Genomic DNA, 72,089 nt, shown 5'->3' on the forward strand with positions numbered 1-72,089 from the left:
TTAAGATAGATCTAATAATATTAGCCTAACTCATAAGGCCATTGTGAGAACTATGTGAGATAACGGATGAGTATATACTAAGTACTGATCATTGTGGACAACTCTCTTTGAGACCCACCAGAAAATTCTTTCCATGTCTAGTCAGAAGCTGTTCGGGGACGTCCATGGGACAGAACAGAGCCTCTTCTCTCCTGAGCAACAAAGGTAGCTACACATCCCCTGAGTTGGGTTCCTGATTTATCTGAACCACTTATTGGTTCCTGTCGTTGGACTTCCTGTACCCTGTTCCTCTGCCTAAACACGACAGTTCTCCTGAAGTCCAAAGTCTTATAGAAACTGTTAACAATTTATGCATTGCAACCGCTGCTTTGTTATCTAAACATGAGGTCAAGAGCAAGGCCCTCTGAGGACGCAGCTCCAGCCACCCGAAACAGATGGTGACAGACGGAGCCTTCCAGAGGCCACGCTTGCCCCACATTTATTTACCTGGTGAGCCGCAGAATGAGCCCGTTTTGCTTTATGTGCAAAACTTTCCTCGCAGGCCAATTTTCTGGTGCCCCTGATGACATACTGCAAAATGAAATAAAAGCATCAAGAACAGTAATTTATTCCTGAAATACATCTTCCAAGAGGTATGGATATCTACTGCGGCCGCCTCTCAGCCTGAACCTGAGCTGTCACCCACATTAAATTACTTTCTAAATCAGAGGTAAACTTTGTATCATAAAATACCACTCACAGGCACATCAATCCAACCTGAAATCTGCGTTACGCTCTTGACCTGAACTCCTGGATCCCACAATTCACAGATGGACCAGCTGGGCCCTCTTGTGCACCTCGCCCTGATGGTGTACTACACTAATAGATGACGGGGCCGCAGCTCGCCCTGCGGATCTGTAAGAGCGATGCTTCAGGGAGGCCCCGCTCCCAGGAGGAGGGAGAGTTGGAGGCTCGTCAGGGGACCGCACTGGTGCTGGACGGCCCCAACAAGGGCACCCCCCGGAGAGCACAAGTCCAGGTGGGCTTGGTGGAGCCTGTAGGGGCTAAGAGAAGCCCCACTTGGACTCCAGGGGACCCTGTTCCCACCAGCTTCACCAGGCCTCCCGTCTGCAGGAGAGCAGGCAGCCGCACACACAGGTAAGGAGCCCATGCTTAACCACCTCTGTTGGGATTGTCTGTGTATCTGCAGTTAACATTCATCTTTCTAGAGGCTTGAATGAAACCAAAGGCATACAGATGCTACTTTTACTTGGGGGAATATAGTATATTTTCATAACAAAATTGTTCAAGGAAATTGCATGAGGACCTTCCTTCTTTTCAATTTTTATTTATATTTATTTATTTTATTTATTTATATTTGGCTGCCTTGGGTCTTCGCTGCTGCGCACGGGCTTTCTCTAGTTGCGGTGAGCAGGGGCTACTCTTCGTGGCAGCGCGCGGGCTTCTCACTGTGGTGGCTTCTCTTGTTGCAGAGCACGGGCTCTAGGTGTACGGGCTCAGTAGTTGTGGCTCACGGGCTCTAGAGCACAGGCTCAGTAGTTGTGGTGCACGGGCTCAGTTGCTCCGCAGCACGTGGGATCTTCCTGGACCAGGGTTCAAACCCGTGTCCCCTGAACTGGCAGGTGGATTCTCAACCACTGCGCCACCAGGCAAGTCCTCAATTTAAAAATATTGAGCCATTCAGGAAACTGTAGATGTGTGCACCAAAAGACAGGTTCAAGAATGTTCATGTCTGGGACTTCCCTGGTGGCGCAGTGGTTGAGGCTCCGTGCTCCCAATGCAGGGGGCCCGGGTTCGATCCCTGGTCAGGAAACTAGATCCCACATGCATGCCGCAACTAAAGAGTGCACATGCCACAACTAAGGAGCCCTCAAGCCGCAACTAAGAACCCGGTGCAACCAAACAAATGAATAAAATAAGTATTTTTAAAAATGTCCATGTCACCACTACTGTAATAACCAAAGCCAGGGAATAAGATGTCTATCAACGAGACACAGCATGGGGCACAGAGGAATGCAATGTCAGCTGAGCACGGCGCCCACACAGGCTCTATGGCATCAGCACCAGCACTTGCTTTTAGCTTACGAATCTATGAGCTGGTCTAGGCTGGATTCTGGGGGTCGGAGCCTCTGCTTCACGCGCCTCTCATCCTTCTCCTAGGACCAGCCTGCATGTACCTGTCTCGTGGTGACAGCGGCAGTACAAGAGCTACTAAGCCCCAACTTCAAAGCACTTTTCCAAGACTGTGTATCACTCCTGCTAATGTCCTCTTAGCCAAAGCCAGTCAGACGGCCAAAGCCATGGCAGGGGGAAGGCACTGAAAGGTTACAGGCCCAAGGGTATGGCAGACGGGGGGGAGGGGGTGGGTGGTCAGCTTGCAACTTACCCACACATATGTTAAGCTGTGATATGGTCACACAGGGGAATACTATACAGCAGTGAAAATGGATGAACGGCTGCTAGTCAAAAACATAACACCGAGCAGAAGTCAGACACTAAGGAACTCACAGGTGTAACGTCACCTGTATGAGGCTCAAACAGGCACAACTAATGATGGTGTTACAAGTAGGACAGGGGGTTACCTTTCAGGGGCAATGACAGGAGCGGGTATGAGGAGGGCCACTGGGTGTTTGTAATATTCTGCTCCTTTACCTAGATCGTGGCTACACGGATGTCTTCACATAGTGAAAATTCTTGTAGGACACGTGATCTGTGCATTTTATATATTTGTCATGCTTCACCTAGAAAGTTGATCTGAAAAAAATTGAGCTTGCCAGGGAGAATGTCACGGCTAGGGCGGATGAAAAATGAGAAGACATTTAAAACGTGAATGCCTTAAAGTTTATGATCCTCATCATGGTACCCAGAATGGCAGCAAGACAGCTCTCAGAGGCGAAGAAAGGAGGGGGCTTCCCACAGCGAGTAGGTGTCATCCTGCCCACCTACAGTCTTAAAAAAAAAATGCTTACTGACTAATTATAGACTCAGATGAAACCAGGGAGGATCTGAATGTTGCAGTGGCATCTACACTCTGAGAGAACTGCATTAATTAGCAGAGAGACTAAAAATTCTGAAACAGGCCTGGTTTCTAACCTAGGCTCCACCCACTTCCTAAACGTATAACCCCAGGAGAATCACCCCCCACCCCAAGCCTCACTTCCTTCATCTTGGCTTGTAAGGATAACAACAGCATCTCCCTCACAGAGTTGTCTGGTGATTACATGAGCAGCTGCATGTACACTGCTTTAGTTTAGTAATTGCCCACAGTAAATTCTCAAATGTGAGCTCTTGTCATTATCCATCCATCCACTCATCCATCCACCCATCTATCCATCCATCCACCTACCCACCCACTCACCCATCCATCCACTTGTCCATCCGTCCATCCATCCATCCACCCACCCACTCACCCATCCATCCATCCACTTGTCCATCCGTCCATCCATCCATCCACCCACCCACTCACCCATCCATCCATCCACTTGTCCATCCATCCGTCCACCCATCCATCTTGTCCATCCATCCGTCCAACCATCCATCTTGTCCATCCATCCACCCATCCACCCACTCGCCCATCCATCCATCCACTTGTCCATCCGACCATCCATCCATCCACTTGTCCATCCATCCATCCATCCACCCACTCACCCATCCATCCACTTGTCCATCCGTCCATCCATCCGTCCATCCACTCGTCCATCTATTCATCATCCAACCGTCTCTTCCTCCCTCTACCCCTCCATCTACTGAAATTTACAAAGAAGTGTGATATTTGGAGTTTATAAACTTGTATCTGAGGCCTAATTCTAGTTATTTCTCCCTGTGTGATTTTGGACAAATAGTTCAAAGTCTCAAAATTTTTTATTCATTCTTCTGTAAACTGGGGCTGAGCTTATGTTTACATGATAAAGCCACTGTAAGAATTAAATGATTCACTAAACTCCCATCAGGCCATACCTACTGATTGGAGCGATGAGGTTTATATGAAAAAGGGAAAGACACACCACAGAATGAAAATATAAAAGGCCCATAAACCCTCTCATGCGTCAGACTCATATTTTCTACTTCCTACTGGACACCAAGCCTTGGATGTGCCCAGAGAACTCAGATCAACAGATCTAAAACTAAGTTCATTATAGCTCCTCTTATGGGTTGAGCTGTGTCCCCCCGGACCCCGTCAAATTTATATGTTTAAATCCCAACCTCCAGCACCTGAGAATGTGACCCTATTTGGAGAGAGGGTCCCTACAGAGATAATCAAGTAAAAATGAGAGGATTAAGGGAGGCCCCAATGCAATATGACTGTTGTCCTGATAAAAGGGAGAAATTTGGAGAGAGACATGCACAAGCCTGGGGAGGGGAGTGGGGCACAGGGGGCCTGGACCAGATCCTCCCTTTCAGCCTCAGGAGGAAGCAACACCGCTGACACCTGAACTTGGACTCTGGCCACCAGACTGGGAGACGCTAAGTTCCCGCTGTTTCAGCTGCCGGCTGTGGTACCTGTCACAGCAGCTGTGGTGAACGAGCCCACCTCCCCACGCCCCCTCCTCTGGAGTTTCCTACCCCGGTCAACGGTACCCACCCCACCTGGCTGCTCAGGCCGAACGTCTGGACAGCAGGCTTTTCCCTCCGTTCCCTGGTCCTCCCTTTGCCAGGTCACCAAGTTTGGTGTGCTTCCCCCCCACCGTCCCGTGAACGTTTCTAGGACCCACTCACTCACTGTCTCCAGCTGCATCCGTGACCCTGGTCCAGGCGTCCTGGACATCACCTCCCAGCCATTCCAACCTATCCTCTACCCCCCACACAGAGCGAATCTCCTAGAATCCAGATTCGAGATCACTTCCCAGCTTAAAACGATTCAAGGGCCTTGCTCTGGGGCCAGGCCTCTCCTGATGTCCTTGTGAGGACGCTCCCGGCCTAGCCCCCCGCTCAGCCCCCCGCAGCAGCCCAGCCCCACTGGTCACGCCCCAACCCCGCCGTCCTGCAGGCTTGCACATGCGGTTCCCTCTGCTGCCGCCCTGTCCCGGGTCCGACCTTGCTCGTCTCGGCCTTCGGGTGGGGAGCCTCCTGCCCGTCACGTCGGGGCACCGGCCACGCCGTGTCACCGCTGCAGTGACCTGTCGTCCCCCTCCTGAAGGTCCTCTGCTGCTGTCTGCTCAGCATCTCCGGGCCCCGCCCGTCACGTCCCCAGCGTTAGTTAATATGACTGAGAGACTTCCAGAACCTGAGAGACGGGCAGGACTAGACGAGGTAGAGAGGAGGAGGGATGCTTTCCGAGTTGGCCAAAGCCCGGAGGCGGGACGCACGGGCCCCCTGGGCGGCCCGGAGCGCGTGGCGCATTGGGAGGTGTTTATAGGACTAAACGCCACGCGCTGTATCTGGGCATCGCTTGTTCTTGGGGAGAAGGACTCGAGGAGATTAGCTCAGAGGCTGAAGAAGAGTTTCCTGGACGTGGGCGCTGGGCACAACGGAGCAGGGGGCCCGGGGAGGGACGTGGGTCACGAGCGGCCTCCCGGCCGAGCTTCGCCCTCGGGGATAGAGAGGAAGGGGCCGACGGGGGACTCCGCGGAGGAAGGGCAGTGGAGCCAGCGTCCGGCCGGGTGACGGAGGCGTGGGGGAGGCAGGCGAGGAGTGAGCCGGTCTCTGAAACGGTGACGGTGACACATGGCAGGTGGCCCCCGAGGGTGGCCTGTGGGCACAATGACAATGGTCTTGTGACGGGTGATGGGAAAGGATGACAGACACTAACTTTACAAACAGGAGCGAGAACTGAGACCACGAGGCGAGACCTGCTGAAGGCATTTCCTTTATTATAACACGTCTTATCAGCGCACATGATACTAACAGCAAATACGTTTTCCACCCTTGGTTCAAATATCGTGTAATGGTCCAGAGTATAAATATATGTATATACAAAATTTTACAAAGACAATAAAAAAAAGGTTTCTGACCAATGAAGTCATGAGTTTAGAAAGCAAAAGTAAAGATTAAATACTGAAAATTAAGATAAAACCCACCAAACTAATACTTTAAGAAGATCTTCAAAGAGGATCCTCGTCCGCACACCTACTCTTTGTAAAACTTCGTATCAAAGTGCCACTTGGTAGAGCATCAGCTATGACAAAATACATACGGAACCTCAGAAGGAATACAAGCTCAAATGCCAAAAATAAAAGAAAAAAGAAAACAAAAGCACATTTGTTACACTGCACCATTTTAAAGCACCTGAAAACACACGGTTCATTAACACCGTAAATAAATACTGGTCACTGTGTCAGAACAAGCTCTGCCTAATGAGAAAATCATCACACTCAGCCCTGGCACCAACAGCTGGCTCCCAGCAGCCGTGCCAAGCACGCAGTGTGTCTGCGAGTGGAAAGGGCAGAGGGAAAGACCTGGTTAGTTAAAATAATTCTTCTCCAAGAAATGCTTGACATCACCCAAGCAAGGTCACTGTGTATCTCTTCAATTTACATACATTTCTGCCGTCAAAAATGTCAGACTATTTCCTTAATGGAAAATGCCTGAAGTACAATATCATCTCTATTACCTGACTGTAGATAAAGGGTTGTTTAAGCTGTGAGATACAGTGAGGATCTTTAATCTTCATCAAATCACATACAAACCCTCATTGCTCGTTTATCAAACAAGGATTATCAAGAAAAGACCCAGCCTCTGGTCTCCCAACCTCATCCAACCGTCAAGTGTGCTTCTGGCAGTATTTAATTGGTTGTAAGTGATACTCGCACAGCCCCTAATATGACTGCCAACAGATAACGAAGTAAACTAGTACGCCAGCAAGCCACATGGTTAATATAAACTCTACTATACTTAGGAAGCTACTTATAATTTGGAAAGAAACAGGAAACTGTGTCCTGAACACACTACTCAAGACAGCAGCCAGTTAATCCTTCAAGAAAAGAGCTTTAGATTTACCAGTGCAAGTTAAGCTGCTCTGGTTAGACTTGTTTTAGCAGTTTCACCATAAAACTCATCGTTGCTATTTGCAGGGAAGCGTAGATACAGGCACAAAAGTTTCCACTCACAGGAAAATAACTTATAATCACCACAATCACCACAAAAATCCTTTACCAACAGGCTAGTGAGCCAACCAGAGACTGCACATCAGCGTCAAAGATGAACACTTAAAATTCAAGGCAATGGAAAATCAGAGGAAGGGGCTGCTCACTTGGCTTTGAACTCCTAATTCCATCCTATTGCCACAAAGTTCCAACATGGTAAATACCTGTTTTAAACTGTCTGGGAAACCTCTGGGTGCACACGCAGGCATCTGAAATCAGGATCCACTGCGTTTATATGTCCACACCCAACAGGAGGCCACCCACAGACTAGATGTCTGTGAAGTGGTCACTCTGCTCTCCAGCGGTGGGAGACCCCCGACCGGTGCCCTCCTGGATGGGCAGTGCGCCCTGCTCTGAGCCCCCCGGGGCCGGGCCCGGGAGCTCATACACCCGCTTGGGTACACCTCGGGTCTTCCGGGGGCCGGGCCTGTCTGCCTCAGGCTGCTCTCGTCCTGCTGCTCTAGGATCCCGATCACACGCTTCCCAGGGTCCCAACAAACCAGGTCTTTCTTCAAATTCAAAACCCAAGAGGAGTGAGGTAGCTCGAGATTCCAGCTCCCTGTGGCGGGCTCGGTCGCCGTGGAGACCCCTGGCCGAGCTGCAGAGACTCTGGACACAGTCCTGGAGGAGTGCTACGTGGCCACGGTGCCCTGTGCAAGGAGAAGGGAAAGGCGGTCACCCTCGGCGTTCCCCACCAGGTGGTGAGCGTCGTGATGGACTCGAGACGCCCTTTAAGCCAAAGTGACCCCTCAAGGCAATTTCAAACCACTTAAGATTATTCAGTTTATCTGTTAAATAAGCAACCTGCCTCTTCGGATCTAGTCATTGAGGCAGAGGAACTTACAGATGCTAAGTGGGAATTCAACCCCGCAAGTTCCTACAGGTAATTAATGTCAGTGAAGGAGCGTTGAGCAGGCCCCAGTGAATGAACCAGACTAGAAACGAGACGATGTCTAAGATTCCTCAAACTGTCAAATTCTGATTAACCATAAATTCCATTTGCAGTATATACCTCTCAGCGCAGAAATAATAATTTGAATAGTTTGCTCTAAGCAATGTTTTAACTTCAAGAATTCTGGGGCACAATTAAGCATCTTCTTCAAATCTTGGTATCCAGAATTTTCTTCTTGTACTTGAGTTCTGAAGCTTTTCTGTGTAAATAAAGTTCATAGTTTAAAAAATACACAATAGGCTACATGGCAGTAAGGCTGATTCAAAATGATTTTAATTGCCAGAATTTTATCTTCAAGAAAGACAATGAGTTTAATTTCCTCACCAGTGCTTCGCTTCTACTGATACAAGCAAGACTACAATACAATATTAACAATTACTGTTTTCAAAAGAAATAAAATTTTGAAAATAATTTAAAATCAAAGTCCAATATCCTATTACATGAGAATGAAATAAAACAGCAGTACCTACCATTTATTATCCAACATCATAAAAGATAAATTTATTTAATTTTTAAGAGTTCAACTTTATATCTCTCATTTATTTTATTTAAACAAATATTTTCAAGCCACAGAAATTTCTCTCCTTTGTAACACATTGATTATATACTCAACTTACAATATTTTTCTATTTACCTGTGACATGAGAATAAAATAATTTATCTAATTTGCCTGTATTTTAAAATCTTTGAGCATATTGATTATTAAACACAATTTTTTAGCCTATGCTGACTATTCAAGCAGAAGCTGACAGTTATTAAACCAGCAGCAGGAAGAAACAGATAAAATACATGACTACTACTCAATTTCTGCACACTATTTTATCCATCGCTAAACCTAGTAAGCTAGGACGCCAAGAGGAAGAAGCTTCAGAACTACTGTACCTGCTTCTACTAAACGTGCACAGAGGAGTCACTGGCTAAAGACAGAAACTGAAATAAACACATCCACGCTGGAACCAAATGAAGTACACTAAACAAAATTAAACCTAAAAACAGTTTAATGCTTTTCTTACTGTTTTCCACTCAGCAAAGAGGTTTTCAAGGGATTCAATCAATCCTATGGCATTAGCTTTCATCTGTTTGGTAACCTATAGAGAAAGTTAAAATACTTTGTTATACAAATACCTATTTAGAAGGATAAAAACCCTGGAACTCCATGGGATCCGCCAGGGAAAAGAGTTCTCGTCTAGGAGTCATGAGACTGGAGTGTCTAAATCATGTAAGTGGAATTTCTTTCTAAAGAAATCACACACAGATTCTACATTAAATATGGATACCCTCTGACGTTTGCTATAGAAGCGGCATTTGCCTACTTAAATATTTATAGAAAAGAAATTTCCAAGACTTCCTTTGGAAGGGGGTGAGATAACTAATGTGTCCAGAAAAAAATTACACTCTCAGAACTTTATATGCATTCACCGGTCTCACTGAGATAAACTGACATACGACACTGTATTAGTTCCAGGTGTACAGCATGATTCAATACCTGTACGTGCTGTAAAACGATCACCGCAAGTCTAGTTAATATCTGTCGCCTCACAGTTACACGATTTTGTTTCTTGAGAACTTTCAGGATCTATTCTCTCAGCAGCATTCAAACATAAACCACGGTACTGTCAACCACCACCGTGCACGTCACACCGCCAGGACTCGTTTATCTTACAGCTGCAAGTCTGCACCTCCTGTCCCCCCCACACGGCCCACTCTCCCCACCCCCGCTCCACCCACCTCTGTTTCAGTGAGCTCGGGTTTTCTAGATTCTACACACACACGAGCTCACACAGTGTGTATCTTTGTCTGAGCCAGTTCACTTTCACGTGCTTCACCACTTGATGCTCAGTTGATTCTCCACCACGGCCCCGTGCTGCAGACGCACCTGTCCTCACTTTACAACATGGACCCAGACCCCGAGGCCTAGGTCAGAACCCGGGTGGGACCCCTCTCCCTCCCCCTCCCCCCCTTCCCCCCATTCTAAGCTGTTGCTTGTGCTGCTTGGTTCTCTCCCGGAGGCGCTTCCCACAGCATTTCTGCCACGCGAGCTGCTGAAGCATGTAACTGGCTTTTCCCACAGAGCCCTTCCCTGGGTCTAACTCAAATTTCCTCTCCATGGTAAACAAAAAAGAACACCTAAATTCTGTTTTTTTCCCCCTTGACTCCAGCTTGAAAATACAACTCCAATGCCTTATGTCTGAGCCTATTTTGTACTTCTTCAAATATTTTGTTCTCCTTCTGTGGGTTCTTATGAGTTTAACTTTTAAGGATACGATAACCTAAACCCCGGCCGTGAGCACACAGCTGTGGCCTTCTGCAGAGAGGAGAGGAGAGGCTGGTGAGAGCAGAGGTCCACGTGGACATGCAGATCCCATCAACTCCGTGACGAGGGGCCTGACCCTTTAGCCGCTTATTTCCTCAAAACAAGACCAGCGCCCCCATCGACAGACGAATGGATACAGAAGATGTGGCACATATAGACAATGGAGTATTACTCAGCCACAAAAAGGAATGAAACTGGGTCATTTGTAGAGATGTGGATGGACCTAGAGACTGTCATACAGAGTGAAGTCAGTCAGAAAGAGAAAAACAAATATCGTATATTAACGCATATATGTGGAACCTAGAAAAATGGTACGGATGAACCGGTTTGCAGGGCAGAAATTGAGACACAGACGTAGAGAACAAACGTATGGACACCAAGGGGGGAAAACTGCGGGGGTGGGGGCGGGGATGGTGGTGGTGGGATGAATTGGGCAATGGAGATTGACATGTAGACACTGATGTGTATAAAATGGATGACTAATAAGAATGTGCTGTATACAAAAATAAAATACAATTTAAAACCAAGTATTCATTAGAAACAAGACCAGCGCCGACACCTGCACCTGCCTCAGCACCCGCTAAACACACCCACACGCTCTACCCCACCTGCCGCTCAGTAACCGACCCTGCGCCCTTCTGCGCCCCTTGCCAGCGGAAACTCCACTTTGCAAACAGTGATAAGTAAAGCGTTGGTGATGAATGTCGCCCCACTGCTGCAGGGCACAGCCAGGCTCCGGCGTCAGCTGTTGCAGGCGGAGCGCCCTGCCTGCAGAGCCGCGTCAAGGAACCCAAGTCAGCCTCATGTCCCCTGGACACAATTAGACTCCCAGACCCTGGGTCAGTGACAATGTGAGCTCCTTTGGAATGTGTTTATTTTAAAAACAAAACAAGACACAAAGTGACATAGGAAAGTGCAAGCAGAGCGTCTACGGTTAGGATTTCCCGTACGCCGTTCTTAATCCCGTAGGCTGCTCAGAGCAGCTTTAGGAAGCGAGCGTGGCCCGTCCTCACCTTGTAAATGGTACAACCGAGGCTCAGGCGGCTGCTCAAGGCTACACGGGACCTGGGGAAGCAACTCAGCGTTCAGTGTCTCCCAGCTCTGAGCTGCCCTGGGCAGAGATAAAGCCCCATCATCTGACGGAAGGACGGGGAGCCCCTCTGGCTCACACGAGAAGCTTCCCCTCAGCTAAGGGAGCTAGAAATACACCAATGCCAAGGTTTCCCTAAGAGGAAAAAAGAACTCTCACTTTCCCCGCCTTCCTGTAAACAACCACCCAGAGGCGTGGGAGCCGACAGTCCTCCACACAACTGCCTTTCCCAGATCACCAACACGTACGTAAATCTTCACCCACGCGGGGGACCTCAGGAGCCCGAGCGCCCCGGGGAGCTCCTTCAGATGTGGTTCTAACAACAGGTGTTACAATAAGACTCTAGAACAGACCAACCTGAAATCCACTGTCACCAGGTTTGAACTTCTACCTTCCGAATCCCCGACTCACTAACACAAACACTCGACAGAGAAGACTGGTGCGTGATCGGTGACTTCCACGTGGCAGGCGGACTTTGGGAGTCAAGCAGGTAGAACGTAAGACCCCGACTCAGGGAGACTAGGCGCCCCGGCTCAGTGAAGCCACGGGACCGGCAGTAACCACCGCCCTCTGCAAGGTGGTGACTGAGGGTCGCCTCTACTCTGTGTACACACCTGGTCCAGTACCTGCTACCAGGAGTTATTTAATAAGTAAACGGCTCACAACCTGTGCCACGGGTGTCATCACACATGACAGGTGAAGAAACAGGGTCAGAACACTGAGTGGCTCGGTAAACAACTGCTGGAAGGTGACGGAGCCGGGTCACACACGCAGGTCCTCCAGTGGCAAGATCCAGCCTGTCCCCACAGCCCCCCTGTGAGCCAGCACTGGCTTTGTGCTGTCACATGAATTAGCTGGAGGAGGTAGGGGCAGGCCTGTCCCAGGAGGCCACCCACATCTCCCTTGGTCCTATATCTTGACACGAGACAACTGATGTGACTCCCCTTGTTCAAGACAGTGGATCGATAAATGGTAGTTTCCATTCTCAAGAGGAAGAGCAGAGTCCTGAACAAAGACGAGGAAGAAAAAGAGAAGTGGAAAGTGGCCAGTAGGGGTCGCTGACACACTCCGTCCGCTCAGTTTATCCCCAGGCAGCCGTGGCACGACCGGCAAAGCACGAACCACAAAAGGGGCTGCAGTGACTCAGGTGTAACGTGGGAAATGTCACCATGAGTGATGATGTCAACAGCCTTTTCAGTAAAAAACAATCCAACACAAGCTAAAATACATAAGTTTATAAAAACCTCAATCACTGACTGAGTTAAACTGTTTTTAAAAACCAACTTTACATACTGGCTGGTACTACACAGGACATTCCCTTGTCCGTCTTACCTCATCTTGGGGACTCTGACTTCGGAGTTCACGCTCAAGTTCTTTTGCTTTTTCTAGTCCAGAATCTAGGAGACTCTCCATTCCCAGGCCAACACCATCACAAATAGCACCCATGAAATCATCCTAGAAAAAGGTTTTAAGCGTTAACTGGCAAATTCAAGTTCTATATTCTTTTTAAATTACCAAATAATTAAGTTATATTTTCTGCTTATTTTAGGGCTGTAATACATTCCAAGTTGATTAATTCAACAAAAGCTAGAATAAGAACTAACGGTGCATAAGGAAAAAGAATTAGCCAGTCTGTAACTTTGTATCCCACATATTATGTTAAAGAATGCTCATCCTCTTAGACAGGACACCGTGTTGCTAGAACGTTTTAATACAATATTATGTTTTCAGTAGCATGAATAATTAAAGCAAGCAAATACACATTTTCTAGAACTAACATGCAAACGTAATTACACTCTTCACACGTTGGCTGGCTGAGCACCCACCCTCCGGAGCAGACGGCTACCACCAAGCCAAAGATCCGGAAGGCACGGTGAGGATCCCCAAATCATCAGGCACATTCAACCACCTAGACTGTAACAGCTTTCAATCTCCTGTTAAACCAGTAACGTATGTGTTGCTGTGAAAAACAAACACTTATCCTGCTTCGTGACACCACTACCAGAAGCCTCTACTGTTCCCTGAGATGAAGTCTTCCGCCACGAACGCTGCCGAGTTACCTGGAGGCCGGCAGCCCCGCAGTCGCGGCTCTCCAGGGAGCGCAGCTGGTCCCCGCTCAGAGCTGCTAACTGCCCCGTGTACTTGATGGCTTGGTGTACAATTTGGATCACCTGCTTTTGAGCCTCTTTCACCATTGATGAAATATCTGAAGAGCACCCCTGTAAGATAAAAATGGACCCGGGTATCGGATACATGAGATTACCAGGGGAGGTAAGAACAAGAAGACCAAGGTGAAGAAAACGGACTCTGCATTCATCGATACAGTGACCGCGCTTCATCAAAGTCTGATCGGAACCAGACGACGTGCGATCCCGTAGCTTCTGACGGTGACGACTCGACTAGGATGCAGGCTGCCCTCAGAGAGCTTCTGCGCTAACAGGAGACGGAAGGGGGGCAGGCGGCAGCCAGACGTGAGACAGCACTGAGCGCCCCCTGTGCCGGGCCGTCTGGCGGATGGGTAACCAGGACGCTTCCTATTATGGGGGGCGGGGAGGGGAAGGGGAAAAGGAGGGAAGACCTGAGACGCTGCAGATGAAAGGCTCCGCCACGCCCCCCAGAGGAGCGGGGAGGGCGGCTCAGGCACCCCTCCCGGGTCTGCCTCCTGGAGTATGCTGCCTGCATCACTGCAAGGTAAGGGTGCTCAAGCTACACTTAAGCAGAGCCTGGTTCCCAAATCCAGTTTTGCCGGCTGAACTTCAGCGTCTCCTGAGCTCAGCTGATCTCCCTCCCGGTCACCCGTCCTCTCCGTCCTGATTCCTTATGGAAAGCACTTCTCACAGGGCAGCTGGCCACGGCCCTAAGTTACACCCGTCCTCTCCGTCCTGATTCCTTATGGAAAGCACTTCTCACAGGGCAACTGGCCACGGCCCTAAGTTACGGTCAAAGTGCTCTTCCTCGAGACGGAAGAGACGGGAGAGCGCTCCACCCCAGGTCCTCTGCGGTCCTTTCTTGTAACACCAGCCAACTAACTGGCCGTCACAGCAGCCTCGCCAGGTTGGTACTGCTGCTTCACTTTCTAGGTGGGCAACAGGAGACTCACAAAGTCTGTGCAAGGGTACACGCACACCTAATCCAGCCCCGGTTCACACACCGGACTTCCAAACGCCCGCGGCGGGTTGGGTTGGGTTTTCCCTATCCTGCACCGCCTCCAGGATCTGAGGCTGACCGAGTCACCCAGCCCTCCCGCGACCACGCGGCTGGAGCCCAGGCGACCGGGGGTGACCCTACGGCCCGCGCTCTCAGGGCCTGCGCTGTCTGAGCCCTCCTGCCTCTGCCCTCCGTCCCCACCAGTCTGCGGCCTACCCTCCTTGTGATGGTCACTCTGTTTCCTCGTGACCTATATCCAAAGTGACCCTTCGTCCAATGTCAGTTTATAATTAACTCAATAACAAGGACCCAACCGAGCATCAGTCACACAACGAGCCCTCGTGAGAAAGGACACCACATTCCGTCCACCTGCCGAGAGCTCACTGCCCACACCGACACGGTGCATTAAACGGCACAACGGGTAACGTACGGGGTTAGTATCAGAGGAGCTAATAGGAGGAATGTGTGGCCAGGTCTCGGGGAGCCCCACAGAGACTGCCTAGGGGAGAATAATGGACAATGGAAACCACAGGTCCAGTTTCAACACTGGACCCGTAAGTTCAGTCAGTCAACAAAGAGAGCCTCCCAGGAGGCATCTGATGCAACTAAGCATCCACTAGGGCAGGAGGACCGGAAAGTCTTGGGAGGCCCTACAGGATCTGTCCAAGTATCTAGAACATTTTGCCACAAAGCCTGTCCCTCTGGGTTTCTGCCTTGGCCCCTCGTACGTGCGGAGCCTCTCGGAGGAGGTCCGGGCATCAGCAGATACGGGGTCTCTCCAGCACCAGCCCCCATGTCCTCCTCCTCCAGTCCTCCCTAGTCACATGGCTACCAGAATAAAATGCACTTCCCAGGGACACCTGCAGCTACGTGTGGTCATGTGATGAGGTTCCGGGCAAAGATACATAAATAGAACTGTCACGTGGCGATTTCCAGAAACCTCCTTAAAAGAAGGCCCCTTCTTCCATCCCGTGCACTGACCTTCCCTGGAGCTCTGGACGCGGTAGACACAGAGCCTGGGGCCACGCTCGGGGCCCAGCCGAGAGCTGCACGGAAGGAACCAGGGTCCCGAGGCAGCCGCCAAGCCCGCCTCCAGATTTTATGAGAGAAAGGAAGCTTTCACCTTACCTCTTCCTACAGCCAAGCCTCATCTTATCTGACTTAAGGTAAACAGGGAAACAAGGTTACTTTCCTTGCCCCTGTGCCAGCAGGCCTGTGACTAACTCACCCCACGCTGAAGCCCCACCCGTAACCAGAGCGAGACCCCGGCCCTCTTCCCGGCAGCCCCTGCGGAGGGCAGTACGGCCCAGGGGGTGGTGGGCAGGAGCGTAGGCTGGGTCCACGGCGACGCAGGCCCAAGTCTACGACCTACTGGCTGTGCACAGTGGACGCAGCCTCCCTGGCCCCCACTTCCTCACTGATACAAGGGTGACGCCACCAGCGCCCGCGTCCGGGGCTGCGGTGAGGACTGAAGGAGGTAACATTTGCAGTGCCCGGCGCGCCGAAGCCCTGCGAGGTCTCGGCGCCATCCTTCAGTCATCCAGCATCCACAGTCTTGGGACTTCAATACAGACAGCGCTTCTGAAAATCCCAAGGGTCGAATTCTGGGCAAGATGCGAATAGGAGAGAGTCGATAAACACCTGCTGAACACATGGGTTCTCCTAGCGGTAACCCGAGATCCCTTTACCTGCAGAAACAACTGTAAGCAGCCTCCCAGCTTCCTCACTTCCTGTCTCAGCTCGGCCGGCGAAGCCCCCGCGCCGGCCCTGCGGGGGACGCCGCTCAGCCAGGGTCCCGTCAGCACCACGAGCCGCTCGAAGGCGCTCGCCACCTGCACAGCAAGCGACTGGTTTGCTCGATCAGAGAACACTTCGAAAGAAGAAGAAAAGCGATGAGAAGAAGTGACCCCCAAGCACAAGAGCTCACGTCTGATCTGCATGAAGACGCTGTAACGTCGGACACCGCATGACACAGGTGACAAAGCCATGCACAACGGAGCAGGGAACCGCGGTTATTGTGAGCGGGCGGGCAGGGGCTGCTTACCGTTACTCTGACTGTCTTCGTCCTGCTCTTCGTGAGCTCTGGACACGGCAAGCACCCCGTCGTGGATTTTAAGGAAATTACTAATCAAGTTGTCCGCGACAGTGTTTTCTTCATCATCACTCTGTCCAAGAAGCTCTAATGACGAGCCAATCAATTCCTTGCAAACTCCGGGAAGAAAGGATTCTGCTGCATCTGAGTACACGGGGCTTGATTTCCTCACTAAGCCTGTGTCGACAGAAAACAGCCACCTCAAGCCTCGTGTCCAGGGACAATACTTGCAAACAAACCCATCAGTGCAGGCGGCTACAGAACGCTGGTCACACATTCCAAGTAGGCTATTCCTATTTCAAGACACCCTTACTTCCATACACCAAGCGGAAAACACAATTCCACAGAAGAATCAATCAACCTCTCAACAGCATCCATCCATAGCTTAGCAGCTACAGACACAGATTACAGGGAATCCAAATATCCCACATAACCATCGGCTTAACCTCCTTCTTTATTTACTTTTTGGTAACACCTAGGGAACTGTGAATTGGTGAAAACAATGGCAGTTGCATAAAATAATATAAACACATTAAATGTAAGTAAAATAAGCTTAATTAATTTATAAGCTGGAAAAGCAGGCAGTAATAGAGCAAACGACATTAGAAGGAAGATCTCTCGGCAGCTCTTCCTGTCGCAGCCCCTGCTCTAGGTATCCTGCCACCAAAAGAGGTGAAAGCCAAACAGCTGTCTACAGTTATCTATCACATCTTGGGGAGACAGACTCTCAGCATGATTTTCGAAGCGCCGTCCAAACCAGAGGTAAACGGAAAACTTGAAAGAGCTCATTTGGCGCCTCTGGAGATAACTTGACCCCGGAACGCTAACCCGTGAGCAGGCTTCTCGCTTAATATGCACGATTAGTTTTCTGCTGTACTCCGTAAGCCATTAGAAACAGCCAACGAAAAAGCAGAGTGAAATACAGGCACCAGGTGGGGGCTACTAAGATGCGAGAGCCGATGGGGCTTCCCTGGTGGCGCAGTGGTTGAGAGTCCGCCTGCTGATGCAGGCAGGGGACGCGGGTTCGTGCCCTCGTCCGGGAAGAGCCCACATGCGGCGGAGCGGCTGGGCCCGTGAGCCATGGCCGCTGAGGCTGCGCGTCCGGAGCCTGTGCTCTGCAACGGGAGAGGCCACAACAGTGAGAGGCCCGCGTATCGCAAAAAAAAAAAAAAAAAAGAATGCATCCCCAAATCCAGCATCAGCATGTCAGAAAGACTTGTAAAAATCTAGTTTCGAAATACGGCCCCTAAGGTGAGAGGTTCAGACACTGGCTCGACTTTCCGAAGCTGGCAGGCCTGTCCTCCCTGACCTCGCAGCCCCCCGGGCAGGTTCGCACTAAATGCACACGTGGGTTTCCAGCTCCCTCTCTGAAAACTGCAAACAAGCAAAGACCTCTTATACGTCTGACTTCCCCTTGTATCTTAATTTTTAAAAAGGGCCTTAAAAAATGACCCTTGAACACCTGAAGCTAACACAATGATGTAAATCAACTATATTTCAATTAAAAAAAAAAAAACCCTCGAAACAGGTTTAGTTATCTGGAAAAGGTACCTTTGTAAAACATCTTACTCTCAAATAATACTGAATAAATAAGTTGCTACCACAGATAGAGAAACTTTTATTTTGCTGGTAAACATAAAGTCTATATTAAACAAGTAGTAGTAGGATAATAATTATCTTCCTAAAAGATAATTTTATGATTAAAAAAAAACGAAACCCTAGTGTCTTTATTTTAAAGGCAAGATGAGATACAATTTCTTTCATGGCTACTCATATTCCACTGACACCTTTATCAAAATAAGACTATTACATTACAGAGTAATTTTAAAACTCCATTTATTCAGGCACAAGTGACATTCTGTAAAGTGCAAGCCGTGCACATCTTAAGTGTGCAGCTTGTCTTTACATACGTGGACCCCACATAACTTCCGCTCAGATCAGCACGTGCAACACGCCCATCACCGCTTTCCAGCAGGCTCCCTCATGACCCACCATTCTACCTGAAGTACTCAGCTTCTGTCACGATAGATTAGTTTTGCCTATTTTTGAACTTCCTATAAATAGAATCATATGGAATGTACTCGTTATCATCTAGTTTCTTCCACTCAACATAGGGTTTTGGGATTCATCTGGGTTGTTGTATGAATCAGTGGTTCTTTTCTATTGCTGTGCAGTAGTCTGCTGTTACCAGGCAATAATTTTAATTATTACAGGTACTTACACATATAAATTACAGTGTATCCCCTCTTCTTATGAAAATTAACATAGTCAATATTGGCATAAAATAATTATTCAGTGGGATAATTCCTATAACTTTTTCTTTTAAACTTTTAAAAATTAAAGTAGCTTTAGACAAATCATGCATATTATATAAAATTCAGAAGAAAACGAAGGATATGCTGTGAAAAGGACGTCTTCCTTCCTGTCCCGTCCCATCCCCCAAGTGCCCTGGACAAACCAGCGCTTTCAGGGAGAGCATATTCATTTATAAGCATGTTTGTATACATCTTTTTTCTCCTCCTCACACATACGATATCCTGTAATACATAATCTTCTACACTTTGCCTTTTTTTCACTTAGAAGAAAACAATATCCTCATACATTTTTGAACAAACACACGTCTTCCACATTTGAACTAGTCACTCAACTAAAGGCTTGGAATACATCACAGAGCACAGAGTTTCAGAAGTGGGAGGGGTCTCCGGTCCGCCCTGTTTACAGAGGAAATGGAAGCTTCCAGGAGATGAAATGATTTGCACAAGAACAGGAAACAAGATAGTGGCAGAGACAAGACTTGGTGCTATTCCCAGTAAACAACAAAGTCTGATGAAAAAAGTACCTGATGAGCGTGAAGAATGCAAATCCTGGACCGCGTGGGCCTCTATGCCGTGCAGACAGCCAGAAACCCTCCTGTTCTTCATCAGAGTCCTGCTCCTGGAAAAACAGAAACCGTAAGGTTGGCAGTTACACTCCACGTGGGAAAATGCGAAGGACACAGTTTTAAATTCTCCAAAGAGAAAGGACATCCACGAGAATGTTTTCCATGGAAATATTTTCATCAAGGGTTAAATTAATTTGGTTCATCGAACAGGAATTTACTATTTTCAGGTACTAGTCTAACCCTACAGTTACTTAACTGAATAGAACAAATGTACAGCTGACCCGTGGACGAGGCGGGGATTAGGGGCGCGGGCATTAGGGGCGCACAGTCAGCCCTCGGCACACGACGTTCCTCCACATCTGCAGGCTCAGCCAACCCCAATCCTGTCGTGTTTACTACTGAAAACCCATGCTGTTCGAGGGTCAGCTGTCCTACTATTCACAGGCTCCGGACACTGTGGTTAAGACACGGCAAACGGGGCTTCTGGGCTCACGGAGCTTACGGTCCACAGGAAGTCATGAGGGCACGGAGGGCTGCGGAGGCGCTCGGGGGAAAGGACTCGGCCCCAGAGCCGGGAGGGCCCCCGGAGCGAGCCTGGGGCCGACCTCGGATGCCAGCTAAGGGAGCGTGCATTGATCCTGAGCAAGTTATCCTGGGAAGGGTTTTAAGCAGGGAAATGATCCAGGTCAATACATTCAAGCAAATATCTGCTGCCCAGGGCGAAGAGCACGGCACCGGGAAGCGCAGCAGCGGCACAAGGCAGGAGGTTCCCCCTGGGGTGTGACGGGAAGGACGCATCACCACCCACGGACCAACTTTCCAAAGCCCAGCTCCAGCCCCCAGACCTCAGTCCAGCGGGACCTTTGAAGGCTTCTCCTTAACTGGAGCCTCTCTACTGGTGGCCACCCACAGAAAAACGCTGTTTGTTGAAAAGATGGTTAAACAAAAGCATTCTATCTGTAGTCGCCTAAATGTTTCAAATATAAAATTTCCCCATGAATTCCTACGAGAGAAACACAGAATTATGACTGACAACAGGGAGAGAAAATATCAATTCTCACAGGTTACAGTTTTTTTACTTAGTAGCGAAAAGAAAAGCGTCCATTATCCCATTAAGTCTGAACTAGGAAAACGTATTCTTTCAACACGACTGTAGTTAAACAATGTTTAAACTCAAATTAAAAAATGCTTGTCACATTCCTTTCAAAGAATTTTTACTTAACATCGGGGGAAATTTTACTTTTAACTGTCAACAGCACATATCAAAATTTATATGCCAACAAACTGGTCTATTTCACCGCAGAACAAGCGTGGCACATCATTGCCTAGAAGCTCCATAATTAAGAGTCCATTACCTTCAGGCATTCTCAGAGTGTGCAATTCTGTCATAAACATTCTTACAAGGCTGAAACTTCATACACAAGGCTCCTGACCAAGAGCAATCCATGTTTTTAAAAAAATGATACTTTTAAATGACAGAAGTTTTCAAAAACATCTCTGCCAAATGAAAACACCTGATTTCGAAACCTTAGAAAATGCTGTTTTGATTTTTCAGTAACGATTTAAGTTTCTGTTGATTCCCTAATTATTAACCTAAAAGTCAGCGGGATTTAAGATGTAAATTACTAACCTTCAATAGGATAAAACTTTCATGTTAATTCTTAATGCTCATATTTGATCCACACGTCTAAGTACACAAAACTTATACGTGTTTATAATAAAACAATAAGAAATCAGCAATTTTTAAATCTAAAGGAATTTATAAACCACATCTCATGAATCTGTAGGTCTGGTTTGAATTCTGGGAGGCTTATGCCACTCTGGGCTGGTGTAAGTGTCCCAGGCCCCAGCCGCCCAATTCCACCCCAGGACGAGTTAGCTCATTTTAGTGCCAGAGCCCACCTCTGTTTTGAAGTCCTCGGGACAAATCACCTGAAGGTATCACTTATCTTTTCACTGGAATTGGATCAGAAATCATATCCTCTCTGTATCCCAAGATTTCATGTTATTCAGTACATATTAGGTGCCTGACAACAAGAACTGCCACTTACAGAGCAGCCACGGACAAGGTTGGATCTCAAAGCCTCCCAGCAGCACTGCATCATCAGTGTCGTCGGTCCCGTGTCAGAGACCACAGTGGTCACCAGAGAAGCAGCTGCTCCTCAGGGACGACCCTGTCCTGTCTCCAGCTCACAGGTGAGAAAACTGAAGCCCCGAGACATCCTGCCCTGGGCCCCCGGTCACATGGGGCCAGGACGAGGCCTCAGGACTCGGTGGGACCCGTGACTCTGCACAGCACAAGGCTGCAACGGATCCACTCAAGGAGCCCAGAGTCTGTTTAAAGCACACGCTCTGTGTTTCCTTCAGCTTGAGATCCAAGCTGCCATGTACCTAACATATAACACGAGTGCGACATCTTGGCTGCTTCTTACTCTAGCTTAGCAGCTAGAATGCAGGAAATAAAGCAAAAGTCACAGGTAATTACGTAGTTCCACCTTTTTGAGGAGAGTTTATACAAATGAGTTTAAAATAAGCAAGGTCAAAACCAAGAGAGGCCTAAGGAGGTTTAGAAACCCAAACGGACTCTGAGCTGCGCTGAAGGCGATGAAGCTGAGACTACATTTAACCCGAAACTCGCTGTTCCTCCCTCTGCGACAGAGAGCCTGGTGACTCTGGACAAGATCCTTCTCTAAATCCTTAGTTACTTCGCCTGTAAACTGGGGTTAAGGACAGCAGCAGTTCTGCGGTGAATGAGGCTCTGCCCAGCATGCATTCGGTACATGTTCTATCTATGGTGATGCTTCTGCTGGATGAAACGCCACTGACCTTGACCTCCTGAAAATTCCCGAATCCCTTCTACAAAGTCTTAGACCTCAGTGTACACCTGGATGACCCCCAGGAACCTCAAACTCACCGCGTCCAAAATAGCCTCCCTACCGTCCACCTCAGGGAACCCCACCCTCCCCTAGTCACTCGGCCAGGACCCGCCTGCAGCCCCGCATCACTGTCACCCCACACCAGCCACCGAGGCCCGTGATCCTGCCTCGCGGATGCCCGTAGACCTACCCTCCTCTGCAGCCCCTCCCCAGCCTCGGGTCAGGTCTTCATCAACTTGCCCTGCCCCAGTGTTCCTCCACGCCGGGTCTCGGAGGGCAGGGAATATTCTGTACTTATCCCTGTATCCTCAGGACATGGCAGCCAGCAGTCCTGTTCAAAAACCAAACCAAGGGGCTAACCAAGTCCCAGGACGAAGGCCTTGCTACTTCAGCGTTCGCTTCTCTGTAACCTAAGCACAGGGGCGTGAGCAGGGGCAGCGTCCACTGGCGCTGAGTGTTGCATATTTTAGTTAATAAGCAACATCTATCATGTACAGAAGTCCTTGATCACCGTGATTTAGTGTTCTGAGGTGCTCATACTAACTTAATGGCATTTCAAACTCTATAACTTACAATAAAATATCATAGGATATGCCAGGTTTTTGAGAAAGGGTAAAGTAATAAACACGGTTCATCTTTATAGGAAATTAGGTTTATGCCAGTCTAAGTTGCTCTTAAAACTTATATGGTAAAACACTGAGGCTATTTCTTCGTATTCTAACTGAATATAAACAATGTAATGCCCTAAGTGCTGTAATTTGATCAGGGACATACTGGGTTCCCTTCCCAGATATCCACCATGACAGGAGACAGTTCTTTTGAGAAGGAAGAAAGCCAGTAACACAAATGTCCTCACCTCCTTCTGGAAAATGAAGACACTGGAACATTTGTGATGTCGGGTTCCCATTCATCTTCAGGGTCGCAAAACACATCTTCACCCTTGTTACTACAATGGCCCTAAGAAAATTAAATATATAGTTTCTAGTAATTATGGGTTAAAAATGTTTAGCAACTAAGGGAAAAATGTTTACCTTGTTGCATTTATAAAATTCACAAAATTATAGATTATCTAGATAATGTTAAAAGTAAAAAAATCGCATTCCTGATAAAATTTTTAAAGATCACATGACACTAGGAATTATATTAAAAGAGATCTACTAACAAAAGCAACAGAAATCATTAAATAATTCAGAAATAATAAACGTGATTTAGAAAACATAGAGAAAATAAAAACAATAGCATCCTCAGGAGAAAAAAAAAAGGAATAAATCTGACAACATTACGGGGACCTAAATAGACGTTTCTCCAGAGAAGACGTACAGACGGCAACAAACACGTGACGGCTCAACACCACTGATCATTAGAGAAACGCAAATCAAAACCGTGTCACCTCACACCGGTCAGAATGGCCACCATCAAAAAGTCTACAGACAATAAATGCTGGAGAGGGTGTGGAGAAAAGGGAATCCTCTTGGGCTGTTGGTGGGAATGTGAATTGGTACGGCCGCTATGGAGAACAGTATGGAGGTTCCTTAAAAAACTAAAATTAGAATTACCATACGACCCAGCAATCCCGCTGCTGGGCATATACCCTGAGAAAACCATAATTCAAAAAGAGTCCTGTACCCCAATGTTCATTGCAGCTCTATTTACAATAGCCAGGACATGGAAGCAACCTAAGTGTCCATCATCAGATGAATGGATAAAGAAGATGTGGCACATATATACAATGGAATATGACTCAGGCATAAAAAGAAACGAAATTGAGTTATCTGTCGTGAGGTGGACGGACCTAGAGTCTGTCATACAGAGTGAAGTAAGTCAGAAAGAGAAAGACAAATACCGTATGCTAACACATATATATGAAATCTAAGATAAAAAAAAATGTCATGAAGAACCTAGGGGTAAGATGGGAATAAAGACACAGACCTACTAGAGAATGGACTTGAGGATATGGGGAGGGGGAAGGGTAAGCTGTGACAAAGTGAGAGAGTGGCATGGACATATATACGCTACCAAACGTAAACTAGATAGCTAGTGGGAAGCAGCCGCATAGCACAGAGAGATCAGCTCGGTGCTTTGTGACCACCTAGAGGGGTGGGATAGGGAGGGTGGGTGGGAGGGAGACACAAGAGGGAAGAGATATGGGAACATATGTATATGTATAACTGATTCACTTTGTTATAAAGCACAAATTAACACACCATTGTAAAGCAATTATAGTCCAATAAAGATGTTAAAAAATATATAATAAAAAAATTTAAAAAAACAAAGACAAATTTGAATTAGCTTTGACACAAAATATTAATTTAATGAATCAGTATTTTTGGAAATGAATACATTAACCAATAACTATAAAATGCTTAAAGCGATATCTGGTCAATATTAACTGTGGAATAAATTATTATGAATTATTTCTCATAAAAGATTCAATCACTTCCTGGTTGAATATATTGATCATGATAATAATCTATATTTTAATTTAAATATTTAAAGCAATACCAATTAAAGTACTAGCAAAATAAATATAGAGATTGATTCAGGAATAATATAACTAAATGGAAAAATAAGTAAAGAATATTGCAACAAACGGTTGAAAGTAGGAATGTACGGTAACTCACCCATCAGATTTTAATGTATATGTCAAGGCAAGAATTATCAAATGACCTCAATACAGTTTTTTGTTTTTCTAATTACACAAGCAATTCACATTCATTGTAGAAAATCTGGAAGTTATTAATACATATAAACAAACAAAAAAAAATTTTAACCACTTGCAAACCCATCATTTAGAGGTAAACTGTCAGTGCTTTTGTATGATTCCCTTCAGCCTTTCTGTATTTGCTATTGTGAATATACCTTGCATTCCATTCCTGGAATTAACCCTACTTAATCATGGTATAAGTATTCTCTAAATACAACCTTGGGTTTGACTTACTAACATTTCTTTCAGGATTTTTATAGCTGTGTTCATATTAAGATTGGTTTGTAATTCTCTTTTGAATTATCTTTTCAGTTTTTGTGGGTTTTGTTTGTTTTGACTGTAATCAGTTATTCTAGCGTCGTAACTGTGACACTTTCTATTCTTTGCTACATTCTAGAATAGTTTAAATGTAACAGGATTTGTCTGTTTTTTGGAGGTTCAAAACTGCTTACCTATGAAATTGACTGGGATCAGCATCTTTTTTTTTTTCACCAATTTTTTTTTCAGGTTAGTTCATTGACAAATTTTTCAATTTATTGCTTGGTTAGTCACCTATTAAATCAACTTTCATAATTTCTCTTTTTCTAGAAAAATCTTTACTTTCTAGAAAATTATTAAACTTATTAGCTTACTTATTAAACTTATTTACATAAAAATGTAATACAATTTTAAAATGCTTGAGATCTTTATTTAAATGCTATATGTCCGTTCCTAAAATCACATGTTCATCTTTTCAAAGAGCCAAAGCCTGAGTTTATTAATTCTAATTTGTCAATTATTACTTTTATTTTTAATGATTCCTTCATTTATTCTCCTTTGGTTTAGGTTTATTCTTTTCTAGATTGAGTTAACTATTTAGTTGGGTTTTTTGGGGTTTTTTTTGCGGTACGCGGGCCTCTCACTGTTGTGGCCTCTCCCGCCGAGGAGCACAGGCTCCAGACGTGCAGGCTCAGCGGCCATGGCTCACGGGTCCAGCCGCTCCGCGACATGTGGGATCCTCCCAGACCGGGGCACGAACCCATGTCCCCTGCGTCGGCAGGTGGACTCTCAACCACTGCGCCACCAGGGAAGTCCACTATTTAGTTTATTTTCATTTTTCCAGTATACAATTCAAGCATTAACGTTATAATCTGGCAGAATCCTGTAAGTTTTTACATATAATATTTTTATTTCAAAAAGTTTATAGAGATTTTAATAATATTCCAAACCTCGTAAAGTTCTTTCATTGCCGCAAGCTTAGACTCAAACTTTTCCAGACTCCAGACAGTTGAGACCCCTAGTTGCAGGTTACGAACCTGAATACAAGTGTCAGAACTACTTCCTTTATCTGATACATGTCTGAAAGAAAAACCAAAGAAAAAAAATGCTTCTCCTAAAACATACATAACCTAGAGTTTTCCGAATTAGAATGACTCCCATAAAAATTCAGACCACTGATTAAATCTCTCCATAGTTAAGTATTTTTGTTATACTAATAATCATGTCTAGTATATACTATATTAAAATAACTTCTTATATAATAATTTCTTAAAAGTTCTAATATTGTATATTCCTTTTAAAATGTGGAATATTATAAATTCTCAACTCAAAAGAAAATTAGTGAATTCCTAAAACATCTAAAATTATTCTGTTTATAAAATATACGAGTATGTTAATTGCTGAAAGCCTTTTTCACTCCAGAGTGAGCTCTGAGAGGGGAATCTGGCAGTGCCCCTGGGGATTATGACACCCGCTTGCTCCTGGACAGGCATGTAGGATACCATGTCCTTAGAGAAACTAAAACAGAAAAAAATCACATGAAGCGTGAAGCGTGACTAGTTTAAAACAACAAATTACTTTACAAATAAGATAATCACTCACCTGCCAAAAACATAATTCTTTTTTAACTTGTTGCTGATGGTATTGGCTTCCTGAATCATCACGGAGAGTTTCATGGAGCTCCAACTGGGCTGAACTAGCAGAGAGCACACAGAGAAGATTCAGAACACGTATGTGAGCACTAACACACCACCAGGCACAATACGTCCTGAGAAAAAACTGACTTCAAACGAATGGTTTTAACGATACATCACAGAAGGTGAAGGTGATAACTCAGTAACTTTTCTTCAAGCCTCACTGGTGAAATAAAATATTCTTCATACAAAATGAGGTCTTTCACCTGTGGAGGCATGGAAGAAAACTGAAGTTCACAGAGAGAGGATATGGGTTTTGTAAACAAGGAAATGCCAAAGATGCTGATTTTCCTTCTAATATTTTTAAAGATTTTTTTTTCTAATTTCTTTTTTTCCTAACTTCTAATTTATTTAAAGTATTAGGTAAAGTATACTACAGCCTTAACTTAAATAGAATCACAGTCCTTTTTTATTTTGCCTGAAATTTAAAAAATAGATAGATAGATAGATAAAGACAGAAACAGAGATATATTAGGACATAACACTTTCAGTCCACAATTCCACGCTCCTAATTCAAATTTAAGATTTTATCATAAACATTTTCTATATTGTTCAGTCAAACTTATAACCAGCATTCCATTAAAAACATTTTTTTGGAAGAGTGAAATTCATTGTTCATGTGGATAAAAAAAATCAAGTATTCATTACACAGTACTGTTTTAGGACCTAAGAGGAATAAAAACATGTATTAATACAATGTTCTTATCTCTCACAACAGATGTAACAGTTTCAAGGTAATTTAAAAACAGAAGTTATGGAAAGTATACGGCACAACTACCAAGTATTCTTGCTAAAACACTGAACCTGGATGACAGGTTCTTTGCAGGGTATGTAGAGGCACAGGAGCCAGCTAAGCGACAGCCTGGACATACAGTCAGCAAACCCAGAATCTGCGAAACTCTACAGGTAGAGAACCTGGCTCCTTCAATACATGAATTACAAGGGGACAGAGAGAGAAGAAGGAAGAGCCAGCTGACAGATTAAAAGAGACTTAAAAGGCACATCTAGCAAATGCAGGGTGTGGACCACATTTGTATCCTGATTCAAACAAACCGAATGTATTTTAAAAATTATGAAATAGTCCACAAAATTTGAATAGGGACTAGATATTTGATGTGTAAGAAATTATTATTAATATTTTTAGGTGTAATAATAATATCAGAGTTATGCTTCAAAGAGTGACAGAGAAAGAGAGAAAAGAGAGTTCTTATCTAACTTGGAGATACACAGTGAAGTATTTACAGATCAAGTGATGGGATGTCTGGGACTTGCTTCAGAATAGTCCAGGGGGGTGGGGGGATTGAGCATGGCTGGAACAAAACTGAACATGTGTGGGTAACTGTTGAAGATGGATGATGAGTATGGAAGAGTTTACTGTAGTAATCTCTCTGCTTTCGTAGTTTATTTGAAACTTTCTATAATTAAAAAAAGAAAGTTTACATTAAACATCCTGTGTTTGGGGAATTCCCTGGCGGTCCAGTGGTTAGGACACTGTGCTTTCACTGCCGGGGCCTGGGTTTGATCCCTGGTTGGGAACTAAGATGGCACAAGCCGCCCGGCACGGCCAAATAAATCAATAAATATTTGGGAAAAAATGCTGTGCTCTACACAGGAATGTAGAAATGTACAAAAAAATAACAACTTTCAAGTGAGAAAGAAAACGAAGTATGCAATGATTAAGCACAACTCAGATTAATAATTCTTATAAAATAAGAATTAAGGATTAGAGTAAGACATTTTAAAAAGCATAATACACATTAAAAAATACTTGGAATTCTGTTTACTATTTGCTTATATAACTAAATATTCTAAAAAGTGAATATCCTAAAAACAATCATTCATACAAATTTATCTAGAGCCAGAGAAGTCAGCAACATCTAGAAAAAAATTTTTGAATATACAAAGATAATTAACATTTTACTAATTGTATGAAATAACATACATAACTTTAGAAAATACCTGCTAAAATCGTCCTATACTCACTTGTGAAAGTTTTATCCCTATTACTCTGATTTTGCTGTAGAATTTGTACTTCCTTGGCAATCCTTTGTTTCTCGGTTTCTAAAGCTTCCAGAATTCTTGCATGGCGGATCCTGTGGTCTTCTAAAGCCTAATTGATATTCATTCACGTGGAGCCGTACACGAACGTGCAAAGAGAGAAATTAGAAAACCAGACTGACAATGGTAATACACTACATAATTCTCATTTCACAGTACGTGTTTTATTAAGCATAAAGGCTTTTAAAAATGATTTATAAAGTATCTTTATAAAATGATTTTTTTCCCCACAACAAAATCATTAGGAATTTTTGATAACATAGATTAATCTTTTTCTCCCCATGGCTAGGAGCATAAAAACCTTCAGACAAAAAACAAAAAAAGGAAAAACACTACTCAAGAATTTGTTGACTAAATTAAAAAGTTAAATTAAAAATACACCTAAAAACCTCACTTGATACAAATAAGCCTTATAACAGCCCACTAATGATAACTGTTTCAAGGTTTAAACACGTCTGTTTTTCTCTTAAAACCCTCCGGAGTGGTTCACTGGCCCCTCCATGCTCTAGAATCGGCTAATATATGTATTCTCACCATTTTATAGTACCGGTACTCTGGGGTTACTGCGAGTATCTTCCTCTACCCACAACCCCACCATAAACTTAGGAAGAAAAGAAGGAAAACTGCCATTTGAGAGTAAAACTTGAAGATGTTAAGAAGTCGCAGCAGAGATAAAAGCAGGGGCTCTCCCTTCGGGATTCAGGGCCCCCCTCCAGGGCGGGTTAGAAGGGATTCCGGCCCCACCCCAGAGGATGCGATTCAGCAGTTCTGGATGGACCGAGATCTGCACGTCTACCAGGCGATGCTGAGGCTGCTGCTCCAGCCCCGGAGAGCCACCGTGAGCTGCCCTGGAAAGATGCCTCCGTGCTCAGAGATGAGGGAAGTCAGCGCCTGAGCTCCCAAGGCTGAGGCGGTTCCCTGAGGACTCAGCGGGCACACGGCCTGCTTGCTGCTCTTTCCACCCTGGCACCGGGCTGTAACCGGTCCAGGAGCTGAGCCGTCCCTCCTTCTGTATGCCATGCCCTAGCAGCACCTCACTCCTCACGTCGTTCGGCATGACTGACCACAGGGTCGCTGTGGACGCAGGGAAAGAGAACGCTCGACTGGAACTCGCTGGAAACGACAGCTGTGTCCCTTTGAAAAGATCTGTGGGATAACGTGTGAGCACGTCGTGAGGACAGAGGCTTTCAGGCAGGAGGACCCTCCTCACCTGCAGACCTGGATTCGGCCATCGCCCGTCAAGAGACCATAAGCTCTTTAAAGGAAAAGAAAATCCAGCTTTTCCTCAGGATAGCTCAGACTAGCTATAAAATGAAATTACCTGTTTCGTAGCCAAAGTCTCCATTTCTAACCGCTTTTTGTTGACATATATTTCCTGTTCAAAACGCTGCTTTGTCTTTTCTAGTTCCTCAATTTTGTAATTAGCCTTTTGGTTATTTATTTCCTGTATCTTCTTTCTTTCACATTCTTCTTTCTTTGACATACAATAATAAGAAATAAATAGGGCAAAGATACAGAGCAATTCTTCAAAAATGACACCAAAAAGGTACAAAAGTCCCTTTTTAAAAATCAATGCACAAGAAATTGACTCACAGATCGAAAAGGTGCCCCAGTGCTTCTCCACCCCATCCAGGTTGACTAACCCAACTGAAAACAACCATCACTAGCCAAACCCTTCAGAGCGCTGCCCTCCAGATGGGCTTCTGGGAAGCAGGACTGCCAGCAAACAGGAGGGCCATGGCCCGAGGGCTGGGGGACAGGGCCTCTCTGCTTCTCCCCGCCGCCTGTAGCAGCCTTGATGTCCCCTCTGACGCTCCCCCGGGGCCCTGCACCGGCGGAGAAAGAAAACAGCTCCACCTCTTACCAGTTCTGCTTCCAGGACTTTTATTTTGCTTTCGTAGGCAGCTTTTTGAGAGGAAAGCTCTTGCTGAGCCATTTCTTTCACGATCTGGATTCCCTGCATCATTTCTTCCTTTGCTTTCAACTGCGCCTCCTTTATTTCTGCTTCAAGTCTACAAGGAGCAAAATATTCAATAGTTACAGGGTACTCTGTCAGGAATTCTTCATATGCTATAATAGTTCTTAATCATATTAAGATGTTTTAAATTAAACAAAAGTTCAAATCTCAAAACTTCATTTCTGACACTCTGTCAATAGCATTCTGAAATGTTTATTAGCTCTAGAATTGTTTACACAAACAAAACATGAAAGGTTGAAAACTTGCTTATTTCTAACTTAATTACTATTGCAGATGCTCGATATTTAAGCAAATATGTTTTTCTAATGCTTAAACTATATAAGAATGTTTTAACTTACATAAAAATATAAAATATATAGTTATAACATAATTATGTTACAGTGAACACTGCAGTAAATATTATAGTTAACATTGTCGTAAACACAAAATACGGGCATTTTATGTTAAACTAACAATGGTTAGGGCAAAAATTATTTCATATCATTATCTTTCAATTCACGGTTAGGTCACAGATTAGGGATATATTGAAATGCCTCTAAAAGCATGATACATGAGCCGATAAAGCAGAGATTGCACCATATTTTTCCAATCATCTATAATAATTTTGTAAGCAGACAGGGTGGGGGGTCCCCCAGAGAGATAACCAGGCGGGGCTTTCTTGACAGAAAAGAAGCCATGTTTGGCCTGAGCCGTTTTGTGGTCTGAGCCTGGACACAGTGCTTGCCCTTGAACAGGCCTCAGAAACCAATGATCTCAAGGGAACAAAAGAACAAGTGTTGTCAGGCAAGAGAAGCAAAAACAGCAAAGATAAGACACCAGTTGCGAAGACTCGCAGCTCTGAGTCAATGGTGAAGATTAGCCTGAAGCTCAGCCACCAGGTCAACGGGAACCTCAGGGATGGAGATGTTGACCCTCTGTGACCCCCGTGACTTCAGTCAACTGAAGCCTGGACTCTGTCTTTGCCCTGATTCTATGCTGACTTCTCCTTTGCTCAGGCCCCTTCATGAACACGCATGTGCCCTTAGCTTAAAACCTCCCCAGTCTTACTGTTGGGGAAGCACGGCTTTGGCAAAGTTTCCCATGCTTTCCTCACTTGATGCAAGTAATAAATCCTTCCTTCTCCTGATCTTTGGCCTGGTTGTGTCTTTTGGCTCGACACCCACCAAGAGGTGAACCCAGTTTTCAGGTAACACTTAGACATTTTGAGAAGTCAAAATATTAAATTACCTTTCACTGTGTGGGGAGGAAAAGGACTGGTGATTACAGAAAACTAAAAGCTTCTTTCTTCTCAACAAAACTCGACGCTTTAACAATTGTACTGCATAAAATTTCCGTACCCAATTTTACTGAATTAGAATAAGAATGTCAGGGCTTCCCTGGTGGCGCAATGATTGAGAATCCGCCTGCGAAGGCAGGGGACACGGGTTTGAGCCCTGGTCCGGGAGGATCCCACATGCTGCAGAGCCATTAAGCCCATGCGCCACAACTACTGAGCCTGCGCTCTGGAGACCGCAAGCCACAACTACTGAGCCCACGAGCCACAACTACTGAAGCCCGTGCGCCTAGAGCCCGTGCTCCGCAACGGGAGAGGCCACTGCAGTGAGAAGCCTGCGCACCGCAGCGAAGAGTGGCCCCTGCTCCCTGCTCACCATGGCTAGAGAAAGCCCGCGCGCAGCAACAAAGACCCAAGGCATCCATGAATGAATGAATGAATGAATGAATGAATAAATAAATAAATAAGAGTAAGAATGTCAAAAGAAAGAGGACCTAATGGCTACCAGGGCCTGGGGGGAGGGGGTAGCCATTGCTCAGTGGGTACAGAGGCCCAGTTGGGTGATGAGAAAGTTCTGGAGACAGAATATGGTTGAGGCTTCACAACACTGTGAATGTACTTAACACCACTGAACTACACACTTAAAAATGGCTAAAGAGGTGAATTTTATGCTATGTATCTTGCACCACAACTTTAAAAAAAAAAGAAAAAGAGGGCAAAGCAAGCTCAGACTTTTGAAAAGGTGACAAAGCAGGGATCGTGTGGCCCACCCCGGTCATCCTTGCCACCCCCGCCTCCACCCTCTGTGCGGATATTTCTCTCCCCGTGACCCCGAGATGCCTGTCTCACCCCACAGCCTCCACTGCACTGCAGCCCGGGACCCGGCTCCACTGCCCTCCACCCTCCAGACCTGGGCCACAGTCACCATTCTGCAAATGGAATCCCCATCATGTCTGTCTCACGTCTCCTTAAAATTCTCTTATGACCCCATAACCTTTAAGATAAAGTCCAAATGCTTTAGCATTTTATTTCTGTGTTACTTGCCATTTATTTTACAGGGATCCTGCTTAAATCAGAACTCCTACAATATTGCCTCAGCTAAAACTGGGGCAAAAAAGGAAAAGTAAATAAAGGTCCACTCCCCAGGCTTCCCCTGGCTGACTCCCTCCCAGGGGACATCTCCTCACGAGACCTTCGCTGACCCCTGGTCAGGGCAGGAGTCACCCCAGGAGCTCCACACGGTGCAGGGCTCTGTCAGGGCACTCTGTCTGTCTGTCCGTCAGCCCCATGAGAAGACGAATTCCTCCAGCGTAGGAGCTAAGTTTGTTTGTTGAGTGAATGCACACAGAAGAGGAAAGATCATGTCACTAGAAATCGGCACCCAAAGAGTTAACGAGTGCAGTCAGGACAACCCGATTAAGGCCCTGCACAGCCCTCTCCCGTGTACTTACTGTTTCACACCAACAAAAATACTTACTGTAATCTCTGTGCCAAGAGCAAGTCATTTTTTGCAGATTCAAAGTCTCTTGGACCCTCACTCACAAGAGTATCTCTACTGGGCAGTCTTTCCCCTTTCTGGACTTCCACGGGATGATTAAATCTAAAATAATGATCGCCACCGAGAACCACCCGATCACCCTAAAGCACACAAAAAATTTACTCCTTGAGGTGAGTCTGAGCCAAAATATTCCGTGGGACAAATCCTCATGTTCAACAATTCAATACAGTCTAGTATCACTAATGATAAGCATAAAAATCACAGCAGCTAACATTTATGAAATGCTCCCTACAGGCCAAGAATTGCATCTGACACTCTACACATATATCATCTCACTGACGTCTCACAACTATGCATGTTATTATCCCAATTTTAGGAATGAATGAGGAAACTAATAGAGCACAGAGCTTAACAGTAACAGTGATAAGCTCACACTGAGCTCACTGTCTGCAGACACTGTATTGAGAACTATGCATGAATTCTTTCACCTACTCCTCCCTTACCCCTCCTGAAAGACAGGATATATACCAAGTGACCATATGTCTTGCTTTGCCTGCGACAGAATAGTTCACGCCTGTTCTCCTGATGTAATTATTCAAGGGCTCTCAAAAGTGTCCTGACGTGGGTGACATGCAATCACTCCGAGCTTAATAACTTTTCAACGGTCATATGGCAAGTGGCGGGGCCAGGGCTTCGACCCTGTCTGGCCTGATTCCAAAGCCCAGTTCTTCCCGGGACACATAATGCTGCTGCTGGTGGACAGCTCCTTGGGGGCTGGTCCACCCACCATAACAGAACTGCGGTCTCTGCGCAAAGGCAGGCAATTCGTGAAATAAGAGAACGTTAGAACCAGAAAGTCCCTCATCCCGTTCACTACTGATCTTACAGAGGACAGAACCGGGCTCAAAAAAACTAGATCACTTGCCCAAAGTCAAACAATTTCTCACATCTTGGCAGCAGCCAACTTACATGATGTAATACCGTGGGTTCCAAAATAAGTCTTCCATTTACATATGTCTTTGCTTCCCCAGCTGGGATGATACTCACTGTCCCATTAAAATTGTTGACGGTGCTGTGAAGACAGGATGCACATTGTTACAACTACAGGACAGACTAACTAGTAAGCAAAAGGCAATGCAGATAATCCTCCTTGGGTTATCCCCTTAGTGCTAAGGTTCATATCAGTTTGTGACCATAATGACTTAGAACTCTCTTATCTTCCTTCAATTAGATTTTGAAGGTTTGGTGAAAAAGCCTGGCTTCTCTAGCAATTCTATCCACCAGTGGTGGGAAAAATTTTCATTGTACGTATTTTGATTAAAACTACTTAAAAAAATACCAACCCCTCTTCCCCAGAAATGGAAAAAAAAAAAAATCACAAACATTAAAGGAAAATACACTAAAATACCGACAGTGGTTTATTTATGAATGGAAGAGTTTTAAGTATTTTTATGTTTTACTTTTCTAACTTCCTGGTTTTATTTATGAGTTTTAATAATGGGACAAACAACATTTTTCTCCCATGAAAAGAGGGGTAATACAGAGGAAGGAAAAGCATGGAGATAAAAGCACACTCCTTGGACATCTAATTAACTCTGACGATAAGATGATACTGTTGAAAATCAGCTATAAATGCTATATATCCTTTTGAGTCTTTTTATTCAGAAAATAGGAAAGAAACTCCAAAATCCAATTATCTTTGGATTAACTGGACAGAAAGAAAGAGAAAACTGTAGCAAAAGCTGAGCCCCAAACAAAACCTCTAGCTCCAGACAAGGCTCCGAGATCTACAGGTAAAGAACGACAGCTGAACTTGAGCACCCAGAGAAGAGGACTTGGGAAGAACAGCTCACCCTCCCGCCAGCCTAGTGTCCTAACCCCGTAAAGGTTTAAACAAGGTCTGCTTGTTCGGACGCCTCCGCCCTCCCAGCTCTACCTGGTCTGCCATCAAAAGCCCTTGGCCGTAGCATTCTGCTCCCTCCCACCGCCCATCGGGCTTCAACCACCAACCCCCTGATCCACCACTATTTTCCGTAAGAACCCCACCTGGATTTGCCTTAACATCAGCTTCTCTCCTTGACCTGAATCGTTCCGTCAACATAAGACATCCTCTCCTTTATCTCCATCACTCGTCAAGGCCAGAGCCCTCTAAGTAGCTTCTCTTTAGGGCTCAAAGCTAGCGGTGAACTTTCCTTCTCTTTCTTTACTTTTAAGCACTAAGTAGCTAAGACCCACCTAATGTTAATATACACTGATGGGTACAGGGGCTCCTCTGTCCACTGAGCCCCACGTGCCAGGTATGTCATCAGTGAAGACAGACACGAAAACTGCTCTCGTGAAGTTCACGGTCCAGAGAGTGAGACAAACACCTATCCGTGTACTAAAAGGGGAAACACCAAGTGCCAGGCGAGTGGGGGACTTCCTGGTCCCCCTGGACTCTCAACTCTTTGGGGGCATGTTCTGTATCTTTGCTACAAGTGTAAATAATTCTGGGTTTATTTGTTATAGAAAATGGTTAATTAACAGAAGAGCAAGAGGATCTGAGGATCAAGGAGCCGTGCCACGCCAGGTACCAAGACATCATGGAGCTCAAGTACCTGAGGATGTGCAATATTAGTGGCAAAACACACTCTGTATATTTGGAAATTTTTTGTATGAACACTGCAGGTCACAAAAAAAGTCATATGTTATTTAATATATGGTACTGGTAGAATTGGTTATTCATGTGGAAAATAAATGAATTTAGATCCCTACTTCACATCCAACAAAAAATTCCCTACAACTTAAGGACTTAAATGTGAAGGCAAAATTTCAAAACATTTAGAAGATAATTTAGGTGACTGTCTCTACGACCTCAGTGTAGAAATGATTTCTTAAACAAGACACAAAAATTGACAACCATAAAGGAAAAGACTGACTTATGTACTATACTAACTAAGAACTTTGATCCATCAAAAGGCACCATAAGAGAGTGAAACGATGAGCCACACACTGGAGAAAAGATATTTACAACACATGAAACCCACAAAAGCTGGGCCACCAAAATATATTTTAAAACTCCTACAGATTATGAAAAAAAAGCAATACAATCGAAAAATGGACAAAAGACATGAACAGGCAAGTTACAGAAGAGCAAACAAAAATGGCCAAAGAATAGGTGAATAGGATTAGTCAAGGAAATGCAAAACGCATCCCCCACGAGATGCCATTTCACATCCACCCGACAGTGCTAAGGGTTGGCAAGGATGTGGGGCGACAGGTACCTCAGAGCCAATGGCGGCAGAATTGCCAACCATTCTGGAAAACAATCTGAAATTACCTCATAAAGGTGAATATGCGCATATGCTACAGCGTGATATCTCTGCTCCCAGACACACAACTTAAGAGTGATTCCCAAACTTTAAAATGATCATTATAGGGTAACAGAAAAGTCATCAGACTCACACAGCACAGTGGGGCAAACAGAAAGGCCTGGCCGCCCAGGCTCCTAGCAGCTGCCCCGAGGGCCCTACCTCAGTTTATGAAACTTGCTCCAGAGAAGCCCTGCCCGTTTGTACCAGGAGACGCATCCAAGAGCGCTCACAGCAGTACTGGGGGAGCGAAACATGAGACACCACCCAAACGTCTACCAGCCAAGCAGACAGGTAAACTCGTACGACAGGATACTTAACAGCGGAAAAATGAGAGAGCATCAACATGGATAAATCATGAAAACACACTGTGGAGCTACAACAGTTTACATGTACTATCACCCTAACAACACAGTATCATTCAATTCATATGAACAAATTTTAAAATTTGTCAATCCAATCAAAAATCCTGCCATAGATGATGGATAGAAGTTTAGATCTACTGGCTGAGGGATAACTGCTGATAGAGCGATACTACATCATATCTCATATTGAGAGTAACTGACCTGCCATCCTTACAAAACACTCAGATTGTCTGTTTTTCCTGGCTAAAAGATGCATTCGAAGACTTACACCAAAGCATCAGTGTGAGTGAATGCCTCACGTGAAGGAAACCACAAGCCATCAAGATCTGGAAAACTACCGGGGAGGAACGTACCAGTGCTCGTCGGCGATCAGCACCCCTGACAACTGAATGTCATGGCTCGAGCCTGGTTTATACTTTCCGACTGTAGTTGTTCCCTCTTTTATCATATATAACAGTATCTCCGACAGCTGAGGGTCTTCATTGAGATTGACCAGGTTTGGCAAATGGTTGTCCATTTGAAATGTAATTCCTGCTTTCTAGTAGAAGTCAGAAAAAAAACTAACTTTAATCACAAGCATGAAACTGTTAGATCCCCTAGAACATTAAACATTAAAGTCACGGCATGTGGGACTCAATTAACGGTCTCTTAGACCCTCTCCTCGCGACTTCCCCGTAAGTGTGACCACCATACTTCTTAGACTCCCAGGAAGACGCTGGCCCTCTGTCCTGACACCATCCTCAGCCCACTCACGGCTCAACCCAGCATCACCACATGTGCCTGATCTCACCCACCGACGTCCACAGCAGGTCCGGTCCTGCCGCTGCGTCTCCACGGGCATCACCTTGGTTCAGACCCGTAGCACCTCCCGCCTGAACCACTGAGGCAGCCTTCTGACCGCCCTGCCAACAGTCCCTCTTGGTTTCAGTCCTGCTTACACCCTACACCAAAGTAATTCTGAACTAATTCTCAAAATGTCGATTCCCTGGTCAAACACTTTCAATGATTTCCCACTTCCCACAGGATAAAACAAATTCCTTGGCCTGGAATGTGAGAAATTACATCTGTATATTTACTGTCACATTTCTTTGCAAATTTTCAAATCAGTTTAGAAAGTTGAAACGATACCTGTAACTCCTTTGTTACTTGAAGTTTTCTTTTTTCAGCTTGTTCAAGTTTTTCTTTCCACATTCTTACCAAAGACAAACGAGAGTTTAAGAGTTAAAAATATCCCGATTTATAAGACTGAGAATCAAGAGACAATCAACTGAGATGAGGAAACCACTTGGGAATATTTAAAACGTAACGGTCTGGGGATAAGCTGCTCTATTCACAGGGAAGGCAGGGATAAAGGCAGACTCTGGCACCTGCTCAGCCTCCCGTCCCCACCTCCACCCGCCTCCCCCTCTCCCAACCCTTGCCCCAAGCCAGTCCAGTGATTCCAGGCAACATCCACAGCATCTAAGGTAGTGACCAGAGCCCACCTTTGCATTTCTGCCATGTCTCTCTCCTGCTGATACAGCTTCATTCTCAAGGATGTTATTTCTTGCCGACAGAGCCTATATCGCTCAGGGTCAATGTTCTGACTGTTTCTTTGAGCAGCTTTTAACTTTTCAATTTCTGCTTTCAAGTCTAAATATTTGTAGAAAGATGCATGGTTAATAACATTTGATATATAGTAATTCCCACACTAGACATAACCCTCCAATCTTCTATTTTATTTGAAGTTTGAAATACTAAGTAAAACAGAATACTTGCAGAAATTTTACTTTACCTACAAATCTCTACCTAACCTTTACCTGAAAAACTGCTCCCCTATTAATGAATTTCCCTCCCTCATAAGCAGTGTGGCCACGTAACGTATCATCCAAAGAGCGACACCTTTGAGAAGGACCGGGGGCACCATTCATCACACTGGGATGACAGCCATGAAGCAGGACTGCCCCAGGCAAACCATACTCATAAAGACCTGTTAGATAAAGATGACAGGTTTGCCAAGCTGGGATTCAGAATACTTATTTTTAATGAAAATGGTCCCATTTGTAAACAAGAGGGGATCCATACAGGAAAAGATGGAGCACGAGACGGCACATCCATCCTCCTCTGGCCCACACCTCTGAGGGATCTATTCACCTTCTGCAAGATCCCTGAGCAGGCGGGCAAGAGAAGGAGGACTGAGCATTGACGAAGGGAGGCCCGGGCTAGAAACCCAGGACCAAACAGCCTCTGGGTCAATGAACTAAGCAGAAGCAGAGGTGAGAGACAGACAACGGCGGAAAGGTCACGAGAGGAAAAGTAAAGGACATTATTGTCCCTGAGCTGCACAGGCGCACGACTCAGTCCCTAGAGGGTTTCCTACGCTGGCTCTTTCCCCTTCACCCACCCCATTTCCCAGCTTTTTCTGACTGTTCCCCATTACTCTCTTTCCTGCCGTCCTTCCATCCGCCTTCCTCATCAGTGTGGAATGATGGCTAGGAGCTATTACACAAGTATGAGAGAAAAATCTTTAACTTCCTTAAACTGCATATTTTCATCACTGAAATGAATATCTGAGACTAAACTCTCGCAAGATAATCTTTAAGTCTGTAGGGAACCGCTGACCTCTGATCAACTTGGCGCTCACGTCCTCATTGACCCTGGCGGCGTTGACTATCAGCCGGGCCTGGGTGGCGTACCTCAGCGTGCTCAGGGTCTCCTCCACACTGCTGGCCGCCGGGCTGACCGTGGCGATCATTGACGTTTTGGAATTTCCACTCAGACTTTCCTTCAGCAGCCTTCAAGGAAAACAATCACAATTAGACTTTGCTTCTACAATGACCTCATGACAAGTACGTAGAGAGCACAACGCAGACCAACCGGGGCACGTGACGCAGACGACAACTACCTAGAGAGCACAACGCAGACCACTGGGACACGTGACGCAGTGTTACGCTCCTCATTCAGACACCAGTTAGAATTGTTTGGTATTTGTAGCTATTTTTAGATCTCTGAGCACTTTATTTCATCTCACACTTTTCATTTATTTATTTTGGCTGCACAGCTTGTGGAATTCTAGTTCTCTGACCAGGGATTGAACCCTGGCCCTCAGCAGTGAGAGCGCCGAGTCTTAACCACTGGACTAACGGGCAAAGTCCCTCGTCTCACACTTTTTATATTGTTTTGTGAAGCGATAGTCTGTGCGAAGATTTTAAAATATGGTTAACTCTCCAATATTTAGTAAAATCCCTCTCCCCATACTAGACTGTGAGCTACTTTAGGGACGGGACCGTGTGTCTGGTCACCCCTGCATTTCCAGGGTCACCAGAGCCCTTCAAAGGAGCTGCTCAAAAGTGCAGAAAATGATGGATGAACATATAAACACAGCTTTTGTTTTCTATTATATGCAAAAGCCTTATTTTAGAAGGAAAAAGATCATGAGACTAAAAACTCTGTATTTATGAATGCAGAGAGAATTATTCCTAACTTTCAAAAGTTACTCTTAATTTTCAAAAGGCATTAAAAAAATCAGATTGTTCCCTTACAGGTTTTGAGGTGGCAATTATAATATAATAAGTCAAATATAACGATACACTGCTGTCAACAGTGACGCAGTCCCTATCAGAATTGGGTATTAAATCAATACAGATGTAATCTGAATGTAATACATCTGAAGTTAAATCCATGTTCATTAATGAAGATACTTTTTGAACACCTACCTGCCAGCCAGTGTGTGCTAAACTTCACTTCACTCACATAGTAACGTGTGTGGTGATACCACATATGCTCAAACATCAGGTACTAATAATAGTTCATTCACCATTTGACCCTCATTACAACCCTAAAGGACAGGTATTGATGTCATCCCCATTTCACAGACGAGGAAACAGGCTGGAGGACTATTAAGTGATTTGCCCGAAGTCACACAGTGTGTAGGAAGCACAGCTGAGATCACGTCCAGGTAGCCTGGCTCTGGAATCCGCACCGCTCACCACTGCTCTGTTCCAGAGTCACAGGAAGTCAGTCTATGCGCTTTTCCCCCGCAGGACTCACTCTATTTTGTACAATTCCTTATACTCCAAAAGCTACTTGCCATGTGAGGACAGACTCGCGGTAAGGAATGAACGTTCTCCTCCCGCTGGCCTGCTCGGAGAGCGCGGATATGACCTTTCCCAGGGTCAGCAGGGACTTGTTAATACTCACGCCTTCCTGGGGACAAGATCAAACATTTTAATTGAAAGCAACTGCTCAGTAATAAATGTATTTCACAAAATATATTTCTTCCTTCATATAATTACTGAGGAAATACTTTCTTCCATAAACGACCAACTTTCTTCAGACTCAAAATTTACTGATTGACTCTGAGAAGCAATCATATAACCAAGAACTACGTGTTCCTCTTTAAGTCTCAGCAACACAGTCTATAAAGTGCAGGGACAGAGAGGGACTTCCCTGGTGGCACAGTGGTTAGGAATACCGCCTGCCAGTGCAGGGAACACGGGTCCAAGCCCTGGTCCGGGAAGATCCCACATGCTGCGGAACAACTGAGTCTGTGTGCCACAACTACTGAGCCTGCGTTCTAGAGCCCACGAGCCACAACTACTGAGCCTGCACTCTAGAGCCCACGAGCCACAACTACTGAGCCTGCGAGCCACAACTACTGAGCTTGCACTCTAGAGCCCACGAGCCACAACTACTGAGCCTGCGAGCCACAACTACTGAGGCTGTGTGCCCCAACTACTGAGCCTGTGCTCTAGAGCCTGTGCTCCTCAACAAGAGAAGCCACCACAGTGAGAAGCCCGCACACCACAACGAAGAGTGGCCCCCGCTCGCCGCAACTAGAGAAAGCCCACGCGCAGCATGAAGACCCAACATAGCCATAAATAAATAAATAAATTTATATATTTAAAAAAAAAAAAAAAAGATTATGTGCTTAGCCAGTAATCTCCTAAAAACAGTGCCCAGGACTGAGCTCCCTAGCGTGAGGGCTCACCCTTACCTTCAGCCGCTCCCCGCTCGTCTGGGTCTGGGAACAGCGCTCACTGCCCGCCAGGTCCACCAGGTTTATGTGGCTCCGAATTCTGTGATCCAGCTCTTCCCCTTCCACAAATTCTGTCTGGGACAAAAGGACATTAAAATAACACATCATAAGTTCTTTTACGACTTGCCATCAATATAAGTCTGCAAAACGGAAAGTTAGACAAGATTACAAACCACTCACTTATTTTTGAAAGCTATCCCTTCTTGAATCTGTGACAACTTATAAGAACATATTGAGCAGTGCTCAGACTACGCAAAATAAAAGGAATGACTTTAAAGGGCTAAACCCATAACTACACAATTATATTAAGGAAACGGCCACAGATAGAAAAAAGGCTTAATGTACAAAGGTGCTGTTCATCCCAGCCCTGAAGTAGCAAAGCATTTAAAAGCAACATAAATGTCCAACAGCAGAAAAAAATTTGAGGAATTTTAACAGTCAAAGGAAAATTATGTAGCTGTGAATAATAATATTTTGCAAGTAATTTTAATAGTATAAAATTGTTACAGATTTTGTAAATTTGTTTATGCGTGATTGTAAAACAACTGAAAGATTATATACCAAACTCTTTAGAGGGGCTTCATTTGAGCAGTGGAACCCTACGGCTGAATTATTTAAAACCTTTTACTTTCTGATATGTTTTTTCAAATACTGTACAATTATCACGTATTGTTGATAATATATTATCACGTATTGATATGACAATATCAATATCATAAGTTAATAATCACATTATCGATTTTTAAAACAGTGAGAAAAACATACTCCTGTATATGCCACTCAGTGTTACTGTGTATATGTCCTAAAATCCAATTATGTTATATATTTATATGATTGGACTTTTACCTTTGATTTAAAGAAGTAAGAGAATGGCATGGACATATATACACTACCAAACATAAAACAGATAGCTAGTGGGAAGAAGAAGCAGCCGCATAGGACAGGGAGATCAGCTCGGTGCTTTGTGACCACCTAGATGGGTGGGATAGGGAGGGGGGGAGGGAGGGAGATGCAAGAAGGAGGGGATATAGGGATATATGTATGCATATCGCTGATTCACTTTGTTATAAAGCAGAAACTAACACACCATTGTAAAGCAATTATACTCCAATACAGATGATAAAAATAAAAAAATAAAGGAGAAAATAAGGAAAGCATGAACCTTGAATATAGTGACCATCTTACCTAAGAGATTACTCAACAGCACAGTACCTTGGTCTGGGTCATCACCAGGGTGAACACGGAGTGAGAGCGGGAGCTCTTATCATTCATGCCAGTGGCCGCAGTTGCCTTCCTCTTATTTCCCAGTTCCAGCCAAATCTAGTGAGAAAGGAGAGAAGGAGGTCAGGCCTGCAGACAGGGGCTCACCCGAGCAAAGTAAAGCGAGCACATATATATACACATTTATAACCAGCTTATAAAATAAAAATATTAACACATGCTTATTTAAGAATTTGCATTCCCAGTGTCTATTTTTTTTCTGTCATAGAAATTTGAATGAGGAAATAATATCTTTAAAAGGCTATTCCTATAACTCTAAACTGACATGATCGATTTAAATTTTTAGTTTATAAGAGTAATTCTTTTGCTTAAAGTTTACAAAAACAAAATCAGTTCCTTATAAATTAACCTTTTATTTATGCAAATAGCAAGTCAGGGGAAATATTCTTATGAATATTTATGACTCTGAGCTTTCTATCTAGTGGAGAGAAGATCAATTACAATGGACCTTACCTGGATATCAGAGTAAGAGCTGACAACATTCCTATTTCACAAAAGCAAAGGACAAAATCAGTTTTACTCATGATCACACTCCTGTTCTTATAAAACATCAGCCACCTTTCAACCACATAATTACTCCATGAATACCACAGTGGAATAAGCCATAGGTATTATTATACTGATTCTTACAGAATCTTTCATTTTCTCCATTCTAAAAGGTAGGTAATAAAATAATGTTTTCATTTTAACAAATGTTAAGAAGTATGATTTTTCTTAATATGATGAAGCACCTTAGCATCTTAACATTGTACTATCCAAGTCTAAGTCGTGAGACCAAAAGATAAACTTTAACCAATATGTATAGGCAAAGGCATAGGTATAGGTACCTGTATATATGGGTGTGGTTAGGCGTAGGTAGAGGTACAGGTATACGTATAGGTACACATATATATGGGTGTGGTAGTGCGGGTGTGTATGGGTCTCAGCACAATCCCAGATTTACTAAATGGAGCTGAATTTTTTCTAGCCACTTCTCTTTTCCTTTAAGAAAGCATTTGGGACTTCCCTGGTGGCACAATGGTTAAGAATCCACCTGCCAATGCAGGGGACACGGGTTCGAGCCCTGGTCCGGGAAGATCCCACATGCCGCAGAGCAACTATGCCCGTACGCCACAACTACTGAGCCCACGTGCCGCAACTTCTGAAGCCCACGTGCCACAACTACTGAAGCCTGCTGCTCCTAGGGCCCGTGCTCCGCAACAAGAGAGGCCACCGCAATGAGAAGCCCACGCACCGCCATGAAGAGTAGCCCCCGCTCGCCACAACTAGAGAAAGCCCGCGCTCAGCAACGAAGACCCAACGCAGCCAAAACTAAATAAGTAAAATAAACAAATTTATAAAAAAAAAATATATATATATATATATATACATATAAAGAGAAAACATTTGGAGTTGAAAACCAAATAAATGACTCTCAGCATATCTCTAACTCTAAACATTGAGCTCAGCACCTTCTCGCCTCCACAGCTTAAAGTAACAGATAAAAAAAGCGGCTCGAGAGGGAAGGCTTAACTTAATGGGTTAGCAGGGGAAAGGGAGGAAAGTCAAATATTTCATACACAGTATAATTAATGCTCTACGCAAGGCCCTTCACAGGTGCCGTGAGAGATATAAACAAATATAACAACAAGCAGCTAACACTCTATTTAGAAAGAGGAGGAACATTTAACTGGATAATATTAAGAGGAGAAGACTAAGTAATGACGCAGCGTTTCACGGCTGGGGAGGCCGCCGAGAGCACAGCGGTCATGGGCCCTGGCTGCACACACTCACGTGGACAGGCCCTCGACGTAGGGACCGGAGGCCGGGTGCTCCCGCACTCTCAGCTGTGGGCAAACATGAGCCACGTTAACAGCAAGGCAAATACTTCATATAAAAGAGAATTTCAAATGACCCTTTTTTTTCTGTATTTAGAATCTACAGTAAAGAGATTTGTCTCTACCCGGAAATAAATATAAAGGTCCTCACAGAAACACATCTGTAAGGCACTAGGAAACTGCCTCAAGACCACAAACTGTTCACATCTGCACAGTATTTGACAATATACCATAACATCAAATATCTTACTAGTTTTTTATTCCTAAGTCCTGCTGTAGCTATTGTTTACATGCTTTTAAATCGCTTTCTAAAATATGTGCAATAAATTTCAGACAGTTAACATTTTCTTCCGTTTTACATTATACATTTTAAACTTTGTGAGCAGAAATTTAAAAACACGTAGAAGTCAGAGAAGGAAATGCCAAGTTTTGTATGAGTCTCTTGATGTTGCCAAAAGCAAACGGCATGACCTTGAGCAAGTCAAGTGACCTCTTCAGATTTTAGCTTCTCGCTCTCCACAGCCCTTTTCAAAGTCAGAAATTTTTAATTCTAATAGCGGTTGTTTAAAAAGTTGATGCCTTTGTGAAACTTTCTACTTCACAGAAAATATTAGCTATAAGGTATCCGTTTGCTAAATAATCGAGTGAAGTACATATTCTACAATAACAAGACAGTTTTTTAAACTTTTATTCTTTTTTGGCTTTGCAGACTTTTAGGGATTTGGTATTTGACATAAGTGGTCCAACTGAATCTTGGAATGTTTTGTCTTTAACTTCTACACAATACTTGCTTAAGTAAAATGAGGTTACAGTTAATAACTAGTTTAATGTCCACCAACAATAATGTTCAGCTTACTTAGTAAATAGCAATGTAGTTAGACTGTAGATCTCAAGCATTTGCTATCATATGCATTTTAGTAATTAAGCTATATACCATCTTGAGAACCAATATAATTACATGCATCAATAAAAACAGAAATTAAAAACAAATAAGTTTTTAAATCTTACTGTTTGCTTTCTCTGCCCATTTTCACCTTTACAAACCAGAAGGTCGTGAATTTTTTCATTATATACTTCAAAGAAGCTCATTTCAAGGTGATAGCTGACCTAGCAGGAACAGAAACACAGCATACAATTTATTTGAAAAGTTCTTGCATTCTTTACAAATCATATCTGATAACAGTCTAGTAACCAGAATGTATAAAGAACTCTTACAATTCAACAACAGAAAGACAAACAACCGATTAAAAAATAGGCAAAGGACTGAACAGACATCTCTGCAAAAAAGATACACAAATAGTCCACAAGCACATGGAAAGGTGTCCAACATCACAAGTCAGTAGGGAAATGCAAATCAAAGCCACAGTTAAGAAACCACTTCAGACCCACTAGGATGGCTGTAATCAAGGAAACGGAAAACAACAAATGCTGATGAGGATGTGGAGAAATCGGAACCCTCCAGTGTAGCTGGTGGGAGTGTTAAATGGTGCAAATGTCGTGGAAAACAGTGGGCAGTTCCTCAAAAGGTTAAGCGCAGAATTACTGTATAACCCAGCAATTTCACTCTTATCTACCCAAAAGAATTACAAATAAATTCAAATTAAAAATTACTCAAATAGGGACTTCCCTGGTGGCCCAGTGGTTAAAAATCCGCCTTCCAATGCAGGGGACATGGGTTCGATCCCTGGTCGGGGAACTAAGATCCCACTTAGTTGCTGCGGGGCAACTGAGCCAACGCCACAACTACTGAGCCTGTGCGCTCTGAAGCCCACACGCCACACCGAGAGAGAAGCCCGTGCGCACAACAGCGAGTCCACGCGCCACAAGGAAAGATCCTGCGTGCCGCAACTAAGACCCGACGTAGCCAAATAAATAAATAAATAGTTTAAAAAATTACTCAAATAAAAATTGTACCCAACTGTACAGCTGTGTATTGTAATAGCAACAGTATTACAAAAGCCAAGAGATGGAAACAGCCTAAATGCCCATCAACTGATAAAGAAGATGTGGCGCGTATATGCAACGGCCTATTACTCAGCCATAAAAAGGAACGAAGAGTCAATACCTGCTGCAACACCGACGAACCTCATGCTGCACGATATTCCACTTACAGGAAATGTCCAGAATACGTAAGGCCACAGAGGCAGAAAGTAGGGGCTGAGGGGAGGGAAATCAGTGGTAACGACTTAATGGTACATGGATGGTCTCCTTTGAGGGTGATGCAAATTTTTTTAGACCCAGATAGAGGTGGTGGTTGCACAACATTATAAATGTACTAAATGCCACTGAATTTTATATTTTAAGATGGTCAATTTTATGTTATGTGAATTTTATCTTAATATAGGGAAATTTCTCATTTCAACAACAAAAGTCCTTGCGTTTCTTACTAACTTCTAGGAAATTCACCTAATTTGATTCACCTTAGTATGTGCATGGCTTTGGACTATGTGAGAAGGATATACAGAAGTATACAGCAAGGTTCTCGCCCACGAGTTTCCATCCCAGAGAAACATAACATACCCTCCAACAGATAAGACAGAGCAATAGAAAATTAAGAACCAAAATGAGAAATCATGACCATAAATAAAACGGCCAATCAGAAAGGGGAGATGCGGGTGCCAGAGAGGCTGGGGAAGGAGGAGAAAAGGATGGGAGGCATGAGGAACGCAGCGGCTGGACCCTGTGGGCGAACACTTGATCTGCTAAGTGAGGATCTTAAATCAGATTGTGATTCCTGATTGCGGCAAAAAACAATCACCAGACTCAGTAGAGCTGAGCTTCTCCTCCTTTTGACTCTGAATGACAATGTATAAAAGCCAAAAAGGGAAAATTTGCTCCCGTGTAGCTTTTCTGAGTTAGGGCATGTTTCCTTGTTAGAGAAATAAATTTCATCCACAGGCCCAAAGTGAGTCAACAAACAACCAGCGCTGAAGAAACTAGAAGCTTCAAGGGAGATCAGAGAGATGCAGGCTCAATTCACCAAGTATTTATTGGGCCTACCAGGCACACAGAACTCTTCTAGGTGCCGTGGGAGAACCTGAGGTGAACTGGACAGGCTTCATCCTCAGAGAAGTCACAGTCTAATTGGAGATGCAACACAGCACTTGAGTAACACAGACGGAAGGATACAGTTAGCATCCCGGGAGAGGAACAAAGCACTTCCGGGTAGAGATCAGGTACAGGTGAGCCCATGCAATTACAGGTTATTTACGAGGGCTGTGGATACAGGTATCGGGGCTCAGAATTCAACAAATATGCATCAACATCTATTATATATCAAACAGTGTACTGTGTTACGGGGCTTCCAGGGGGCCTTGGAGAGGAAGATGCTGTGGGAGGGGAGCTGCGAAAGGTGGGGAGAGGATCATACTTGGTCCGCTCCTTCAAGGCGTCTGTGGCTATGCCCCCTCCGTGACCCCCACCCGCATGCTGTTATCTTCTACCACCCTGAGTAATCCAAATGGACAAAACCACAGTCACCTCGCTGCGCTCCCCACGTGCCGGGCGCTGTTCAAAACCTTTCACACAGGCCAACACATTGCACACCCACAACAAACCTAGGAGAACGTCCCCCTCATCCCCAGGCTCTGCGCTGAAGCACTCAGAGAAGTGAAGCACACTGCTCGAGGTCACACTCCCAGCGAAGTGATGGAACCTGGATTCCAGCTCAAGCCGTCTCCGAAGTCCACGCTCTGAACCGTTTCATGTGTTCCTCTCACTGACAAAGTCGTTCCCCACGCCTGGAGCGCCCCAGACCCGTGACCACTCCAGAGACCCCTCGCCTTCGCCTGCTCTCCCTCCCTGGCTTCCACCCCCTCTAAACGAAACAGATGCTAACAGAGGGGCCTAACCCACGGGCCACGCCTCCTCTAAGGGCCCCGTGCCCCCAGCTTACATGTTCTCACAGCCGCCGCCCTCATCCTAACCTAGTATTTACTTCACTTTATTTAGCACCTCACTGACGGTACTCGACTGTGTACTGGCCCGTTTCTCCATCACACTCTCTTCACTACAGGCACTGGGTCTTTCCACTCCGTGCTCCCAAGTACAGCACAACATTTTCCCAAGTCCCCTTATCATAAGAATCACGAGGAAAAGTATGAAAATTATAAACTCCCAGGCTACCCCCTAAACCAACTGAATCAGAATCTCCAGAAGCTTTTCAGCAAGTACACCCAAACACACATTCCTAGGGGCTCTTATCCTCAAGCAAGTTTCCGAAAAACTGGTCTAACAGGCTGCTTGGCAAACAGCTGGTCACCCTAGGACCAGGTGAGAGGGCGCGGGCACCCAGCACTGGGGCAGTGCGGGGCACGAGCGAGGCTGTGACCTCCACTCCGGGCTGAATCTGCACGTCACTGCCCTCTCTCCCACTGTCGCCGTCCTAATGTTGACGCCTGCCGTCCTTAGGGAAGGCCGTGCCGCCCCCCCGCCGCAGACACGCACGACGGGGCGTAACTACCGCCACGTGCACCCCACACCCACGGAGGTGACTGGGCAGAGAAGGCGGAAGAGAGGACCCTGCACCCCTGTCCAGCAGGAGGAACCGCCTCTGAGTCTAGAGCCCCCGCCCCCCAAACCACTGTCCGAAAGGAGAGCGACCGGAAGTTACAACATCTTCCACTGAGTAGTTCCTTAGCGGCCACGACTCTGACTTCAACTTGGTTTGACTGTCTTCTAGTCTAACAAGAAGGCTACGGATACTATGAGAACATACCTCCTGGGTTTGTTTTCTGGCTATTTCAGCAAAAAGACCTTCACAGAATCTTGGAATTATTCCTGGTTCTTCACTAAATCCCATCATCCTGGAAAATACATTATGAATAGGGAGGAAGTAAAACTAATTAGGTTTTTAAGTTCTTTGGGGAGAAAGTAAACCTCAATTTCCTCTTCTGTAAAATGGAAATAAGAACTATCTAATTCAGAGCCTTTAGCACAGGGCCTGGAATATAGTAAAAACTTAATAAGTGTTAGCTACTATTAAAATTTGAGTATTTCCTTCTAGGACAGGTATTATTACCATACCGTTGATCAGATGACTTGCTTGTAATTCTCACAACAATACTTCCAATTAACCTCTCTGGGCTTCAGTTTACACAAGAAAGAGTTTATAGTAAACTGGGGCCAATGAAACAATATCTCACGCATAAACAGAAACCCAGAGACAAAGTAACTTGCCCAAGTTTGCAGAACTAGTATGTAAAATGGTGAGATTTGCGCCCAGACCTGTGCAGTTGCAAAACTATATTCTTTCTATCAAACTATGCTGCTTCTCACAAAAAGTGTAAACATTTCTGGATAATCGGACTTATGATACAACTTACGTATAGGACTTTCCAGAGCCAGTCTGACCATAAGCAAAGAGACAGGTGTTGAAGCCTTCAAAGGCCTGTTCCAGGAGCGGGGCTGCCAGTGCCTTGTACACGGCCGTCTGGCTCGCGAAGCGGGGATGACATTCATCAACGGACCAGAAGCAAAGGTCGTAAACAAAACTGTACACCTGTCTCATGCTGGGATGTTCCACAGCTATTTCTTCCCCATTCAGGAAGACCACCTGGGATGCTTCTTCACTCTTCTCTCTTTAAAAAGAAGCGCAGAGAAAAATATCGTTACTATAATTATTCCGAGTATTTTTCCCACAGAGTATAATAAGGACCTCCAACTAGTTAAATACAACGTTACTCCAGGGCAAGATGATTCTTCAGTTTCATGTGGAAAATGCAGACCGGCACACGTAGTAACAGTGGGTTTCCAAACTCTATTTCCTGCAGCTCCAGTGGGAAAATGGAGTTCCAGGTTGCTTGTCTGGAACAATGTCCCCTACTTGTACAGGGTTCTCCATCGTTTTCCTTTTCTCTTAGGCTCTCCCTTTTCTCATCCTGCCTACTGTAATCTACCTGTCTCAGCAGTTCAAACCTGGAAATTTGGTTGGATGTATTTTAAAGAAATTTTGGAGGTACAAATCTATGTAAAGCTGGTAAGAAACACAACTTCAACAAACTCAGTGAGATACAAGTCTGAACCATAAGCGTCTTTGGGCTACTAGTTATGTTTCTATGAATCCGAAGGTCCCTCCTCCTTTAAATGATCTCTTTGGGTCCATCCTTCTTCCATCTAAGACTTAGTAGGAAATCTTTCACTGGCTCCAGGGCTGCAGAAAAACAACATCAGTCCTTGTCTGGCCCCAGATCTCTCCTCTGCCCCCTACTCTGCTTTCGATCAGAAACTACTGCGGAAACCACCTCCCTCATCCTCCCCCGCGGGCCTGCTACAGGCGCGCCTGCCGCGTCTGGAATCAGCACGCGGTCCCTCGCTCCATCCTCTCCAGGGCAGCCACCCATCCTGGGCTTGTCCCCTCTGCCCCTCTTCCCTGCACAGTCTTGAGGCTCTTCGGTACTGAGTTCTCTCGCCTTATCATTGACCCCACATTTTCAGCTAAAAGGCTCACAGCCCTCTGGAACTTGCCTTAACTGCTGGCCGTTTAGGTTCAAACCAGAGGTCCGTGTGCACTGCCGGGTCACCATACCCTCCTCTAACTCACTTAGGTCCACAACTGAGTTAAAAACTACTGACTCTGTGAAGTCTTCACAGTCATCTCTCCAAGTATGTAAAGATAACCAGATGCCACATTCACACTGGGCGGGTCGTCTTTTTCAGCGCAACCCGCAATCTGTGAGTGTCTCACCCACAAGCACACTTGGGGAGAGATTTTTTTTGCCATCAAAATCAAATCTAATAAATGAGTGAGCGTATAACCACCACATAGCAGAGATGATGAGGGGGTGACCACCACTCTGGAAAGGGTTTTGGAAGGACATCTTTGGGGAACGAGTGACCTGTTGTGTCTCTTTTCAAGGGAAAGGTAGAGATCCCACCGTACATTACAGATCTGAAAGCAGACTGCGTTAGACTGGAGTCATTCAGACTTTTAAAAAGCAGTATATCCAGAGAAACTTATGTCTGCAAAATATGGTGATTTCGATTTTTAATTTTACAGCCAATCATCAAAAATAATCCACATACTACAACTGAACCGAGAAGTTCTATCTATATAAAAGAATCACCAGCCAGTTTGAAAATGCATGAACACACTGACTTCCCAAAGGCAGAGAGGAACTGGACACGCTCCACGCCACCAGCCTGGCCTTAGACAGAAAGGGGCACGTACCGCGTGCTGAAAGGCCTGACTCTGACTGCCACCGTCACTTGACTGTTTTCCACTTTTAGGGGGTCTGTTTCTGTAGAGGTTCTCCGAAGTGCAGTTTCTTCTTCAGGAAGGAATACATTTTCTCGTGACCGCTCCCTTTTATCTGCGAGAAGAGAACTTTTCGGCCTTTGTTTAACCTGAAGGGCTGGCATCCTGTTTTTCAGAACTGACGCAGCTGGGCTCTTAGACTGAGGAATGCCACGCTTGGGTGTCGGTCTGTGCTCTGTAACACACTTCGAAGGTGTTCTTTTCTCTAAGCTTTCAAATTTAGGTGCAAGTTTCGCACCATCCTTCCCAGCACTTCTGTGATGTAAGCTTCCTGTTCCTGACACTCTGATATCCAACTTGCTCTGAATAGGTTTTGTTGCCAAGCGTCCTGATCTAACAGCTTCAGTCTGACTCTGGGAACCAGCGGGTGGTCTATCACTTAGGGACTTAAGGGCAACATTTTCGTCTGCCCCACTGACAGCGGAAAGCATTTCTTTGTATTTTCCACCAGCCTTCACTTCAGGGTCTTTTGGGTCTGCAGCTAAAGGTACAGAAGGTGTGACAAGAAAGTTTCTATCATTATTTACAGTCTTTACATTTATACTAGTTTCTGGTGAAGCACAATTGTTTTCTCCTTTACCTCCCACATTCTGCGCTGCTTTCCACTTTTCCACAGAATCTGTCTTAGCCCGATGTTGTAACGCAAGACATGTTTCTGCTGTTTTCGCAGTTGTGTCTCCCAACTCACGACCAAGCAGAGAGGATTCTTTGCTCCTTGTCACTCTCCTCTGAAGTGTTAACCTACCCACAGGGTTAGGGGGAAGGGGTGTATCTTCCGTTTTTTTACAGGCAGAGATAACATAAGTCCTATTTATGTCTCTGGTTTTACTTGCGGATATCAATAACGGATCATCATTTTCACATTCCGACATATCCGACTTTGAACGCAGCTTCAGCCTGCTACCGTGGGGGAGGACAGGCAGCGATGAACTCTTTGGGGAGGAAGGGATACCAAGGATATTGCTGTCATTTCTACTATGTGCAGTGTAAACTGACATCGTGGCAGCAAGTTATTTTTAGAAAGGATGTTGCTGAAGAAACTTTAAGCTCTTCTTCGGACGTTCACTTAACTTCCGGCCATTCCTTCTGCATCAGTTTCCAAAATTATCTGCTAAAATTAAATAAACAAACAAAATTTAGATGGCACAGACTACGAATAGGCCGTAAAAACATGAGAACCTTCCACAGTGAAAGTAACTGCTCAGAGCAGTACATCAGAGTAGGTCATGATCTCCAGCTCAGATACTGTTCCCATGCAGCTTCCGACAAACCTCTGACCTCAAAGAGCTTACAGTCATTACTTACAATCATTACTCAGCTGAGCTCCCATGAGGTGCCAGGCCCTCTGATGGACGCTATGGATTTTCAAAGGCAAGACCCCTGTTTTCATTTCCTTAGTCTAGAAGGAATGCACAGATAACACTTGTTTCAGGCCAAACGTGCCAGGTGACTTTAAAGATGTAAAAAGCACATGTCGGGGGCTTCCCTGGTGGTCCAGTGGTTAAGACTTCGCACTTCCGCTGCAGGGGGCACGGGTTCGATCCCTGGTCAGGGAACGAAGATCCCGCATGCTGTGTGGCACAGCCAAAAAAAGAAAAAAGAAAAAAAAAAAGCACATGTCAAAGACACAAGAACGGCCAAGAAGCACATAAAAAGATGCTCAACATCACTAATCATTAGGGAAAAGCAAATCAAAACTATAATGAGATGCCACATCACTAGCTCATTAGAATGGCTACTATCAAAAAAAAAAAAAAAAGTGTTGACAAGGATGTGAAGAAACTGGTACCCTTGTGTACTGCTGATGCAAAATGGTACAGCCACTATGGAAAACAGTATGGACAGTCCTCCAAAAATTAAAATGACCACATGACCTAGCAATTCCACTTCTGGGTATATACCCAAAAGAAATGAAAGCAGGGTCTCAAAGAGATATTTTTATGCTCATGTTCATAGCAGCATTATCCACAATAGCTAAAATGGGGAAGCAACCCAAGGGTCCAATGACCAATAAATGCATTACCAAAATGTCATATATTCATACGATGGAATATTATTCATCTTTTAAAAGTAAAGAAATTCTGCAATATGCTACAATATGGATGAACCTCGAGGACATTATGCTAAGTGAAATAAGCCAGTCACAAAAGGACAAATAACATCACTTATATCAAGTACATAGAGTAGTTAAAATCATAAAAACAGAAAGTTGCCAGGATCTGGGGGAGGGGAGAACAGAGAGTTAGTGTTTAATAGGTATAGAGTTTCAGATTTACGAGATGACAAGAGTTATGGGTATGGATGGTAGTGACGACCACGCAACAATATGAATATATTTAAGGATGTACACTTAAAAACGGTTAAGATGGGGCTTCCCTGGTGGCGCAGTGGTTGAGAGTCCGCCTGCTGATGCAGGGGACACGGGTTCGTGCCCCGGTCCAGGAAGATCCCACATGCCGCGGAGCGGCTGGGCCCGTGTGCCATGGCCGCTGAGCCTGCGCGTCCGGAGCCTGTGCTCCGCAACGGGAGAGGCCACAAGAGTGAGAGGCCCGCGTACCGTAAAAAAAAAAAAAAAAACGGTTAAGATGGTAAATGTTAGAAAAGAGAACATGTCAGCAAAGGTTTTTTTTTAAGTACCCCCAGCTTGGGGAGCAGGGAGGGGGACTAATGGGGACACACTCCAGCACCAAAGTTAAAGACCGGAGTGAAGCACTTCTGCATCAGCTGAATGCACGTTACGTGCAAGAATGCCACAGAGAGATGAGTTTGAGAGGTGTCACAGACAGATTATTCCCAAATAAGTAGCAGAGACAATAAATATGATAAATGCTGTAAATTAACTGCTTGTGCTGAGAAAAATTATGCAAGATTAGTTACGTAGACAGCCTGCCCTTTAGCAGTTAGACAACAAAGTAGACAGGAATGTACGTAACTGTGTGTCAACAGCAGCGACCCAGCATTCATGTTTAAGAGAAAAGAGAACTGCAGTGACAGCTAAGAGGTCTGGCTTCTAGTCAACGCTGAATCAAACTGGTTATATTGATGTAAACAAGTCTTTACATTTGCATGCCTGATTCGAACTTGTAAAATGACACCTGATCATTGACACATATTTCATTGTGAAAGTAAATAAAGGAAACCTCATTTAAAATAGAACTGGGGGATCTAAAGAGCAGCTCTCATGCTTTATCCCTTGCTATGTTTTACAGACTCTACAGGAAGAAGCTACTTCACATCCCAGAGCAAAGAGGAAGAAAGGTTTCCTCGTTGCCTATAGCAACCGCCCAGCCAATGAGAAAATGCGCAGCTCAGCCACTAGGAGGTGATCACCACCCGGACTGCCGTTCAATTCCCTCCTTTTCTTCACACAGGCAGACCTGTCTGTCTTAGGCGCTCTGCTGCCCCATACAGATACTGCGCTTTTTACAAACTAAAGGTTTGTGGCAACCTTGCATCAGCAAGTCAGAGCCATTTTCCCAAGTGCATCGGCTCACTTCATGTCTGCGTCGCATTTTGGTAATTCTCACAATATTTCAAACTTTTTCATTAGCGCCCTACTTGTTATGGTGATCTGTGATCAGCGGTCTTTGATGTTACTACTAGGACGCACTGAAGGCTCTGATGATGGTTAGCATTTTTACCATTAAAGTGTTTTAAATGAAGGTATATACATTGTTTGCTTAGACACAATACGATTGCACACTTCATAGGCTACAGTATAGCACAAATATAACTTTTATATGAAACAAAACATTCCTGTGACTCCATGGGTGGTCTCACGGAGCCCACACTACCTGGGAGGTGCCGGGACAGACAAGCCCCTCTCCTCTGCTCTGGGCTGGTCCACCCTTTCTGCTCCAGCGAGCTCACCCTGAGATGCAGTTCTCTGCTGCTCCCACACAGACTCTTCCTGCTAATCCAGCAACTGGCTGTTGTGTTTTTAAAGTCGACCCCAGAGATTACGGCTCTGGAGGAACAAAATAACAGAGATTCACTTTCAAGTAAGCCTTTGAAAGTTCTAAATCACTAACAGTCATTACCGGAAACTTCGCCAGGACCTAAGCATCTCCCGCCACCTTTTTAACTAAAAGCAGGGAATCTTCCTGTTACGGAAGCAAATACAAAGGCAAGAAGAGATTGCGGACCTTCAACCGCAGCTGAAAACCTGCTGCTACTTACACGGAGCGAGATGGCTCTTTGTTTTGCGGGGTGGGGGGGTCGCTGTGAGACCGGAGGGAAGAGGGGCCCAGACCCCGGGACCGGTTCTCAGCGGTCACTCCGGGACCGGGACAGCGACGCGCCCCGAAGGTGGCCCCGGCGGGGGCAGCGGCGCGAAGGGAGAGGCCCGGTCCCACCCCTGTCCCTCCTGGGGGACCCCTCCCGTCCCCCTGGGGGTCCCCTGCCCCGCTCCGCCCGGACTCCCGAGCCGCTTGGCCGCCCCCCGCCGCCGCCCGCACCGACGCGCCGCCCCCAGGCCGCAACACCTACCTCTCGCACCCCACCTAGCAGGCCCCAGACCTTCCCGCGCCGCTCACGCCTCCGCCGCCGGCCAGCGGTTTGAACGCGCGCCCCGCCCTCTGATTGGCTGCCGGGCGCCGCGCAAGCACGTCCTCCCGGAAGCGCACGCCCGTAGCGTGGATCTGAGCTCGCATCTCCTAGGCAACAGGCCCGCCCCCATGCTGCGCGCACGGAGCTGGGCGTGGCCATAGCGGCGCAGGGAGCGCCCGCCCTCGGTTGGGCTTGGACTAGGAAGCGGGCAGCGGCGCGCTTGTCCAGCCTCGGTGCACAGTGAGCACCGTCCGTCCGCCTCACAGCAGGACTTCTCGGTGCAGAAATGGCTGTTTGCCCCCAAGTGAACCAGAATCATTCACACTTTTCCAGGATTTCCTGTGCAAAGCCTGGTGATGGGAAGTGCGCTAAATGTCTTACATGGAATTTTTTCAGTTAATCCTGAATATCTTACGAGGTAAATATTAATATGATTCCTCAGTTTACACATGAGGGACTGAGGTTTAGAGTTAAACTTGTGAAAAATCAGACAACTAGCAGGCGGTGTAACTAGAATTCCAATCCACGTCATGAGATATAACTTACTTTCTATAAATATTACAATAAGATTTTGAAGCATGAAAAAACAATAAAAATACATGCTGAAAAATAACCAGATCTGTGAGAGGGACTCTAGTCCAGAAAATATTATAAAGCAACTATATATTTTTAAACAGCAAAAAGTGCAGATAATGGAAATGTATTCAGTAGGACAGAGAAACAGAAATGGACTCCAACTCTATAGAAAAATTGAGTGGATGATAAAGTACTCATTCTAAAGCTCACTTTAAAAATCATGCTAAATCATGCTAAAATTTATTAAAATTAAGTTATAGAGCAACTCAGGAAAAAAGAATATTGTATTTATCAGATATATGGGAAAATGATCAAGTCTAGAAGCAAAAGAAGATATGGCAAAGGAAGACTGACAAATACATTAAAATTTTAAACTTAAGTATAGTTCAAAATAACAAAAATAAAATGTAGTAAACTAACTAGAAAAATACATTAAGTGTGACAAGATGTAAAGATCTCTTTCAATGTTATAAGGCAAATAAGTTTATAAAAAGAAAATAAAATGTAAAAGTGGGCAAAGGGACTTCACGCAATAAAGAATTCATATACACACAAAAATAATTCAGATAAAAATAGAATGTAAAACCCAGCCATTAAATGCAAGTGTAAAAAAAAAGAGGTACAAGTGAAAAAAATGTTTTTTTAATTTTGGCGCTAGTGATTTTGCATCAGAATTAAAAGTACACATTTCTAGTGACAGCAACTGGTAAGCTTCTTGAGGGCAAGGACCACACCCATTCACAGTGTATCCCTACTGCTTAGTGTAAGGCCTAATATATAAAAGACGCTAAATAAATATTTGTTGAGTAAATATCAAACCCCTCTAGAAAGCAATATGATAATGTATTGAAAGAACCGTAAAGAGATTCATATTCTTTGACCTGGTTACTGCACTACAAAACTTTATTCTTAGAAAATATTTCAATGGCATCCTAAAAGTTTGTAGACCCCAAACTGGAAAGCTCTCAATGGCCAACCATGAGAGAATGCTTTAAATGGTTAAAAATGAGGGAAAAAAATAATAAATTCTATTACAACAATTAAGTAGCATTAAAGTTACAATTACGAATTAACTAGAAGCAGACAGTGTGTGGCCTAAAGACCAGACACCGCCCCAGGCTGTGAGCCCAAGATGGAGAGGGGCCTCATCTATGTCACCCTGTCTCCCCAGTGCCTGGCACAGAGAACTTTCACAGGTCGCTAGCCACACTTCCCCCTTCTTCTTGCTCTGTACGAAGCCCCCGATTCAATTCCAACCACAGGGATAATACTCCACAGAATCAAGGGCCACCTGTGAGCCACCTCCGGGTTACACAAGAGGGATTTGGGTCTTTTATATATTACACTGACATGGTGCTTCTCTCTTCAGATCCTGCCCACAGCTGACCAGCAGGCAAAGTCACTTCTGGGGACCTCAGCTTCCTCACCTGGGAACTGCAGATGTTAATCACCCTAAAGAGATGTCATGAGGATTAAATTAGATAGTGCATGCAAAGTGCTTAGCATCGAGCCGGGCACAGGATTACGCTCCATAAATGTAAGCTACTAAATTGCATCGCCTAAAACCACTCTCCAAAACGCTGCAGGGCCCTGGCCAGTGTTGACAAACTGCGATCGTACATTTACAGGCTCTCTGTAATGACACATCTTACTTTATGAAGGCTGAGGATTATGATTTAATCCCTAGAAATAACCACAAGATGAAACAGCGAGTCCTTTTGTACTGGACTCACTGGAGTCTATTAAAAATCGGGAGAAAGCAGTGACAAATGATTTCCAAGGGGGAGCAGAACTAATCTCCATTTTGCTTTAATATGATTAAAATTTTTTAGAACTTCAGATCATCTATGCTTTTTGATGGAAGACAAGAAAAAGGAATCTATACCACTGAAACTAACATGATATTGCAAATCAACTAAACTTCAATTTAAAAAAATAAAAATAAAATACTATTGAACTAAAAAAAAGAAAAAGGAATGTAGAAAGTTCAGATTCAGTCACACAAGATTCCAGGGCGAGCATCCTGAAGGAATCTCATTTCATCTCAAATGCAATGCAATAAAATGAAATCTCAGGGCCTCTAGTCCTGGCCTGCTGCCTGACTTTGAGGACGTGCAGCCCTTCCAACACCCACACGACGCTGGTGGTGTCAGAGCTCTGCCCTCCAGTTCAGGCAGAGGGAATGCTTCCTTACTGGTGACACAGCAGCTGTTTAAAATGCCCTATAGTTCAAACCTGTTTTCAGATTTGACTCATTAAAATAACGCCTCCTTTGGGAGTCTAAAGTTACACAGTCCGCTTGCCACTCAGATTACCTCTCTGACCCTTGGCTTCTTGACCTGTAAAATGAGGGGATATCATCAACAATAGCTAGAAAAATCAAACTAGATAATGCACGTGAAACCATCTGAAACATGCGACACATTACTGCATGTAAATTTTAATTGACAGATAGATAGATAGATATATATATATATATATATTTTTTTTTTTTTTTTTTTTTTTTGCGGTACATGGGCCTCTCACTGTTGTGGCCTCTCCCGTTGCAGAGCACAGGCTCCGGACGCGCAGGCTCAGCGACCATGGCTCACGGGCCCAGCCGCTCCGCGGCATGTGGGATCTTCCCGGACCGGGGCACGAACCCCTGTCCCCTGCATCGGCAGGCGGACTCTCAACCACTACACCACCAGGGAAGCCCCCTGATATATGTTTCGACTGTATATAGTTAACTTAGATATTTGTGAGAATTAAAATAGATAATGTGGGGAATTCCCTGGCGGTCCAGTGGTTAGGACCCGACGCTTTCACTGCCATGGGCCCAGGTTTGATCCCTGATCAGAGAACTAAGATCCCACGAAGCCACGAGGCCAAAAAGAAAAAAAAGATAATGTGTATGAAAATTGCACACACATTGCGTGGAACAAAAGGCCTCCATAAACGGGAACTAAGAAGCAACTGTGGCTTTCGTCATCTAAGGTAGCTCTACTGGTAATATTTTTGGCTTAGTTTGTGACCTCATTTGCCACCAGCTGCAAATGTTTCTTCATTTCAGCCCTTGTTTAGGTCTTGGCCTCAGAGAAACAGGCGTCCTTCCTGCTGCTTAGGGCCAGTGCCACACCTGTATCCTGGACACAGCTTCCACATCTCCCCAGGGACCTCCCTGCAGCACATCCCCGACGTCCCTCTACCTTCAGCATCTCTCTCATATGAAAAAGAAATTTTTTAAAGATGCCCCCAGCCCTCCTCTTGGAGGCCTCTGGCTGCTGTTCTATCTCTTCACGTCTAGGTTACCTAACGGGGGGTTGAGTAGGTGTTGGGCAGGGGGGATCCGCACATTGGGTTCATGTGATGGAGACCGCATTGGTCAGGGCTGCCACGAGCTTCAACACTGAACAGGGCTCTGCTCTGCAAAATAAGTGCAGACACATCATCACCAAGGTCACCAGCCTCACTGGCACCTCTAATAAAAGTCAACCTGCAGAGCACGTGCAACTTGAGCTCTGTGCAGTATTTAGATGACTGGTCACTGCTCCCCTTTAAATCACTCTTCTGCTGTTTTCTGAACTCTCTCTCCTCAGCTTCAGAGTCTCCTGCACCTCCCTCTCAGCCTCATTTCACTGCTCTTTCCTCTAGTGAAATGGGAAGCTAAAGAACAAAACAGAAGAACTGGTTTGGGGGTAGGAATCAGCGTATTTTCTGGGAAAGTTGAGATTGAAGTGCCAATGTAGATGTCCAATTGGATAAATGCAAGTGATGGCTGGAGCTCTGGCAGCTATTTTGGACCATGAGGACAAAGGCCACACCCTAGGGATGGAGTAGGACTTTTTGGAAGGAGCCTGGATCCCTGATGACAGGGAGCTCTATGTCAAACCCTGGACTGCCTACTTCCTGACTTCTTTTACACAGACAGAAATAACCCTTTTGTTTTGAAAGCTACTTATTTGGGCTTCCTGTTTTTGCAGCCTCATCCTAACTAATGCAACTCCCATTACCTACAAAATAAAATTCAAACATAACTTTAAAAGCCCAATGATTTGGTCCCTGCTCAACCTTCTACTTCATCTCTTACCATCGCCCTTCACCCCTAATCACTTGTACTTTATTCTCAGCCATTCAAACCACACATCATTCTCTGAATACGACTCTGTGTCTTTGCATGAGCTTCTTAGTGTCAGGGAGCAGGTGCCCTCCCCGAATCTGAGCCTCTGCAGAGATTCCCATCCAGGAAAGATAGTTTTCTAGAAGTTCCACAACATGAGCCAGGCTGACAACAGACAAACTCTTTTTTTTTTTTTCAGACAAACTCTTAACTTGAGCAAAACCTGTTCCAAAAAATCCATGGTTATTCTGAAAATGAAAGGAAGTATTTTTTAATCCACCAGAGGGAGACAAACCAAAAGAAAACATGTAGAAAGTGTTCAGAAGTAAAGCAAGCACATCTGAAACCTTCTATTATGTTAAGATTTAAAGAAAAATGATTAACTCATGCTAATTAATGGTCTCTTAGGATACAAATCTACTACAATTTACCCAACTTCATAATTTTTAAATTATTAAAATGAGGATTATTTTCTGGGTGTGTGTAGGTGTTTGTTGTATCTGGCTGCATTTTGGGGTCCATAACCAAACAGGACTATGGGGATTAATTCCAAAGCCCAGATGGGAAGTGGAGGAGAAGTGATCAGAGCTGAGGTCCGTCGAGGCTCAGTGGGGGGAACTGAGGCGGGGTCTCCGTGTGTAGTTTCCTCACCTGTGAAACTCAATGACTGGATTAAATTATCCAATAAACCAGCAATTCCTGAGTCTCTTCTTTATGTAAGACGCATACCTTATCTCATTTAATTTCCATAACCCTGTGAGGCAGGTACTATTATTGGGATTATTTCTGTTTTACAGATGAGGTAAACTGAGTTTCCAAGTTGTTAAATAACTTGCCTGATCTTATTAGCCTATTAAGTCACAGAGCCAAGTTCAGAACTCAGGAAATGGGGCACCACTGCTGGTGTCCTGCATCACTACCCTGACCTGTTGTTTTCACTAAGATTGTTTCCAAGTCTCACATTTCTGTGGCACTGTGATAAGCACAAGAGTTAAACAAGCATAAGGGTAGTTTTAAATCTGTCATGTTTTCTATTTTCTTTCTAAATTCTAGTGCAGGTTAGACCAACAGTCTTGGAAGCAGGCATATAGCAGGCTTGTATGTTTTGATGAGGCTGGTGAAAACCTTTATGATCAGTTTCATAAGCTAAATACATTTAGCAACACTGCCAGGAATTTTAAAAGAAACAATGACATTAAGTGAGTAATCCTTTTTTTTTTTTTTTTTTTTAATACAAAAAGAACTCAGGGATTAGTCCAGCCGCTCTTTTCTCTTTGAATCCTGCTGGTTTCATTCCAGAGAAGATTAGTAAGATTTAGAACCGTTGTCAACCCCAAAGTCTACCAGGTAACCTATTTCTACATAAAGGGAGCTCTGGGGCTCACTTAGGAGGAACATTTTTTTTTAAAAACAGGCCAAGTTTGACCTTCGATCAGGTGTCTTCTCCCCTCTGTGCTTTGCCAACATGGCCCAAGGTCATTTTTGACATCCTGTTAAAAATGGTGCTGACTCTTCCAAGTAGAATTGGAGCTATTTTTCCAAAGTGGAGAATGAAAGATTTTGTGTCACTTAACTTTCAACAAGTTTAAAAAGATGGCCTCAGGAAGGATGTTGAATGTGTATAAATCACTCAGTGGTCCATCTTAAGCCCCAAATAGTTTAGAATCACATAGCTTTTATTGTTAAATTGTAATCCTAGGAGTATCTAGAATTATCTAAACTGATACAAATTTAGCTGTTTTTATAACTCCTTTTCAGTGTGTGTTCATATAAATGAGTTTTCTCATTTAAAAAACAGCATAAAAAAGGTTGTGCTGAGTGACTGTTCCTCTTATCTGTGGTTTTCAAAGGGCAGCTGTCAAATAAGGGGCCACCTGGATGGCTAGAATTATACATCATGCCAGGCTTTTCAGTGGGAGAAAAGGCGGGCTTGTCAGTCTCACAGCTTCATGAATCATTCCATGCCCGTCCACATGCCTTTACCCGTTTGCAGAAGGCTTCATTTTTTTTTTCTGTTTTTTTTTTTTTTTTTTTGGTTTAAACCACAGTCTGTTCTCTGACTCACTCAGGAAAAAAAGAGATCTGCCATCAGAAAGAGTTCTGCATTTTTTTCTTTTTTTCAGATCTAATGGTCTGGGGCTCCACAGAGACTGTAGTGTTCTGTTTGGATTAATGTCTCTCAGTTTCCTGCAGGACAGAGATGAATAATGATGGTATTTTCCATCCTCTGTGATAACAGTGTTTCCCCCAAGCCATGGTGAAGGTTTGTGTGCACTTTATGGGTTTCATTCCTATGAAATGATATGAAATAATGCTCACAGAATTAGTCTTCTCCACTGCGTCCTTTATTTCTCCCAGCTGCATGTCTTCAATATTATTAATTAAATTTCTGTACTGCAACTGTTCATTGGCCCCAAACGTCCACTCCAATTGACAACAGTCAGGCCTGAGCAGTTTGAGATCATTTTCCTGAAAAAAGAAAGTAAAAACAAACGATCAGTTTGCACCCAGTCTCCTGAATTTAACAAGGGGGAGTGCAAACTGCCGCCCTAGGAATCTGTTCCACTATTTGAAAGTCTAAAGGAGGGCTGTCCAATATGTCAGCCACGTGAGAACTTTAAATCCTGTAGTAGCCATATTAAGAAAAGGAAAGGAAAAGGTTTATTCATTTTAATAATATATTTTATGTAACCCAACATATCAGAAATATCATTTCAATACATAATCAACATAAATTTATTAAACTGAGGTAGAGGTGGTTTACAATATTATATACATTTCAGGTGCACAACATAGTGATTCACAGTTTTTAAAGATCACTCTCCATTTATTGTTGCTACAAAATATTGGCTACATCCCCTGTGCTGTCCAATACATCCTGTAGCTTATTTATTTTATACATAGTAGTTTGACCTCTTAATCCCCTACCTCTATCTTGCCCCTGACCCTTCCCTCTTTCCACTGTTAATCACTCGTTTGTTCTCTATATCTGTGGGGTCTGTTTCTTTTTTGTTATATTCAGTAGTTTGTTGTATTTTTTAGATTCCACATATAAGTGATATTATACACTATTTGTCTTTCTCTGTCTAACTTAGCATAATGCCCTCCAAGTCCATCCATGTTGCTGCAAATGGCAAAATTTCATTCTTTTTTATGGTTGAGTAATATTCCATTGTGTATATATATGTGTATGTACCACATCTTCCTTATCCATTCATCTGTTGATGGACAACATAAAAATTATTAATAAGAGATTTTATGTTCTTTATTCAGAACCCAAGTGTGTACCTTACACTTCCAGGACCAACCGCATTTTAAGTGCCTAAGAGCCATAATATTGGACAGTGCAGGTGTAGGGGATCTCCTTCCCTCCCTCTCTCTCTCTCTCTCTCTCATTGCATATAGGAATAACAGAGCAGGGTCTTATGATGTGGGTTCAAAATGTATTTCGTCAATCACAGGGTAATGGCATTCTAGCTGGACGAAGCGGACAGAGTTCCACAGCTCCGATCTCCGGCTGCACACGCCATGGTCTCTCACCTCATCTGTCTGGGCTTTTGTTGGTCCTGCTCCCGGCAGGTCTGTAGTTTGAGGCTGTTTCAGATTTCATGAATTTGTATCAATAACTTGCTCACAGCTCAAAGGTACCTGACTCTGCTCAATTAATGCTAATTTCAAAATCATTCCATTTCCTTTTTCTTGGTTCAAATCCCCAGCTCTCTCCCTGCAATTGATTTAGAAGCTCTGCTGCAAAAACACACAACAGAGAGAAGAACCAAGTCAGCAAAAGACTGAGGATAAAATCATGAAAAGAATTGGGGGAAACCCTCTCAGAAACTCGCGACACCTGAGCTAAGGGGTAAAGGTTCTGTGCTCAGCTCGGGAAGAGGGTGAAAATGCAGGTTCCTGAGCTGCAGGCCAGCCTTCCCTCTCATTTCTCCTGTTCCCCTTTGAACACAAGACTCCGCCTTGTGTTAAGCCCTTTTCTGAGTAGCTGCAAGCCCAGGGTTGCCCCCCAGATTCTAAATGAGGCGTGAGAGGTGCCTTTATGGAGAGCCCCCAGTGCCTTGGCTGCTCTGGAAGGAAATCCCGTTGGCAACTAGACTCTGGATGATATTATTTTGCCCTCGGGCTCTTTCCTCATTATTTTCAGCAGTTCTCCCCGTTAAGGCTCCATTTAAATGTATTATGGATTCTGCTTGAATGGCTGACCTTCCAGCTTTGCGAGACTGAATTTCATTAGCCTCGTTTCTGCCCGTTTCCCTAAACTGTTTGAATCTTTAGTAATCTGGCCCATTCCTGGAATGTGGCAACTGATACTCCTTCCTCGCTGGCTCAGCTCTAAACTCACCTTCTTACCTGAGGACACCATGAACTCAATTCTCCCTTTGTGTGACAGGTACCCAGCATGGGGCCATCAGGATGGCACAGGGCCCTGCCTTGCCAGGGTGGTGGGCGCCAGTCTGAGTGTGGGCGCCTGGTCTGGACCCTCCAGGCTGTGCTTCTCTCTCTCCCCGCCCTGCACCTTGGAGGTGGAAGGAGGGGAGATGGATTCCGCATTCATTCCACTCGGCTCCAGCTAAAGTTTCATTTCTGCTTCCATTTCCAGGAGGGGAGAGGTTTTTCCTTGAGAAATAAACTAGGCAGTGGAGGGGGGTTCCCTTTCTCTGCACTGTCCCCCCTAACTCCCTGCAGGTGCCTCCCTCTACCCTACCCCGGCTTTAATGATCCGTCAGCACAGATTCTGACCCAGTGGGGCTGCCTGCTGGTCTGGGGGCCCTGGGCTGATGCTCGGCCCCACTCAGTGCCCTGCACTCAGCTTTAACCAACTCCCGTCCCTCCCAAACCTGTTCCATGTTTAACCACAGCAGCCAGGTCTGCTACTTACAAACACACAAACTCCACACTTCCGCTCCACCTCCAAATCTGAAAGAATTAAAAGGAAATTTAGTAACCATTTACCCATAAATAAATATGAAATCTGTGCATGATTTTATTTATTTTTTTGAACACTATTTTTTTTAATTCAGGTATAGTTAACTTACAACATCATATTATCAATAGTTTCAGGTGTACAACATAGTGATTCGATATTTTATAGATTATACTCCATATAAAGTTACTAGAGGGCTTCCCTGGTGGTGCAGTGGTTGAGAATCCGCCTGCCAATGCAGAGGACACGGGTTTGAGCCCTGGTCTGGGAAGATCCCACATGCCGCGGAGCAACTAGGCCCGTGAGCCACAACTACTGAGCCTGCGCGTCTGGAGCTTGTGCTCCGCAACAAGAGAGGCCACGACAGTGAGAGGCCCCGACAGTGAGAGGCCCGTGCACCACGATGAAGAGTGGCCCCCACTCGCCGCAACTAGAGAAAGCCCACATGCAGAAACGAAGACCCAACACGGCTAAAAATAAATAAATTAAATAAATAAATAATTAAATAAATTTTTTAAAGTTACTGTAAAATATTGGTTATATTCCATTTGCTGTACATTACTTCCTTGTAACTTATTTTATAGTTTGTTTTCTTTTTAAAAAATTTTTTATTGGAGTATAGTTGATTTACAATGTTGTGTTACTTTCTGCTGTACAGAAAAGTGAAGCAGTTATACATATACATATAGCCACTCTTTTTCAGATTCCTTTCCCATATTGTGCTTTTTTTTTTTTATTTTTATTTTTTTGGCTGCACAGCGTGGCATGTGGGATCTTAGTTCCCCCACCAGGGATTGAACCAGCGCCCCCTGCAGTAGAATTGTGGAGTCTTAACCACCGGACCGCCAGGGAAGCCCTGCGCATTATATTAAAAGGACATATAGTGAAAATCTCCCAGCGCTCTCCTCATAGGCTACACATTTCCCTTCTTACTATTCTTCCAAAGGTACTTTCCGTGTGTGTGTGTGTGTGTGCGCGTGTGCATGCACACACACACGTATGTAAGATGCTACTTTCAATTACAAATTTTCTGCATCTTTTATATTTTTGCATTCATAAAAGTCATAAACTACTCTAATTGTGCGAAACATCTCAGAAATCATAACAATTGTTTACAATCGTCTTAATTTCCTCCCCACAAAGCACCACATTCAATTAAATGCACTCAGTTGCCTAACTCAAATCACAGCAGCTTTGTCAGTTCTAAAATGCTGCCCTGGTTTCAGAATTCACTTTCTTATTATTTCCTGATTCCAAGCATTTACAGTTGTCTGTAATCCCAATGAAAATATCGCCAGGATTCAAGGGAAAAAATGCGAAAACATTCCCTCCCTCATTAAGTTGCCCTTCCGTAGCAGATTCTTGGCTTTCCTTTGCTTGTGCTGGTAGACAGAGCAACGCCACTGACACATCAGTTCCTGGCGGCCAGCGGCTAATTGTAGCTCCTGGGATGTGTCCCCGTTTCATCTCCAGGCTGTGATGTTCGGTGCTGTCCCAGTGCAGAAGAGCTGATTTGGGCTGGGAGCAGTGGGGAGAATGCTGTACCGTGCCCTCAGGTGGAGGAGCGATCCGGACTCCGGCCAGAAGGACTCAGGTTCGCTGTCACTGTCAAAAGCGTGCCGAAGTTTTCTGAGCAAGGAAACATCAGAGAAGTAGTGAAATTATCCTCTAAAAATATTCTCCTGCTCTGGATTGGAGAGATCCTCAGTGACAGGGGTCCTAGAATTAACAAGCCAGTTTGGAAGCAGCTAGTAGAATTTGAGTTGAGGTGATGGAGTCCCGGGCTTCCGTAGCAGCGTAAGAATCTGGACATTTTGAACGAAAACCAGAAGGACTTGGTAACTAAGCTGATAACGTAGGCTAGGGAGAGAAATGGGCTGATGATGACTCCCTGATCTTTCTTTTTAATTGAAGTAGCATTGATTTACAATGTTGTGTTAATTTCTGCTGTACAGAAAAGTGACTCCGTTTTATATATATATATATATATATATATATATATATATATATTCTTTTTTATATTCTTTTCCAATATGGCTTATCCCAGGATATTGAATATAGTTCCATATGCTATACAGTAGGACCTGTTGTCCATCCATTCTATATGTAATAGTTTGCATCTGCTAACCCCAAACTCCCAGTCCATCCCTCCCCCACCCCTGCCCCCTTGGCAACCACAAGTCTGTTCTCTATGGATGGCTCCCTGTTCTTGAGCATAGGAAGCAGTTGCACCACAGGCAACAGGGAAATTGGAAAGGGGGAAACTGGCTTTCTGCAAGGAAGGTGGTCAGTTTGGCTCTAGACGGGTCCAATTTGAGCCAAAGGCTCAGTGGAGAATTGAAGATCTATACGTAGGGCACAAATATAAGGATAGGATTGCAGATTATATATATATAATGTATGCTTTTGTATATATATGCTTTTATATATATATGTATGCTTTTCTTATGGAATACAGTGTTTCAGACACATCAGATGTAGACCAAATAATAATGAATTTCCATGCCCTCAGCACTGGCTTCAATAATGATCAGTTCCTGGCCAAATGAGTTTCCTCCAGACTCCTCCACCCTGTGCGATTCTGAAGCATATTCCAGACAGGGAGAGACTTAAAAGCAGGAAGCACAGAACATGTAGATTTGGGAAGACCTCAGAGAAGTTTAAAGCAATCCTTTTCTCATCTTACAGATGAGAAAAGCTAAAGATTAGAGATAGAATTAATTTCCTCTAATGAAAAAAATTTGCAGAAGGCTTTGCCAAGTTTTCATCTTTCTGAGATGAAGTGAGAAAAAGAAGGATATGCAGACTTTTTGGAAAGCTAAAATTCAAAGTTTTAAATCATTGCTTGTAAACATTTTACAAATGGCTGTCAACACACCCAGAAAGTAAACATTTGTCTTATACTGACTTTATTTGTAATTCTGTCCAATAACGCCACATGTGCCGTTATAAAATAGGTTCCCCCACCCACAGCAGAACAAGAGAAGTGTGTTTCCTTAATTATCATTGGTTGGTTTTCACACTGTGGCCCTAGTGCCTCTGAGGTCACTCTGAGTGTGCCTGGGAGACACCGAAAGAGTCCTATCTGTCTGGAGTCATTTTACACGTGGCTGCCAGGAAAGTCACCTTGAATGACCTGTCACCTCTGGATACCTACCTGGTTTATCGAGCGAAATTTGTGTTGACTGTGTTAAGCAGAAAATATAACAAGGCAATAAGGGCTGTGCTGATATTAATTCCAAAGAAGGGCACGACCCGAATAATACTCAGCCTGCCAACAGAAAATAGTATTGTTTTATCAGAAAATATGACAGTCCATGGAGCCAACTTAGATTTATTAAATTCATCAGTGTGAGTCACAGTTTTAGTATGTGGCAATGTTCTTCATAAAGATGTTATGAAACCACACACACACACAAACTTGGGCTTTTCGGAAAAAAATTCTGATTTGAAAAATGTGCTCGGTGTTAGAAATATGAATAGAATGCCATTGAAAGTATCTTATAAAATGGCTCTGCATACTGCAGAGTCTAAAAGCCGCTTGTAATTTCATCAAGGTGTTTGACATACAAAAGACGTCTGCTTCCATCTGGCAATAATAAAGCAATTAAAAAGTGAATTCTGTACCTCTGTCATGTGACACAACAAGCAGAAGAGCAAAACAAATGTCTGAGAGCATACATGACTAGTTATTTCAGCTAATTAAAATTTCAAACTGTATAGTCACTCGTCACAAACATCTATTCCTTAAAATTTTATCAAATGGGTCATGGGTGTAAGGTTGCCATCTCTCCCTTCTTGAGAAGAAGTGGTTCTCATTCAGAGAGTAGGTCCTTCCTTCTTGTTCTAGATCTCACGTTCTTTCTTTCATGAAATGAGAGACGGTAGCTTTTTAAAAAAATAACATCTTTAATTGGGAAAAAAATATTAGCAACACTGGGACCAATGAAAACAAGTTTTAATTTCTGGTCTGTAAATTATTGATATATTAAGGGAGGAAACCACTGCCTTGCAGCCACCTGTCCCCAACAGGAGGGGAGATGGGAGAGGTGGAAGGTGTTGCCAAGATCTCAAGGAGAGGCTGAGATATGGAGAAGCAGGAAGGACCAGAAAGAGGAGATGGTGGGGGACAAGGAGGGAGGGCAGGGCACGGGTGCCTTCCCTCTTCCCTCTACCCGCCGCCCGCGCTGCGCTCTGCACAGCACTGAGGTCTGGTCCGCATAACAAGCCTGTGAGTCAGGGCTCCCTCCCCACCGCTGTCTCCTCCACCTGCTGCCTTGAGAGGTGAGTCTCCAAGAGTGTGGTCCACATGACCCATGCAATACAAAACCCAGAACGGAGGGCACGCGTGGCTGGAAGAAGGTGAACACAGACACAGGATCGTGTGCCCAGCGGTGGGAGCAGAAGCCAGGGTGCCCGCGGATTAAGCTGACCAGGGAGGTGATGTTACAGCCCAACAGTACTTGTTTTTGCTTAAATACGTTCCTCTGCAAATGCTGATTTGCAAAGCTTTCTTGTTTTTCTGGTCATACTGCTTTTATCTATCAACACGTCTGAGTCTCCTGAAAAGCTGCCCTTTCTTTGGTGAGTATTACCAACACGTTGACACCGCCTGGTATGTGTGCAGCCTCGTGCTCACTGCTCCTCTGACAGCGCCCTGGGCCTTAAGGGTTGCCACAGCCTGGTCCCTTGAAATACCGCTCAACAGTCGGCAGACAGAAATGGAGCGAGAGGGAGTCCTGAGGTTTCGTGCTCTCTGGGGAGACTCGGACCCCACTGTTCCCATTGGGTGGAGACCAAACACTAGGGTTTAGTTACCCACATTGGTCCCTCACCCCCGGGGAGGATGCTGAGGATATAATGCTTGTTTAAGTGTCAACATTTACGTAACATACCATCTAACTAACCCAGCTAAACCAATAGTAATGGTTTTTAAAGAAATGAAAGTATT

General features: G+C 44.6%; 1 protein-coding gene across 6 annotated transcripts; it reads right to left on the reverse strand.

Annotated features, from left to right (window-relative positions):
• Nucleotides 1–5,790: 5,790 nt before the first annotated feature.
• On the reverse strand, nucleotides 5,791–57,556 carry KIF14 (kinesin family member 14). 6 transcript variants are annotated; one of them, XM_082615500.1, is made up of 32 exons: nucleotides 57,471–57,556; nucleotides 56,777–56,949; nucleotides 53,563–54,093; nucleotides 52,896–53,463; nucleotides 51,052–51,306; nucleotides 50,445–50,532; nucleotides 46,736–46,834; nucleotides 45,684–45,736; nucleotides 44,364–44,394; nucleotides 43,842–43,949; nucleotides 42,588–42,704; nucleotides 41,682–41,797; nucleotides 40,214–40,386; nucleotides 39,097–39,244; nucleotides 38,741–38,804; nucleotides 37,966–38,150; nucleotides 34,867–34,969; nucleotides 33,877–34,037; nucleotides 31,013–31,160; nucleotides 30,470–30,622; nucleotides 29,074–29,200; nucleotides 26,999–27,092; nucleotides 26,347–26,476; nucleotides 23,291–23,391; nucleotides 19,517–19,611; nucleotides 16,630–16,854; nucleotides 16,274–16,455; nucleotides 13,499–13,657; nucleotides 12,771–12,893; nucleotides 9,048–9,122; nucleotides 8,095–8,233; nucleotides 5,791–7,732 (listed from the first exon to the last, which is right to left on the reverse strand). In XM_082615500.1, exons 3-32 carry the CDS (start codon nucleotides 53,978–53,980, stop codon nucleotides 7,350–7,352), a joined length of 4,821 nt encoding a protein of 1,606 aa, XP_082471626.1. In that variant the 5' UTR covers nucleotides 53,981–54,093; nucleotides 56,777–56,949; nucleotides 57,471–57,556; the 3' UTR covers nucleotides 5,791–7,349. The 6 variants fall into 6 exon arrangements, with proteins under 6 accessions (XP_082471626.1, XP_082471623.1, XP_082471621.1 ...); XM_082615497.1 differs by having other exon boundaries at nucleotides 52,896–54,090; XM_082615495.1 differs by having other exon boundaries at nucleotides 52,896–54,093.
• Between the last annotated feature and the right edge of the window lie 14,533 nt (nucleotides 57,557–72,089).

Source organism: Mesoplodon mirus (genome assembly GCF_964341445.2).
Source record: "Mesoplodon mirus genome assembly, chromosome: 3".
Lineage (NCBI taxonomy): Eukaryota > Metazoa > Chordata > Mammalia > Artiodactyla > Ziphiidae > Mesoplodon > Mesoplodon mirus.

What these genes read in the sequence shown, in the direction of transcription:
- KIF14 (XM_082615497.1), bottom strand. Translation starts at nt 53,980, where the DNA reads ATGTCAGTTTACACTGCACATAGTAGAAATGACAGCAATATCCTTGGT. An exon ending in AGACTTTGGCTACGAAACAG is followed by an intron (nt 29,201 to 30,469) that starts GTAATTTCATTT and finishes AATATCAATTAG; the next exon opens with GCTTTAGAAGACCACAGGAT. An exon ending in TATTATTTCTGCGCTGAGAG is followed by an intron (nt 7,733 to 8,094) that starts GTATATACTGCA and finishes CTCCTTGCACAG; the next exon opens with GGCACCGTGGCCACGTAGCA.